At 43.2% G+C, this 62,929-nt stretch overlaps 1 protein-coding gene across 1 annotated transcript; it reads right to left on the bottom strand.

Moving 5' to 3' along the window:
• Positions 1 to 2,907: 2,907 nt before the first annotated feature.
• Positions 2,908 to 35,447, bottom strand: AMACR (alpha-methylacyl-CoA racemase). Its single transcript, XM_030566794.1, has 5 exons — positions 35,182 to 35,447; positions 25,184 to 25,327; positions 23,330 to 23,490; positions 15,543 to 15,729; positions 2,908 to 4,063 (listed from the first exon to the last, which is right to left on the bottom strand). The coding sequence occupies exons 1-5, from the start codon at positions 35,429 to 35,431 to the stop codon at positions 3,654 to 3,656; spliced, it is 1,152 nt and encodes a 383-aa protein (XP_030422654.1). The 5' UTR covers positions 35,432 to 35,447; the 3' UTR covers positions 2,908 to 3,653.
• Positions 35,448 to 62,929: the final 27,482 nt, after the last annotated feature.

Here is a 62,929-nt window from a genome sequence, read left to right as displayed (position 1 = left end):
AGTGAAAGAGCTACTTGAGCTACCAAATACAGAATAAATTAATCATAGAAATGTAGGACTGGAAGGGACCTCAAGAGATCATCAAGTTTAGCCCCCTGCACTGAGGCAGGACCAAATGAATCTGGACCAGAGGTTCTCAAACTTTTGTGCTGGTGACCCCTTTCACATAGCAAGCCTCTGAGTGCGACCCCCCCTTATAAATTAAAAACACTTTATAATATATTTAACACCATTATAAATGCTGAAGGCAAAGCAGGGTTTAGGGTGGAGGCTGACAGCTCACGACCCCCCATGTAATAACATCATGACCCTGAGGGGTCCCAACCCCAAGTTTGAGAACCCCTGATCTAGACCATGCGTGACAGGTGTTTGTCCAACTTGTTCTTAAAAACCTCCAGTGATGGGGATTTCACAATCTCCTTGGAAAGCCTATTCCAGTGCTTAACTATCCTAGTTGGAAACTTGTTGCTAGGAAAGTTTTTCCTAATCTCTAACCTAAATCTCCTTTGCTGCAAATTAAGCCCATTACTTCTTGCCCTACCATCAGGGGACATGGAGAACAACTGATCACCATCCTCTTTGTAAAAACCTTTAACATATTTGAAGATTTATCAGATCCGCCCTCAGTCTTCTTTTCTCAAGTCTAAACGTGCCCCTTTTAAAAATTTTTTCTCATAGGTCAGGTTTTCTAAACCTTTGATCATTTTTATTGCTCTCCTCTGGACTCTAATTTGTTCAAATATTTCCTGAAGTGTAGCACCCAGAATTGGACACCGTACGCCAGTTGAGGCCTCAAGAGTGCCCAGTGAAGTAGAACAATTACATCCCAGATCTTACATACAACACTCCTCTTAATACACCCCAGAATCATATTAACCATTTTTGCAACTGCATCACGTTGTTGATTCATGTTCAATGTGATGCACGATAACCCGCAGACCCTAGCCAGTTACTCCCAATTTTTGTAGATATGCATTTAATTGTACCTCCCTAAGTGCAGTACTTTGCATTTGTCTTTACTGAATTTCATCTTGTTTATTTCAGACCAATTCTCCAATTTGTCAAAGTTGTTTTGAATTCTAATCCTGTCCTCCGAAGTGCTTGCAAGCCCTCCCATCTTGGTGGCATCCAGAGATTGTATTAGCATTTTCTCCACTCCATTATCTAATCATAAAGAAACTATTCACTAGTATCAGACCCAAGCCTGACCACTCTGAGGCCCCTTAGATACCACCTCCTCATTTAACAGCAAACCACTGATAACTACTCTTCGAGTACAGTCTTGCAATAAGCTGTGCTCCCACTTTTAGAGTAATTAACTCTCCCATTTTCCCCCCCAGTTAAAACACAGAAACCCACACCACTCAACTATAAAACAGGCCAGCACAGGTAACAAATAAATTGAACTGTGGGTCAGGAAAGACCTGGAATATTTTGTCATTGCAGCTCTTTATAGATAGTTAAGGTCTCAATGTTTTGTTTCTAGCGTCTGTCTGTCTGTGATAGTAAGATCATAGAATCATAGAATATCAGGACTGGAAGAGAACTCAGGAGGTCATCCAGTCCAACCCCCTGCTCAAAGCAGGACCAACCCCAACTAAATCATCCCAGCCAGGGCTTTGTCAAGCTGGGCCTTAAAAACTGCTAAGGAAGGAGATTCCACCGCCTCCCTGGGTAACCCATTCCAGTGCTTCACCACCCTCCTAGTGAAATAGTTTTTTCTAATATCCAACCTAGACCTCCCCCACTGCAACTTGAGACTACACTGCTCCTTATTGCTACAATGGTGGGAAAGCATAAGCGATACAAGGCCTAGCAAATATCTGCCAAAAGATGTCTGGGGCTTATTTTTGCATCCATTTCGTGCAGAACTAAATCAAGGCAGACATTTTTGTTGGTGCTAAGAAATCAAAGGTGAAGTTGCTTCAGAATCTCTCAGTTTATTGAAAGAGTGTCTAAAGAAACACTTTTTACTTGAAAAAGTAATAGGTCTGAAGTGAAAACTGAAAGTTTCAGTAGAAATCTGTACTTGATATGTCAACACCACTGATCAGGTTACATACCTGAATTAGGGATCTGTTCCAAAATCCAGTGAAGCCAATGAGAGTCTTTTCACTGACTCCAGTGAGTTTGGATCAGGCCCTAAATATACACCATAGATTTTTTCCCCGACTTGATCACAATTATAGTTCCCTGGCTTGACCAAAAGGATCTGAACTAGAGTAAATTATTATTTGATCCTGGATATGGATTAGGACAATTTCAGACAAAAAATATCTTCCAAAATGCGTTTAAAATACAAGGATTCCTTAGGATTGTTATCATTCAGGGATCCAATACATCTTTTGTCATGTATTTGTCTAATTTTTTTATCATAACCCTGTGTTCATAAAAGTTTTCTCAAGCCCATGCAGCCATTAAGTACCATAAGAAGAAAAAATTTTCACAGCAGTAATGTTGACTACATTCTTATGACATCTCCTGTTCCAAGTATAAATAAAGAAAATGGTTACGGCAATAATTACTCACAGATGCCACAGCCTTTTTTAAAGTTAAAGCAACCAGACCACATGATGCGCTGTCTGGCTTTAAAACAAAGATTCAAAACTATTTGCATTCTAGGTACAGAGATATTAAAACAATATATCTGCTCCAAGAATGCAAATGGTTTTGAATTGTGGTTTTTGGTTAGCTTTTTAAAGTCAGACAATCAGTGCATCATGTGATCTAACTGCTTTTGGGAAAAATGCCTAGTTACCAATTTAAGAGAGGTTGTGGCGTTTATGCAATAACTATTGTTGTATCTATTTGCTTTATTTATACTATACTTAGAATAAGACATGCCAGAACATTTCAAGTGTCAGGAGGTTTCAAATGGCCACTTTAATTTTGAAAGAGACTATGGTCTATATGCAGCAACTTATTGTTTATTACTCATATGGTTACACCTATTTTCCATTTTTTCAGAATAGGGGGAAAGGGTTACTTATTGGCAGACACTTTAATATATTAAATTTCAACCCAGGGCAATTTTTCCAGACAAATTAAGACTCCAAATGTAATACAGTCATGGGACTATTAACAGTACGATAGAAAGGTAGCCAGTACGATAGATAGTTGCTCTGCAATATACCACTATAAGCAGATCACGCCAAAATAATGGTATTTTAATGTATATTCTGGGAGCATAATGCAAATGAATTTTATATCAATACTGTGAAAATATAGGCAAAAGAGCTCTCTCTCAAATTTATAAATGAACAACACAGCAACCTCTTTATGAAGTATAACAGTATTTTATAAAAATCATTGCCTTCAGCTAATTATAACATATATTAAAAACACAAGGAAACATTAGAAATTACATAAACCATTATAACAAGCAAATACTGCAGATCTTTTCAAAAAAAACACCCCCAGGACAAAATTTCAAAGGTAACATTCTGTAGGCATTCTAATCCAATTAGGAATACAGTTTGTACATTTAGTCCTCAATTAATGCATTAATTTAACAGTGACACCACACTCCACCACACTCCACCCCGGCCCTGAAAAAGTGGTGCTACATTAACATTGCCTCATGTAATTCCAACTTTAATGCATAAAATCTTATTGTGACAGTCTGAAACTTTTCTGATTTGCATAGCTAGATATTATAAATTTGCTTTTGGCTTATTAAATTCAATTACTTTTTCAGAGTGAAGTTTAGCAATCTCTTCCTTGGTAAAGCCAAATTCTAGAAGTATCTCTTCTGTGTGTTCTCCTATAAAAGGATCCCTTCTGGGAGATGGAGTAGCTGGCGTCCTTGAAAGAAGAGGAGATGGTCTAGGACTTATCTCTTCCTGATCATTCTTAATAAAAGAACCACGCTCTTTGTTATGCTGGTGCAAGGCAACTTCATCCAAAGATAAAACAGGTGTCACACAGGCATCTGTGCCATCAAATATCCTGCACCATTCCGCCTGTGTCTTCTTGGAAAATATAGCCGCAAACTTTTTCTTCATTTCAGGCCAGTCAGAGAAACTCAGCTGACTGGGAAGCTTATCTAAATCTAGCTCCAGTCCTAAAAGGATAAAAACAAAGTTGGAATTAGATTGTACTTTAGGCACGCTAATACAAATAGAGTAAATGCTTTTTCTGCATAGCTCGCCCTGCTTCTCAAGCAGATTTATTGCAGGCATCCTGAGACAGCATAAGGGTCATAGCACATTAGGTTTCACTTACAAGTGGTTTCAAAATTTATTACAGGGCACACAATTTGAAACAGGAAAGGAAAAACAATCATGCCTGGTTCCTGCCATTATATTAGAGTGCATCAGATATAGGCTCATAAAGACAGCACACACTGGGCACAGAGCTAAGAGCTATATACTTTTGACTTTATAGCTCTGAAACAGAGGAAAAAATAATATAGAAAAGATAGGGATAGAGACCTTATTGCCTAATAGACCGTCTCGATTTTTAGCTTCTATGATTTTATCATTTGTACTGTGACACCTTTAACAAAAGAGAAATAGAAACAACTTTTTTTTTAAAATGAAACCTTACTGGAAAATGCAGCAAAAATGTGGAGATCCCCTATCACTTTACTTTGATGCAGTATCACTTTCCCCCAGTTCTTTGCCTCCATTTTGCCTGCTAAGAGCTTGTCTATACCTGAAACAGTACAGTGGCATTACAGCCGCGGTCCAGTAGATGGAAGAATTCTTCCATCAACCTAGCATTGTCTACGAGGAGGGGGGTGGGGAGGAGTCAATTTGACTAAACTGCTCCTGGTGTGGATTCTTCACACCTGTGAGTGATTTAGCTGGGTCAATCTAACTTTTCAGTGTAGACATGGCCTTAGATTGCAAGCACTAGACACCAAGTCTTCTTGCATGTCTGAAAAGCACCAGATTGCACCATACAAATAAGAAAACCACACAAATCATAATTTTTTGCCCATAATGTTTTCCTGCATCTAATGTTATACCAATGAATAGTCCCAAAGGCTGCTTATGAGTAGCAACCCCCTTTCCTCCCCCGCTCCTGTTCAACTGAGCAGGGAGAACCTCACAACAAAGGACGAGCACCACCAAGCTTTGCTAAAAGCCTGTTAAGCATGCTCATAAGGGACTTTTCAATCACTCATAACTACAGCTAGCCAAAAAGAGGGAATCCTTTTCTGCAACAAATTTTGATTTTATTTCATCCCAAATTTGTCAAAAACTACAATTTTTTTTTCACAGAAAAGGATTCAAAGAAAAATTCTGTTTCAGAAGAAGCCACCCCTTAAGAAGGCTGATATGTCAATTTCACATGTGCCTGGGCTCTCTGACTCTCAAATCCCAGAACAAGAAGGCAGGAAGAGCACCCAGGCACTCTGCCTCTCAGTCCCTGGACCTAGCCCGCCAAAAAAAATTTATGTCAATTTCACAGGCAGAAAGTGAAATTGACAAGAGCCTTCCAGGCAGGCAGAGAGCAGTCATTTCAATTTTCCCCATGGAAACTGAAAATTTCAGCAACACTGCAAAAAAACTAATTTTACTTCGGGACATATTCTAGTTAAAAAATTTCAGCCAGACCTACTTATAACCATAATCCAACCACTCTACTCCCTCCACTCAAAACATGAAGATGTATGTACTTCCAGTATCAGAGGAGTAGCTGTGTTAGTCTGGATCTGTAAAAAGCAACAAAGAGTCCTGTGGCACCTTAAAGATTAACAGACGTATTGGAGTATGAGCTTTCATGGGTGAATATCCACTTCGCCAGATGCATGTAATGGAAATTTCCAGAGGCAGGACTCCTATACTCTCTATACTGAAGCTACTGCTACAATTACCACTGGAAAAGTGCTTTCTGGCAGGAACAAAGGCACAATTCAGTTAAATGAGTATTCTGTAGGATTTCCCTGCATAGGCAAATTGTAAAAAGTAGGAAGGCATGAGCTAGAGTAGGATTCCAATGCTCAGTTTAACCCTTTGATGTATACCTCAAGAGATTCCCTAGGAAGTTTACTTTAAAAGATATAAATAGCAAAATACCAATGAAGTATTTGAGACAAATTAACAAAAATAAGCAGGACTTGAAAAATTTGACACCTATGTGAAATTTGACACCTAGCTGACACCTATTAGCTAGGGATGAAATCTGTGAGACAGAAAAAAACAAGGGGTGAGGAAGCCTCCTCAACCAAGCTTCAGGTGCAATGCTCTGGTGAGAAGCCCAGTCCCCATTTACCATCACCTTAGGTTCCGAGTAAGGAGGGGACAATTAGGATTCTTACCAGGGTGCTGTTTCTGAAACATGGTTGGACCTCTATCTTTCACACCAGATCTAGGCTACTAAATGACTGATTAAATAAATATCCTTCCACTTTAGTTGCAGGAAGGGAGAAGGAGCTTTCTGTATCTTTGCCACAGCTTCCTGGCTGCTGCAAGGGTGAAAGAGCCTTTTTTACCCTACTCCTCTTGCGGCATCTCCTGGCTGCTGCAAGGCAGAGGGAATGGGAAAAGAAAAAGTCTCCACCATCCTGTCCCTCCACATTATTTTGGGATCTTCCTCCCTTGTGACTAATTCCAGTGCCTGCCTCCGTGGTGCCCCATTGCTTCCCCAGAAATATTAATGTTTTGCTGCTGCCCAAAAGGTTCTGAATAGCAGCTGTGAAAAGGAATAAAAATGAATAAAATCTTGTCAGTATCACTCTGCTACTGCTTGGAAAACACACTGAAGCTGTGTATCTACAGACTAAGAAATATAGAAAAAGCCCAAACAAAAGGTGTAAGTTCCATGTAACCACTGACCGAATTAATCATTGGGCTAATACCGCCTCTTCATAATACCCAAATCAATCCCAAAGAAAGATAAAACCAACTTATATTAGTTTAGCATCCTCAATCAAATTCAATTTTCTAGCTACCTGTCAGCGACACAATAGAATTAATTTTGTAAGGATTGTATTATTAATCCTGACTCAAAATAAATTGCTAAAATCAAAACATATTGTACCATGTGGATACTCAGTTCTATAACAGCTAACAGAGGAGTTCAATTCTATCTCAACATAAAAAATTAAGTCAAATGATAATGTGTGTATGTAATTCTATTTCAATACTTGAAATCTTATCAACTTGAAATATTATTTTATCATTAAGGCATTTAGCTGTGTGTGCTTAAATTCTATAATTTATTTTGGCTTAATGTAGTCAATCCATCCTGAACAGAACTATATCATTATCTGATTACACATCATCTTTAAGTATAACCATGTAAAGGAAAATTAGCAGAATTTACCCTAAGGAAATACAACAGCACACATTCTAGAATTTAGTATTACGCACTCATTTTCCAATAACCCTTGCAGACTTCAACTTTTAAATAAATATGAACTCATAGCCTTTAAGTACTATATCTTTTCATTTTCCAGTCTGGACTTACTATTTGTGGTATAGACAGACAGGATCATAAAAAGGGGAATGTAATCAACAGGGAAACAATTTATACAATACAGCACTCTTCAGGATACCACAGAGTGCCCAAGTCCATCAGAACATAATCAAAATTCAAAATGTTTTATATATAGCATATCTGGTATAGCAATTAGGAATTATCTTCAGTTTATTGGGTTATGATTTTAACTAGTTGTATTTGCTTAGAAAAGGTCAGTAATTTACAGTAGCACAGCTTTAAACACAGTGGTTTTCTTCTACTCCTAGGGAAAGAAAAATAGTTTCCCCTGTATACTTTTGCTGTGTGTTGTAATTAAATAAATTACTGCAATATATTATAAAAACTATATTTCTACAGATTCTTAGAAAAGCAACACTGAAAGTGGAGTCCCACTTAAATTCAGATGAAAATATAAAATATTGAGCAAAGATAAAATTAATGAAAACCCACTGGCCTGTCAGATCTCAATTACTGCTCTGTTACACTAGTATTTCAGTGAGGGTATTTAAAAGGATATTTAAGGAACTTTAACAGTTTTTTTTAAACTGCTAATTCTGTTTTCAAACCATTGTGCTGCTACATACAGCTGATGTGAAGCTAAGCTGCCATCACTCGACTGAATGAAACAATAGGCCAAAGCTTTCTTAATTTTGCCCATGATTGTAGCCACAGATAAAATGTGTGGCACTACAATTAATATAAAACTATATAACCAATTCTCACAAATAATTAAACCTGTCAAAAACTCAAAAGCAGCAGCACATTTTACAACGTTCACTCCAATAAGCATTCATTGTTTTTTCTCCTCCTCCACCCCAAAGTCTAAGATAATAAGTCTCTCAAATTACAGTATTTTATAACTGGAGAATAGACTTTGTGAGCAAGAATGTCAGAAAGTGAGTGCTGTAATGCCCACATTTGCATGCTTAGTTTGTATATGCAATTATCATGATTATACATAAATGTAAGCAGCTATACATCCAACTTCTTATCTGCATTAAACAATTGCAGTCTGCATACAATAACAATTACAGGTGCAGTGAAAGCAGGACTCCTTGGGGATCTAAGAAGGAGGTAGAGGACTGTTTTTACTACACAATGTTAAAAAAAATTCAAATTTACACATTCACAATAACCTTCCTTCCTTCAAAACAATTCCTCACAATTTCACAGCTTATTGTTGGACTTTCAGTGTAAACAAACTGCCACAGTGAAGCGCCACAGTGAAGATCGTTTAATTAGCAAAAAACAAATTAATTTGTCACCAAAATCTTACATTTGACTTCAAATAAAAGCTGAATCTCTACATAATTCAGGCTGTATAACGTGTAATCAGAAAACCATTTACTCAACTTGTAGATTTTTTAAAATAGCAAACCTGCAATTAATGCGGTATGATCAAAAATTTAAATAGCAGGTGTAAATCTACTGTAACTTTCATTATCCAAAATAGGGCATAATTATAGAAATCCTCTATACGTACAAAGACTATAACCCCAAGTTTTTAAGGTGCCTTCTAAGTTGGTTTTATAAAATTCATGCACAATGTGGGCTGACTACCTCAAACAGTGAGACTGAGAGGGGCATGCAGCACGCTATATATTTAAAACTTTAGAGCCTGTTTCTGCTCTCTCTAGTGACAATCTAGATTCATAGACTCCAATGCCAGAAGAGACCAATGTGATCATCTAGTCTGACCTCCTGTATAACACAGGCCACGGAACTTTTCCATCTAGAGTAATTCCAGTTTAGTCATTGGAGTCAGACCAGCATAAAACTGATGAGAAAGCAGAATCAGGCACTTAATTCCCTCCCCTCTCCCCCACTTTAAGTTTGAAATGTATAATGTTCTGCATGCCCAAGTTAGCTGTCCGGTAGACAGACTAAGTACATATTGCCAAAATCCGTCAAAACAAAAACAGTTTGCAGATCACCTGCAAGATGTTCTGCCTTCTTTTTAAGAGTGCAATCACCACTCACTTCTCCACTGTCAATGCAGCTCTCATTCTGGTGTCCCTGCGCTGGAGGGCTGGGATGAGCTTGGCACAGAGATCAGGCATGTGGCCTTTCGCATCTAAAAGTTCTTCAGCCAGTACTTGCCATCCAAAATCTGTATTACAATGCAATCCCAGCAGTCAGGGCTCATTTCTTGGGTCCAGAAGCTGCATTCCATTATCTGCAGCTGCTCCGTGAACACCACCAACAACCTTGAATTGTTTTCCACTATGTCTCTCAGCAAACTGTCCTTGAAGAAATCATCTTATCCCCTGTAGTTGTGGTACTTCCTAAAGGTCTGCAAATACAGGAGAATTGTATGTCCTGTATTTACAGTGTTCACAACAATAGTGCAGTATTCTGTGTGCTCCATGCAGCTGTCAGGGATGGCAGACACTGAAAAGTGCCACACAGGCTTGTGGGATTTTTTAAAAATGCACAAAAATTATGGGTTGAATGACATTATGGGATGCTGGGAGCTTGACCCCTAATCCCCAGAGATTCCTGCAAGAGTCATTTTTACTCCACCAACATTGCAAAAACTTGTCCAAAAGGCACTGTGCCAGACAGAGGAACATGGGATGTTCGGAATACCTACCCGTAGCGCACCGCACTTTGCACTGACACAAGCATTCCTGGTAAGTATGCATAGCACCAATACAAGCAGTCAAGTACACCAGTGCCTGAGCAATGTACAAACTTTGGCAAACAACATAACTTGTTTCAATCAAAAACTGTAGTGTAAACACAGCCAATGCAATTCTTGGAAACAACAGAAAAAACAGGAGGTTTGTTCTAACTTCAGAGTTAAATTTTCTTAAAAATAAAACTAAAAATGGTTAATTAGGAAGTTGGAATACTGGAATGAAATTTTAGTGCCGAAAATTAAGCATCCGAATCAATATTTAATGACCTAAGAGGTCTAATTTTCAAAGGTGCTCAGCAACCCCTGCCAACAATGCAAAATAAAAAAAAAATTACAGAAACTAGCGCCATTGTTTGGAAAGTCAGAGAAAGTTAGAATTTCAGAACCCCACCTTAAAGCATATTGCCAGTACCAATTACAAGGGAAACATTCTTTTAAAAGAAAGATAAAATAGAAACATCTGGAAATGTTTTGCTTTCATTGCTAAGGGGAGAAGTCATGGTCTAGCAATTAAAGCATCAGCTGTGAGTCAGAAATCTGAATTCTAATCCCAGATGTCTCTCTTCTATTTGTGCCACAGATTCCCTATCTGCAAAATGGATATAATATGTACCTCTTCGGGTAGAGGTGAGCATTAATTCACATGGCTGTAAAGTGCTTTGAGATCCTTAGAATAGAAGCAGTAATTCAAAGCAGTGGTACTATTCACAGGCCTTTAACTAACCAAAAAAGAGTTTCTTGGAGCTTGCAAGTCCTGAAAGGTCACATATGCCAGCTACCGAGTGAGCTAATCTATTCATGCTCATGCTCCTGTAGTAGGAAGTTGCACAGCTAGAGGGGACTGGAGGATTCTCTTATAAATAGGCCTTGGCAAGATCTGGTTTAAATTCACAGACATTGGTAAACAATTTCAGCTGCCACATTGAAATCAATGAAAAAATATTCATCAGTAACAGATGGAACGAGCATAGCCTCTCCTGCACTTTGTGCAGAGATCTGGTGCAGCAGCCCCACAGCTGCACAAGGAGCCCTCTAAAGCCCTGTAGCCAAGGATCCACTCACTCACTAACTAGGGGTGAGGGGGCAATCCCCAGGCTGGAGCCATTCAATAGTGGTGTAGCCTCCACTGTGGACAGGGGCTCCTCCTCCTTCTCACAGTCTTGGCTGGGAGTCTCTGCTCTGCCCCACTAGGATGGTAGCTTTTCCTGCACCTGGTGCCTGCAGGGATCAGATGTCATCAGACCTGCAGCAATTCAGTGAGACCGCTGCAGCCCCTGCTCACTCACTCTCTGCACAGGAGTGTGGAAAGGCAGCCCCCAGGCTGGAGCTGTTCAGCAGTGGGGTGATCTCCCTCACAGCACAGGGCTTGTCCTCCTCGTTGTGGTCCCAACAGGATCAGGACACCTGCCCAAAGAGGCTGCCCATGAGGCCAGGCAAGGATCATTCAGAGGAAATAAATAATCAAGTGGCAAAGGCCTACAGTAGCCGCCAAGGAGATCTTATTAATTAACACAACAGTGCAAATTTCAAGAAGAGCATGAATGCAATTACATTCGTTGCTGGGGCTCAAATGTGTGTGTACAATAAGGAGGAGCAAGTTTGTTGTTTTATGTCTGTAATGAGTCACAAAAGAAAAACCCTAGAAGAACACTGCAGTGAATATCCTAACACCAAACTCAAACTGGTGAAAATGTCTGGAAAGGGATATGAGGACATTTTACTCTGTTAAGTTTGTAAAACAGAAATCTCTGAAAAGTTCAAACATATTGCTGAACATATGAACTGTATGTCTCATTTGAAATTAAAAGAAAGTCAAGCAATGGTAGGCCAGGCTTCAACAGAAGTGTGTTTGGGAAGATTGACACAAAATATGGAAGAAGTTACAGATTTTCTACATGATCTCGTATGTGCGTTGTGCTTGGAGGCAATTCTAAGGAATGCTGTCCATGGTTCCAGCTTTATATTACTCAGAGTATGCACAAGTGCACTCACCCAGTACATCATCAGTTGGAAGAAAACCAAAGTTTTCACTCACCAACAAGCTGTAAAAAAGGATCTTTTGAGTGGTGAGAAACTGTCTTTAGACACTGATGAAACCACACATCTTTTGGGATGGCCAGCAATGAACGTCCTTGCAGTATATTTCAGTGACAAAAACATGCAATGTGGATGTAATTTTAATTAGGATTCAAGATGTGTTGCAAGACTACGGCCAAATGTGGGAAATCTGTATGTCACTCAACAGTGACTCCCCAATGTACATCCAGCTCTCAGTAAACGACTTAAAAGAAATGTATCCTTATCTGCTGCACATTCTGTGTATTGCTCATCTTTTACATACAGCCATTAAGCATGCAATCTAAACTGATTTGTTCCAAAATATCAACAAATCTGTAGTACGTTTTCCAGCGATAAAGTCTGTACAAGCAACAGCATGAGCCCATCAGGTTTGCCTGTTTCCCCTCATGTTGTATCATCATGCTGGTTTGTCTGGCTTGAGGGAGCAAAATTTATTTATGTACATTGGGACTGTGTGACAAACTCATTAAAGAAGAAGATGCAATCATCGCAAAGAAGGCAATGAAACTATGCTGGATGGTTGAGGATGATGGAAACCAGCAAGAACTGTATTGCAAATTCTTTTTTCTTGATGCATTTTTGGGGAAAATCCACAGGGTTCATTTGCAGATGGAAACAAATGTACCTTGGTTACATCACATTGATATGCTGCTTTACTGCAATTTACAAGTTGCTACTGTTGTATGTAATGCCTTAAAAGAAGTGAACTTTGAGTCAATGAGACCCAAAAGGAGATTCTTTTCATCTGCAATGCAGGGTTTTGCATCAGAATTTCAAAATAAACTGAAGGCAACCATATTCTGCCACCTGCCAGATGGACTCTCTGGATTAAGAGCTCTTCTTGCCATCTGTAAAGTGTTTGTATGACATCTCAGCCTTGACAAATGGATCAATTTTAGCAACTACAAAAATATTACGTATATTTTCCATTACAAGGCAGGAAAGTTCAACCACAATTTTGACTTGTACATGGCACGTGAAGTGCTCTTGGATGACAGCATAACAGCAATTGAATACAGAAGAAGTGAAACCCAGTCCCTGCCTGTCATGCTCAGTGTGGCATTACATGCACTAGCAGCGTCAGTAACTTAAGTGTCCATGGAAAGATCCTCCAGTCTGTTCAGAAAAGTTGAAAATAACACTTCCATGAACCTCTCTGAAGACCATCTTGGACATCTCTGTTTTTTTTTACTACAATGACATGAGTTGAAACATGTAAAGCTTTCAAATCTGGTATCATCTGCTGACTCTAGCAAAAGACAAAATAGGCAGTCTAGTGCCTTTAACAAATGGCCTATACTTATTTATTTTTTGTTCAAACCACCTAACTGTGGGAACAGAAGACTATGGGCAAAGTTCTGTGATTTAGACTTTTGAATCAATCAGTCTCGTTACAAAAATAAAGCTTTAACTCTTTGAATCTCAACATCTACTGTCACTAAATAATATCTGACTCTCCCTTAATTTCCCACAGCTGTGAAAATTCAAAAGATAATAGAAAAAATGTTTTAAAATGGGTATTATCTATCAAAATTCAGAAAACAATACAAACATTTCATTCTGTCAAGCCTACTCATGAATGAGTTTACAGTCTCTGTCCTGCATCCCTGTCCTAGGTCCAGTTTCTTTTCTCTACTGAAACTACAGAGCCTGTGGAAGTTACTGGAGTACTACAAGTGAAGTATCTTTTGTACACACCCCCATTTATTTCTGGTTGCTGGACAGGGGAACTATGTCCCTGTGATCCATCATCACTGTTTGTTTATGGGGAGAGTGCATGTGCACAAAAGGAGAAGGAAAATCTTAATCCCAACAGGAACAACCTCTTAGTTCTGTCTGAATGCGGAGATGTTACTATCTGGCTGTATGACCCCTTGTAACGTTTCTTCAGGTCAGCCAGCTAGGGAATAACCCTCTGCTTGAGTTAGGACCTAAAGAGTATGCCTGAGTATGCCTCGGCCATCCCCCATCACCATTCCCTGGCTATCAGGCTAAGCGGAGTCTGAGTGCCTCGTTCTCCTCTTACTTACACCAGTGTAACTCCTTTCCTTTTGACGGGGTCATTCCTTATTTACACTGACATGAAAGGAATCAGGCCCTGCGGCTCCACTGAGAAGAGGGCAAGTTGTGAGAGGGAATTTCATAAGGCTGCACTCAGCATTACATAGCTATTTCGCAAGAGAAGTGCCTCTTCGGAACATGGAAGAGATGCTGCAATTACAAAGGCTGGAAAACTTATGACAGGCTAGCAGCATTGGAGGCAAATGTTGGGGTTGTTATACCAAAAGAATAAAATGTTACACACTCCAACTGGGATCCCAGTGGCACTCAAATTAATTATACTTAACACTATTCAAAAACAGGCTTACAGCAGTCAAAACAATGAATAAAAACTATTATTACAAAATAAAAGGGTGCAGTGTTGTTTATCACTGTGCATAACCTAGCAGAGCTTTATTATACTCAGATATTTAGACATTTGCCTTATGCACCTCCTATCTTGGTGTTTCTTCTACTTGCAAAACAAAACTGAAATTAGATAAAACTGAAAGCAGATTCTTGCACAGTTCATAACCTGAATATTGGAAACGGAACATAAACCCCAACTCTTCCTGTGTAAAGTGTACATACATTCAATTCTAAAGGAGTCCCAGTCTTCTGACTGGAGAGAATGGAAAGGTCTATCACTGGCGATGGGGACAAGATGTGAGAAGTAAGGAGCACATCAGGTTTTAAGTACAAGAGGAAAGTCTAGTGAAGTCTAATATTAAACATCTTTTATTAGTTGGTTACTTTACCTATCATGGATTTTTAGAAAAACTTGCATATAGTATTTGCAAGACAGATTAATAATGTGACAATCTGATGTCAGACACTACAAAGCTTTATGAAATTTGGCAGTAAAAGTTACTTTACAATAGCCAACTTGTTTTAAAAAATCCAATTTAACTTAAAAAGTCAAATGCTATTACAAACTATCTACACTGCAAGTGCATTTTAAAATAGTTTAATTAATTTCTTTGAAAAATTGAAAGATATTTTTTAATTTGCAGTCTAGCCTAAAACCTTGCATTCTACCATGAGTTTTTAAAGCAGATTTATAATCCTTTGAAAAGAGTGGTTTACAAAGAAATTGTTCAGTAGTTCAGTCACAAAACAACACAGTAGCATATCTCCAGAAGAAAATCTGTAATTAATAATATATATTTAAAAAAGACCTACCCATTCAAATGTTACAAAAAATAGTTTATTCAAACTGGTTTCAAAAGGTGTCTTGCCAAATATAATGGATTTCATGGAACAAATATCAAATGATAATGACTTCATTTCATTCAACCACACTTGGCTGAGGAAAGGCACGTGTATGAACCAATTGCTGAAAGTTACTTACCCTTTACTAGCTGCTCATAGAATTGGGGCTCAATGGCACCAACTGCCATGAATTTCCCATCTAGGGTCTTGTAGGTCTCATAAAAAGGTGCTCCACTGTCCAGCAAGTTCTCCCCCCGAAATCTATTCCAAAGGCCTAAATTTTGTGATTTCCACAGGAAAGAACTTAGATATGCTGCTCCTTCTACCTTAAAGATTTAATTAAAAACAAAAACAACAACAAAACTTTAGAGTTTTTTTTTTTGGTTTAGCTTGTTTTAATTTCATAATCATAAACTTAACTCTGCAGTGCAGCTAGACTTGTGAAGATAAGGGAAACGAAACCCAATAGAAATGCAGCAGTAAGTCAGGAACACAAGGATTACAAGGGACTAAACACCATGGTATGTTAGCCCCAGCTACAGAAGGAATGGTTGGCTAAGACAGAAAGGAATTTTATGAAAGCTGCCTACAGTTAGTAATGGTGATCTTCTTCTTTGTTTTGCCGTCTCTTGTTCCATGACTAGACATTGTCTCCACCACCTTCATCCCATCTTTGACACAGCCAAAGACAACATGCTTCCCATCCAACCACTCAGTCTTAGCCGTGCAGATGAAGAAAGTGCTGACAATTCCACACAAACAAGTATTCATAAACTTACAATTAAGGTTAGGATTTTGAATTGTAATATACCCATAAGAGCAATCTTGCCTTTAAAATAATGTGTGATTTTGTTTAAGTTTAAATGGAGTAATAAGGAGCCCTCAAAGATAATATCAGATTGGCAGAAGACATATTAATATACTGAACTGATGAAGTTCCTTATTTTATCAAGCTCCTAGTGGTTCAAATAGCAAAGAAATGAGTTGTAAGGTAACAGGCCAAGCTCAGTGGCTCTACGGGACAGTAAGGGCCTCAGCACTTAACTAGCTGAAATAGGACTGCTTGCAGAAAATGTGAAGGAGGTCAAAAGATAAAAACTGCTCTCTAGTTCTCAGTACCCAGAAAACTGAGATGCACATAGAGATCACTGTGTTAACCTGACTATTCTCCCACAGCTCCCTCTAATCTGTGGAGCTCCTTGTTCTCACTGGTGAGCACACTCTAGGAACCCTACAGGGTAGCAGAGATGGTGAGGGTGTTGACATATGGGTGTAGAGCTCTAAGCACTGATTACAGGAAACCAAAAGGTAGGTTTGGCTTTGAGTATATTAAACTTATGTAAGAGGTACCCTAAAAGGAATGGTAAGGTATCCAGGGAATTGTTAGGAGTATGCACTGTACCTTTAAGAGCAGAACACATGATAGAGAAAACCCAAGCAGTCTGAAGCCAGGTTCACCAGGTATGTAACTAGGAGCACAAGGCTCTCCTTTGTCTTATGTAATTCTAAGAGTCTACACTATACCTTCTTCTTATGAATCCACAAACAACACATAGTATCAGAGTGAGGTAGAAGAAAGGACAAAGAAGAGAGGACTGTGATGAAGGAGTCACCTTGGAGATAAACAAACTAAAAGTCCCCAAAGAATCGAAACTCTCAGATAATACAGCAGACTCCAGGTTGAGATTCAAACAGATTATATATATGCATGCAAGCAAGCAGCTAGCTTTGGTGGGAAAGAAAACCAGCAGAAAATAGCAATCTTCTTAAACACTGCAGGACCTGAGCCACAGGAGCTGAAGGCGTGCATTAGATCAGGCCAAGAGAGTGAGTTATGGCACAACTGTGCAGAAATTTGAAGAATACTGCATACTTAAAAAGAGTAACATTTGAAGGGTACATGTTTTACATTAGAAGGAGAATTTGAAGAATTTCTAACAGAGCAGAAGCTAATGAGCCAAACCTGCAACTGCAGATTAACAGATTCAGTTGTAAGTAAGGCTGTGAGTTTGTCACAGAGGTCACAGATTCCGTGACCTCTGTGACTTCTGCGCAGCCGGTGCGCCAGTCGCACCAGCCACTGCTGGGATAGTCTCGGGCCACTGCTCCTCTACCCAGGAGCGGCACCAGGGTTTCTGACGCCCTAGGCGGATGGCCATTTCGCCACCCCCTGGCAGGTCCACTGGAGCCTTTAGACCAGCACACTGTCCGCCGAAATGACTGCGGCAGCTCCACTAGAGCCTTTCCAGCAGCGGACCGTCCGCTGGCATTACTGTGGTAAGTCCACCGGACCCGCGTGCTGCCCCCCCCCCGGCAAAATAGCTCCCCCCAGGCCATTGCCTAGATCGCCTAAATGGTAGCGCCGGCCCTGCCTCTACCGCCATCACCAGAGTTTGGGTGATGGAGGGGGCAGGCGCAGGGCACAGGACGGGATGAAGCGAGCTCTGGGCGGCGCTTACCTGTAGGGCTCCCTGGAAGCGGCGACATCCTCCTTGCTCAGCTCCTAGACAGAGGCATGACCAGGCAGCACTGCATGCTGCCTCCGCCTGCAGGCACCACCCCCCGCAGCTCCCATTAGCTGCGGTTCCTGGCCAATGGGAGCTGCAAAGCTGGCACTCAGGGTGGAGGCAGCATGCAGAGTGGCCTGGCCACACCTCCACCTAGTTGCTGAGCGAGGGGGATGTCACCACTTCCGGGGAGGTGCGGAGCCAGGTAGGGTGCCTGCCAGCCCCACCAGCCCCCCACCACTCCGAGCACCAGTGGGGGTCCCAGTCTACCCCCCACCCCCACCCCAGCACCCGTGGTGCCCTCAGGCTGCCCTCCCAACCTACCACCAGATTTAGTTAGGAGTGTATAGTAGAAGTCATGGACAGGTCATGGGACATGCATTTTTGTTTACTGCCTGTGACCTCTCCATGACTTTTACTAAAAATACCCGTGACTAAAACAAAGCCTTAGTTATAAGGGATCAAACTGTAATTAGAATCATAGATCCAAAGCTGCAAAAAAGGCTATAGGAAGATCTGACTCTCACTTTGGATAAAGCAGTAAGACTGTGTCAGGCAGCTGATATCACTCTGAACAGAATAAAAAATAATAGAAGGAAAACAGGCCACTGCCACTCTGAATATAGTAAAAAAGAGAGAAAAAAATGGCAAGCAGTCACTCCGTACAGAGCAAAAAAAACAGAAGCATGAAAAAAGGAAAGCATAAGAATTTGCAAGGGGCAGCTTCAAGGACTGCACAAGATGTGGACACAAACACAGGCCTCAACGATGCCCAGTTTTTGGTGAGCGCTGTAATATTTGTAAGAAATATAAGCATTTTACCTACATCTGCAGTCAGAATCAACAACTGCAGAAGAGGAAGCAAAGCATGCATGCTGATGCCATAATCCAGGATGAGAGCAAAAACAGTAGCACAGAAGAGTTCTCTCTAGAAACTGTATCTGAAGGGGAAGGAACACATGAATGGACAATTTCTTTAGAGACTAATGGAACTACAAATTGGATACTGGCACTTAGGTAATTGTTTTTTCAGATATTAGCGTTAAAAGGTTAAAGAAAAAACAGAGAACATGGCAACAAACAGGTTAAACTGAAAGCTTATAATGGGGAACTCTTTCCTACTAGATGTACATGAGTACTAGAAGTGAAGGTAAAAGATCAAAAAGAACTGATATCCTTTGTAACTGTTAAAAGAAATAAAGCATCTTTAGTGGGTTTAAAGACATGCCAACCCCTTGGGCTGATCCGGAGTGCACATGGTGGAGGAGATAAAGGACAGAGGAACAGTATCAGGATGTTTTTGAGAGTATAGGAAAATTTGCAACTGAATATAGAATTGCACTGCCAGAACCAAATTGTCCTATCATACAAACCCCTAGAAATATTCCTCCAAGTCTGAGGGAAAAAAATCTCAAGACCGTGATCATTTAGTAACTAACAATGTAATTGGAAGAGCCTACAGAATAGGTGCACTCGCCAGCAAATAGTAGGGGCAGGAGGGAAGAATGGAACTCTGAGATTATGCTTGAATCCTAAGGAAGCATAACAACTATATCAAAAGAGAACGCTTTCAGTTATATATCAGGGAAGACATTAGGGGGGATATGGCTGGTACAAAATATTTTATTATATCAGCCCTCGTCCAGACTAACCCGCGGCATCGGCGGTTAAAATCGATTGCTCGGGGATCGATATATCGCGTCTAGTCTGGACGCGATGTATCGATCCTCGAGCGCGCTTACATCGATTCCGGAACTCCATCAACCCGAACGGAGTTCCAGAATCGACACGGAGACCCGCGGACATCGATGCAGCGCCGTCCAGACGGGTGAGTACCTCGATTTTAGAAATTCGACTTCAGCTACGTTATTCCCGTAGCTGAAGTTGCGTATCTAAAATCGATTTTAATATCTAGTCTGGACGTGGCCTTAGATGCATAATCCTGGCAGATCCCTTAGATGAGAAGAGCTCCATATTATGTACTTTTATTACACCACATGGAAGATACTGCTTTTGCAGATTCCTGTTTTGTCTAAAATCTGCTCCAGACATCTTTCATAGAACTGTGCAGCAAATATTTGAGGAAATTGAAGGCACAAAAGTCAAATAGATGACATTTTCCTCTGGGGCAACACAACAGAGGAACATAATTACAGGTTAGAGAAAACAATGGATGGGGTAGAGCAATAGGTCTGAAGCTAAGCAAATAAAAATGTAAATCCAGGCTCAGAGAAATAACCTATTTAGGAGAAAAGTTAACTTTATTGATCCTAGCAGAATTATAGCAGATCCTATAACAAATATGCCATACCCAGAAAAGAAAAAGAAAGTACAGGGATTCATAGGAATTGTTAATTTTGTTGGTAAATTTACACCTAATTTGGCTACACAAACCAGCAACTTCCATGTACTCACGCAAAAGAATAGTCAATGGACAAGGGACGCTAAACTAGACAAAATGTTTGGCAACCTGAAACAATTGATTCAGAAATCCTCTGTGCTAAGGTACAGGGGAGTCGCATCTTATGCGGGGGGGGAGGTTAGGTTCTGAAGTCAGTGCATAAGGCAAAAATTGCATATAGTCAAATGCTGACTGAGTGGAATGGCAAGCAGAATCATCTGAACTACAGGTATAGTATTTAAATTGTTATTTTTCTCTTTTTTTGTTTTCTTTTGCCGAGCGTGTATAGTTAAAATTGCGTAAGTTAAATGCACCTATGATGTGACTCCACTGTATTGTGACCACAGCAGACTGACCAGCTTATCCACTGATGCCTCCAAAGAAGGCATAGGGGCAATATGACTACAAAAATATGACTAGCATTGAAGACTAGTGGTAAATGCATCCAGGGCTCTTACAGAAGAAGAAAGCCACTATGCCCAAACAGAAAAGAAACTTTAGCCCTAATGCACGGTTGTAAAATATTCCATGTGTTCATTTATGGAAGACCAGTTGCTACAGAAACAGACAATAAGCCTCTGATATCAATTGCAAAGAAGGGGTTAGTTGACATTTCTCCCACAGTTTTTCCAGCTCCAATTGTATGATTTAACAATTGTATATACACCAGAAAAAGAAGTTGGTGGTAGTGGACACATTGTCCAGAACATTTGACAAAACTGTAGCAGAAAGAGAGGTGGAGTCAGGCATAGTGCATGTCAACCTGATTAAAAAAAAAGAATTTTCTTGTCTCAGAAAGTGGAATGAATTTGCTGAGGCTAGAGCTAATGATGAGTCTTTACAGAGGTAATTAAAGCGATTTCCACAGGGTGGCCAGGACATTACATACCAAGTCCATACTTTCAGTTCAAAGCAGAGCTGTCTGTTACTGATAGCATATTGTTTACAGGAAACAGAATAGTAGTGCCCAAGCTATAAAAAGCTAACAAGCTCACAAGAATACATGAAGGACAGATGGGAATGGATAAACGTAAATGCAGAGCCAGAGAGAAACTTTATTGGCTATAATGAGATATTCATTTGTAAATGAATAAAAACAATAAAAATTGTATTAAACATGTCAAAAATACCAACCTAAACAGAGAAAAGAACCTATGTTGATAAACAATGAACAGTTATGGGCATGGTCTAAAATTAGTTTGGATTTATTTACATATGTAGCTAAAGACTATGTTTTGATTTTAGATTATTATTCTCATTAACTAGAGATTGTTATATTAGAAACTAGTACATCAGAATATATTTTAATGTGCATAAAATCCATATTGTGCAGGCATGGAATCCCTGATAGTGGTCAGCACTTTCATGGACATGAATTTAAAACATTTGCTTGAGGGTATGGGTTTAAGTACATAACTTCAAACCCCAGGTATTCTCAATCCAATGGTTTTGTAGAGAACAGTGTGAAAATTGTTAAATGACTTTTGAAAAAGGCCGCTTGGCAGGAATTTGAAAACAAGACTCCCTTTTGGCATAGACACGACAAAGGCAAATTAATCTATGAAAGACTGAAACGCTATGAAAAGTCATTGTGGGGACATGGGAGGAGGTTAAAAAACTAATTCCTCTTTTCCTCCTTAAGAAAATCCCACCACTTGAAAGAGTTCTGAATGTGATGCAAATGTCTGTATAAGAACATAAGTAATGTGCCCATTAAACAGAAGTAGATTAAAATGAAGTGACAGTTCAAATATTGATAGGTTGTAGTATTAGATAGGTTTAAAAAAGAAAAATCTCTTTCCATGAGTCAGAGTTGGAAGTGGAACCAGACTCATCTGTCTCAGCTTATTATTTAAGTATCAGAGGGGTAGCCGTGTTAGTCTGGATCTGTAAAAGCAACAAAGAATCCTGTGGCGCCTTATAGACAGACGTTTTGGAGCATGAGCTTTCGTGAGTGAATACCCACTTCGTCGGAGGCATGATGCATCCGATGAAATGGGTATTCACCCATGCATCTGTTGAAGTGGGTATTCACCCCACGAAAGCTCATGCTCCAAAACGTCTGTTAGTCTATAAGGTGCCACAGGATTCTTTGCAGCTTATTATTTAACTGTCTTTGCTGCTGCTGCTGATGATGTATGTGTTCCATCAGCACTTTCCTATGTAATGTCTGTTCAAGTGAATGGAACATAATGAAATGTCCAAATGTCAAGTATTAAACATAAATTGTACTGTGTTCCTTTTTAAAAAAGGAAAAAAATAATTTGAAAACACTATTATGGAGGGACCAATTGTAGCTCCATGGCTAAGGTTATATTCTGTAAAGGGTTTAAAGTGGGATATATATTTTTGTTTTTTCTCTCATTTCAGTAAGCAATTTCAGTGTTCATTTTTAAGTCCTCTGAATTTTCTATGTAGATTCTGTTTGATTTCTTTTCATAAATTTTTTTAAAATACTGTTTGAAACTGATCTGTTGTTGAAATTCATCCATGGCAGTCTGACCCATTTTTTGATTTTGTTAACTGATATATTTTCAAAAGAAATTGTCTATCTAAACAAAAAATGGCAGATAGATAAAACTGCGATAGATTTGGTGCAACAAGCAGACTTTTTAAAAAGTAATTTTAAAGATTAAGGGTCATTTTTTGCCATTATGCATCATTTTGAGTGCATGTGAGGCATAAAATCTTCTCATCGTATATCACCTTCCAACACATCAAACATCTTCAAATAATCGCATTGAGAGGAGGTAGTTTGTTAAAGGGTGTGTCAGACACTGGCATTCATAGGGGGCAGAGGTAAGGTTGTGGTTCATTTTTGGTGGTGTAAAGGAGTTAGGGCAGTGGCTAGGTGTGATAAGATATTTGCCTGTGGGTGAAGGAGTAAAGCTATCCCATTAGGTGGCTTATCTTTTCATTTCCCTAACTCCTAGTGCTATGCCTTACCAACAACTTCATCCTTTTTCCCTTTTGTAGAGTTAAAAAAACAAAAAACTAAAAATGATTTAAAAAACTTACCATACTTGCATCAACAACCTGCCCTTTGCCAGATTTTGTACGTTCATAGAGGGCCATAATTATACCCATTGCACACATGACACCTCCACCAGCAAAATCAGCCAGAAGATTTACTGGTGCATAAGGATTTTCATCTTTTCTACCAAGTTTTGACAGCACACCTGAAAAACAGTGCAAAAAACACTGAAATTTAATCATAAAGTGTATGAACATTAATGTTAGAAAAATGAAAACTTAAGTTTCTTCAATTTATGTACCTTAACCAAGGTAACTACGGAATCCCCTACACGCCAAGAGAATCCTCAGCTAGCGGTTTAAGACAACATTATGGTCCCTTTACACTGCAGGAGTGACAAAAAAGGGCTGAAGCAGAGCCAAGGATCTGGCCATTGTTTTTATTTGGGTGGGGGCTTCTAGATTGCTAGCCCTCTTTGCTCCGCTAAACAGCCCACTTACCTTCATATCACTCTCTAGTTTCCCCCATAAGCACTCTCTTTCCCCTCCTCCTGCCAATGGGGAAACGTAGAGTTTATCAGCCCTGCAGCAGAGTCACATTCCTCCTATGCAGCATACAAATTCAATGCATCCTAAAACACTACCTGGCACTGATGTACCGTTCAGTTAACTCACACGCCAATGTGTGTTTTCTAAAGTGCACACTAGCTGACACATGGTGTTAAGAACTCCACCGAGCTTAGGATGCACACAGAAAGCTTTCCAATAACTAAAATCTGCCATTCAACAGTCCAATTGGCGTCATAAGCACCAGTAGGTGAACATATTAAATCTAATCTGGACTTTCCAGGACAAGTCATTTTGGGGCTACAGCAAACCAAAAACCATAAGGAAAATTTCCAAAACATGAGATCACCTCATTTTCTGAGCAGTCACATCTCCCAAATGCCTTGTCTAATTTGCCTTAAACTTGGCAGAACTAATCTATCTGGCATGCCTGTGAGATTTCAGGTAGATTGATTTTATTTTAGAAAATAGACAGTTTGCCAAAAACTAGGATTATCATTTACTTTGGGATGTTCTGGCAAAAGCAGTTTGAGAAATACTAACTCAGGGTTACATAAGAAGCGTATTGCTAGATCTGTAAACATTCCATATACTTGTCTGATATTTTTGCCAATAAACTCTGATAAAACTTGATTTGTTGAAAAAAGAGTTAATTGGTGCAAAAGCATAGTTTACATTTTCTAATTCAAAGGACTTCCCCACTCCCCCCCCAAAAAAAAGTGTGTAAAAATACAAGTGTTCTTAGCTGAGGTATTCTTCTTGCAATAGGCTGTCCAAGTTACAGTAATAGCTGCCAAGAACCACACAAAATGGTACTGATTAAACTGGATTTAGGAAGAAGAAAATTATTTTAGCAGGCAGTGTGGACTTTGTTCCACGGTCCAGCAATACTGAAGTCAATAACATCACTTTGTTAGCTACTTTCCTCTGGGCTGGCATTCAACATAAGGATATGTACAGCACTCAGACAAGAGAGAGCTCACAAAGGGTCTGGATCCTGCAACTTTCACTTACTTCAATAATCCAGTCTCACACAAGTAAACCTATTGATTTGTAGTTTCATGGGCCTAACCATGCAAGGATTGCCCAGGTCAGTAAAAGCTGGAGGATCAGGCCCAAAATGAAAAGATAAAACTAAAGACTATAATGGAAATTATATTTATTTTTTTAAAAAAAGAAAAAACTTTTATCTAGTTTTTTCTTCTTTTATACTCTTTTACCTGAAGAAGACAACACTTGGGTAATTTAAGCCATGTACACAAAGTACCAGCTAATACAATTCTTAATTAAAGCAAAAATTAAGTTAACCTAATAGGTATTTTTACAGCTTACCTGACAAAGCCAAATAATTGATGTCATGACCTGCAGACTTTGCATATCTTCCTGACTGGCCAAATCCAGTAAGTCTAGCATAGATAAGTTTTGGGTTTTCCTGGAGAAGGACCTTTGGACCAAGACCAAGTTTTTCCATGACACCTTTAACAGTAAAATAAAATGTTTAATCCCGGTCCAAACTTTTGCTTTTAATCTAGATTCAAAACAAACTTGATTTGAAATAAAAAACTGTAAAATGTATTTAGTCATTATGAACTTGAATTACAGTTAACATGCTGATTAAGTTAAAAAAGCCTCAAGTACAATAGCCTTATTAAAACATGAACTGCCAATATTTTACAAATTGTACTAAATTTATTTTATATGTTGAATGCACCAAATATAAATGTAGTGTGAAAGCAGTTTAAATGCACTTTGTTTCTCCCCAATTTCAGACCCCTCAGGACCATTCTGACCAATTTCCTTATCTGTGGACCACTGAACATACTGTGGCATTTAATTTCAGAAAGAGGAACCATGCAAAAATGAGGGGGTTAGTTAAACAGAAATTAAAAAGAATAGTGACTAGAGTGAAATCCCTGCAAGTTGCATGGACACTTTTCAAAAACACCATAATAGAGGCTCAACTTAAATCACACTCACTCACTCATGCCCGTCACCCCAACTGGGGTATGGGCCGCCAATAACAGATCTCCAGAGTCCTCTATCCTGGGCCATTCGTTCTAACTGGTTCCAGGTATAGCCCATTTTTTTGCTATCAGCCTGAAGGTCACATCACCAGGTGTTTCTTGGACGGCCTCTTTTCCGCTTGCCTTGGGGGTTCCACCGCAGTGCCTGTTTGGTGATGTTAGCTGGCTGCTTGCGTAGTGTATGTCCTATCCAACCCCACCTTCTCCTTCTGATTTCTTCCTCTGCTGGGAGTTGACAGGTCCTCTCCACGAGATGGATGTTACTGATGGTGTCTGGCCAGTGGATCTGGAGAATCCTTCTGAGGCAGCTATTTATGAAGGTCTGGATCTTCCTGATGGTTGTTTTGGTTGTCCTCCAGGTTTCAGCTCCATACAGTAGGACTGATTTCACATTGGAATTGAAGAGTCAAATTTTTATTGCCAATGTTCTTGAGCTGTAAGAAGGCTGCTCTTGCCTTACCAATCCTTACTTTGATGTCTGTGTCTGCGCCACCCTGCTGGTCGATGATACTACCTAGGTAGGTGAAGGACTGCACTTCTTCCAGGGGGCTTCCATTCAGTGTGACTGGGTCATTGCTAGTGGAGTTAATCCTAAGGATCTTGGTCTTGTCCTTGTGAATGTTGAGGCCAACCTGTGATGACGTGGCTGCCACTAAGTTGATCTTCTCTTGCATCTGCTGTTTACTGTGTGAAAGGAGTGCAAGGTTGTCAGCAAAGTCCAGGTCATCAAGCTGGGTCCACAACGTCTACTGGATTCCGTTCCTACGCTCGTAGGTGGATGTCTTCATAATCCAGTCGATGACAAGAAGAAAGAAGTGGTGACAACAAGCATCCTTGCCTGACTCCAGTTTGCACCTGGAAGCTGCTCTCCATGGATCACTCTACAGTGTATACCGTCATATGAGTTCTTGATCAGGTTGACCACCTTCGCTGGGATGCTGTAGTGCCGAAGGAGCTTCCAAAGGGTCTCTCGATCCACGCTATCGAACGCTTTCTCATAGTCAACCAAATTGATGTACAACGAGGAGTTCCACTCTATAGACTGCTCGACCATGATGCAAAGTGTTGCTATCTGGTCCGTGCATGATCTGTTCTGCCAGAAACCTGCCTGTTCATCTCGTAGCTGTGGATCGACGGCATCCTTCATTCTCTCTAAGAGGATTCGGTTGAAGACCTTCCCTGGCACCGACAGGATTGTGATTCCTCTATAATTGGCACAGTTGTTAAGGTCTCCTTTCTTGGGGATTTTGATGAGAAATCCCTCTTTCCAGTGTACCGGAATCACTTCTTCTTCCCATATCTTCTCAAAGAGGGGGTACAGCATTTCCACTGAAACATCCAGGTCTGCTTTCAGGGCCTCTGCTGGGATGTCATCAGGTCCAGCCGCCTTCCTATTCTTCATCATGGTGATGGCTTTTCTGATCTCGTCTCTGGTTGGTTTATCGCAATTAATTGGGAGGTCCTCGTTAGCTGAGTTGATATCTGGTGGATTTGGTGGTGCTGGTCTGTTCAGGAGTTCCTCAAAGTACTCCGCCCATCTGTTCATCGGTTGTTCTATTCCTGTTATAGACTTTCCCTGCTTGTCTTTAACGGGACGTTCTGGCTTGCTGAACTTTCCAGACAGTCGCTTGGTAGTATCATACAGCTGTTTCATACTACCGCTGTATGCTGCCTGCTCTGCTTCTGCTGCCAGTTCATCCACATACTCTCTCTTGTCCTTTCTGATATTCCTCTTCACTGCTCTGTGGGCTTCAGCATACTCTTTTTGAGCTTTGGCCTTTGCTGCTCTAGTCCTGCTGTTGTTGACTGCTGCCTTCTTCTTCTTTGTGTTTTCTATCTTGATCAAGGTCTCTGCTGTGATCCACTCTTTCTGCTGGTGTTTCTTAATTCCAAGCACTTCCTGGCATACTGACCTAAGTGTCTCTCTCACTTTCTGCTATCTGTTTAGTACACTGTCTTCCTCTTCCTCAGACCGATCCTGTAATACTGAAAACTTATTCTTCAGCCTCAGTCCAAAATCTTCCTTGATCTTATGGTCCTTCAGAAGGCTGACGTTGTACTTCACTCTTCTGTCTGACGCGTCTATCCAGTTCTTTTTCAGCTTCAGCTTCAATCTGGCCACCACTAAGTGATGGTCGGACGCCGCGTCTGCTCCTCTTCTAACTCTAACGTCCTGCAAGGATCTTCTAAACTTCTTGCTAATGCAGACATGATCGATCTGATTTTCTGTCATGCCTGCTGGTGATACCCAGGTACTCTTGTGGATCCGCTTGTGAGGAAAGATGCTACCTCCTATGACCAGGTTAAGTGCACACAAATCCACACATCTCTCTCCATTCTCACTCATCTCTCCCGGAGCGTAGGTCCCCCATGACTTGTTCGTATCCTGTACTGTCAGGTCCAATTTTGGCATTAAAGTCTCCCATAAGGATGATGATGTCTTTGTCTGGAAGAATCTCTAATATTTTCTGGAGTCTGTTGTAAAAATAATCTTTGTCCTCCTCTTCGCTGTCATTAATTGGAGCATAGCACTGAACAACATTCATCTTAATCCTCTTCATTTTAGTTCTGAAGGATGCTGTGATGATCCTGGGACCATGTGCCTCCCAACCAATCAGTGCTCTCTGTGCCTGCTTGGACAACATGAAGCCTACTCCCTGTGTGTGGGGTGCGTTGCTCTCTTCAGGTCCTGAATACAGCAACAACTCTCCTGTCAACAGTCGTCTCTGCCCCGCTGGCATCCATCTTGTCTCGCTAATGCCTAATAGGGTCAGGTTGTTGCTCTTCATCTCTGCTGCAACCTGCGCTGTCTTTCCTGACTTGTACATGGTCCTCATGTTCCATGTGCCTATGGTAATCCTCCTGGTTGCAAGAAAGGTAATCGGCTTAGTGGCTTCCTCTCAACTTAAATGTATACCCCAAATTAAGAAACACAGTAAAAGAACTAAAAAAGAGCCACTGTGGCTTAACAACCATGTAAAAGAAGCAATGAGAGATAAAAAGGCATCTTTTAAAAAGTGGAAGTCAAATCCTTTTGAGGTAAATAGAAAGGCGCGTAAACACTGCCAAATTAAGTGTAAAAATGTAATAAGAAATTTCCAAAAGGAGTTTGAAGAACAGGTAGTCAAAAATTCAAAAGGTAATAACAAAATGTTTTTTTAAGTACATCAGAAGCAGGAAGCCTGCTAAACAACCTGTAGGGCCCCTGGACTATTGAGATACAAAAGGAGCACTTGAAGACGATAAAGTCATTGCGGAGAAACTAAATGGATTCTTTGCTTCAGTCTTCATGGCTGAGGATGTTAGGGAGATTCCCAAACCTGAGTCATCCTTTGTAGATGACAAATCTGAGGAATTGTCACAGATTGAAGTATCACTAGAGGAGGTTTTGGAATTAAATGATAAACTTAACAGTAACAAGTCACCGGAACCAGATGGTATTCACCCAAGAGGTCTGAAAGAACTCAAATATGAAATTGCGGCACTATTAACTATGGTTTGTAACCTGTCCTTTAAATCAGCTTCTGTACCCAATGACTGGAAGATAGCTAATGTAACGCCAATATTTAAAAAGGGCTCTAGAGGTGATCCTGGCAATTACAGACCAGTAAGTCTAACATCAGTACCGGGCAAATTAGTTGAAACAATAGTAAAGAATAAAATTGTCAGACATATAGAAGAACATAACTTGTTGGGCAAAAGTCAACATGGTTTCTGTAAAGGGAAATCATGTCTTACTAATCTATTAGAGTTCTTTGAAGGGGTCAACAAACATGTGGACAAGGGGGATCCAGTGGACATAGTGTACTTACCGTATATACTTGTTCATAAGCTGAATTTTTTTAGTAAAAAAGGGAAGCACCAGAGAAGGGGGTCGGCTTATGAACAGGTATAGGGAGGGAGAGGTGGGACACAGTCCCTCCCTGCAACAGAGAGAGCAAGAAGAGGCAGCACAGCCAGCAGAGCCAGAAGGGAAGAGGTGGGGCCAGAGTCTCTCCACTTCTGGCCACACTGCTCTCCCCTCAGCCTCCGAAGCAGCTGCAGCTGTGCCGCTAGGCCCCACCCCCCAGAGTAGGCTGTGGCCGTACCACCCAGCCTGCTGGAGCACGCTGCAGCCGTGCCACCCAGGCCAGCCCACTGGAACATGCTGTGGCCGAGCCACCCAGTTTAGCCCACCGGAGCAGGCTGCAGCCACGCTGCCCAGCCTGCCGGAGCAGCTCCAGCCATGCCAGAAACATCCTGCTCTGGCCCTCCCCCAATAAGGTGGAAAGGGATGGGATGGGGAGTGTGTGGGGGGCCCTGGGCAAGGGCTGGGGTCACGTGGGGGGTGGTCACAGGGGTTACTCCCCTGATGCCCAGCTTCTCCCCCCAAAAAACTTTCCCCACCAGTTGCTGTCCTGGCCCATCAGGGTAAGCAGCTTGCGCACCGGGACACTTTGTTTACTTAGGTTTACCTCCGTTCCTGTGGAAGTGAGGTAAACAAACCATCTCGACTTGCCAGCGGCTTATCCTGGTGGCCTGGGAGCCAAAGTTTGCTGACCCCTGAATTATGAGTTGGCTTATCCATCTTGTGGGGGTTGGCTTATAAACGAACCAGCTTATGATCGAGTATATACAGTAGATTTCCAGACAGCCTTTGACAAAGTCTCTCACCAAAGGCTCGTATGTAAAATAAATTGTCATGGGATAAGAGGAAAGATCCTTTCATGGATTGAGAACTGCTTAAAGGACAGGCAACAAAGGGTAGAAATAAAAGGTAAATTTTCAGAATGGAGAGGGGTAACTAGTGTGTTCCCCAAGGGTCAGTCCTAGGACCAATCCTCTTCAACTTATTCATAAATGATCTGGAGAAAGGGGTAAACAGTGAGGCGACAAAGTTTGCAGATGATACTAAACTACTCAAGATAGTTAAGACCAAAGCAGACTATGAAGAACTTCAAAAAGATCTCACAAAACTAAGTGATTGGGCAGCAAAATGGCAAATGAAATTTAATATGGATAAATGTAAAGTAATGCACATTGTAAAAAATAACTCCAACTATACAAACAATGTGATGGGGGCTAATTTAGCTACAACTAATCAGGAAAGAGATCTTGGAGTCGTGGATAGTTCTCTGAAGACATCCACACTGTGTGCAGCGGCAGTCAAAAAGCAAACAGGATGTTAAGAATCATTAAAAAAGGGATAGAGAATATCTTATTGCCTTTATATAAATCCATGGTACGCCCACATCTTGAATACTGTGTACAGATGCGGTCTCCTCATCTCAAAAAAGATATATTGGCATTAGAAAAAGTTCAGAAAAGGGCAACTAAAGATAGAGGTATATAAAATCATGAGTGGTGTGGAGAAAGTGAATAAGGAAAAGTTATTTACTTGTTCTCATAATATAAGAACTAGAGGCCACCAAATGAAATTAATGGGCAGCAGGTTTAAAATAAATAAAAGAAAGTTCTTCTTCACACAGCACACTGTCAACCTGTGGAACTCTTTGCCTGAGAAGGTTGTGAAGGCTAGGACTATAACAGGGTTTAAAAGAGACCTAGATAAATGCACGGAGGTTAAGTCCATTAATGGCTATTAGCCAGGATGGGTAAGGAATGGTGTCCCTAGCCTCTGTTTGTCAGAGGATAGAGATGGATGGCAGGAGAGAGATCACTTGATCATTACTTGTTAGGTTCACTCCCTCTGGGGCACCTGGCATTGGCCACTGTCGGTAGACAGGATACTGGGCTGGATGGACCTTTGGTCTGACCCAGTATGGCCGTTCTTATGTTCTTAACATAGCTGAATCACAGAAACAGCTTCCAGGAGGTCACACACCATAGTAAAAAGAAAGAAGCTAACTTTTTGCTAATATATTCCTCAGTCTTTACAAGGCTGAACCTCTGGACAACTTTCTCAGGACTGCTTCAGTCTCTTACCAGAATATAGCTCAATGACATTTTCCTTGCTTACCTGCCCAATATAGTTCCCCTCTTTCCTTCAGTTTTGGCATAAGACACTCCATTTTATCCTTACACTAGCCTAGCCATCTACTACTATTACTTTTTATCTATCATAAATCAAGAGCAAACTGGGGCAATTATACACTTAGCAAATGATATGCAGAAACTGTGCAAAAAAAATTTTCTTCTGTAGGTTCAAGCTCAAAAAACTTTTGCAAAATTAAATAAATGTTGGTTTGGTCAGTTTTAATACACAGGGATGAAAAACTGTGTACATTCACATTTTGAAAATTTTTCCTCCTTTTAGCACCCCCCTCCAGAAGTGTCTTGTTTTTGTGTGTTTGTTTTTTCCAGATGAAAAGTTCAAGCTGTGTATAATTTGTAAAACGGACTTTTATCTGTGTTTAGCAAATTACAGCTAAACTTTGGTCAGAACTATATCTGATAAAGAGTGCTGACACTGCAGAGCAACATGATCTGATATGGAGGGAAAAGGAGAAATACTCGGTTCTTAATTCTTAAAATTGCTTTCATACCTTCTTCCCCATCACATTTTATGAATGGAAATTTCCCAAATTATTTGTAATCTATAAAATCACAACCCTATCATCCTTCACCTCCTTGAAGACCCGATTCTAGCATAACAGTAACTGGAAAGTGTCAATTGATAATGGCTAGGCAGAGAAGCAGAGAGATTTGCTGGTATGTATATATGTATTTAATAATACATCTCTACCTCGATATAACGCTGTCCTCGGGAGCCAAAAAATCTTACCACGTTATAGGTGAAACCGCGTTATATCAAACTTGCTTTGATCCATCAGAGTGTGCAAATTTCCACCTGAGCTGAAAGGTGAACTCCATTGAACAAGCGCAAATTCCTAAACAGACAAAAAGAAATCCACCCCCTTCCTGCAAAAATGAAATGTTAAGGTTCCATGACTGTATATTATAACTAGAAATTGGATCCACCCACACGAAATCATATTGATGAAGCTTTGCATCTGCACAAATGCTGTCGAAGGATCAAAGTTTCCGAATCTTAATCTGGAAATTACAATCCTGAGTTAACACTGACAGAGCTAAAATTGGTTAAGTACTTTCAACATGGAGACCTACTATGAAGTCAAAACATATCCTATTTATAGACCCCTTTACTACCACCGAAGTTATAATACAGCCTCACAAAAATGTTGTGAAAATTTACTAGACAAGGCACAACATTTATTTGCTTGCCCTTACCATGTCAGAGATTTTCAAAAGCCCAACTCCAGCAGATTTCACAAAGAAACTAACTGAAAGCCAATGGGATTTGGATGCCTAACTGCTCTTTGTGCTATTTAAAATCTCCCGGTATCACTTGGGCCCAAATCCTATGACTGGCTTCTACGCCTGAAAATCCAAGCCAGCGCTGAGCCTATTTCAGTATCAGCTCCATGGGATACATTATCTAGCTACAGAATTACAAGGAAGATGGAATTTTACCCTTAATGAGACACTAGTTTCAACTCATACTTTACCCATATTCAAATTTTATAACAAAGTTTTTACAAAACCAAAGAGCAATAGCAATTTCCATTATATTAACTGTAAGATTTCAATTGAATTTGTCACTTTTAACCAAACAATCCCACAGAAACCCAAATATTTCAACACAGAAAATGTGAAATTGCAAATTAAAATGAAATTGGATTTATTGATTTCTATTGTACAGTCTATGAGGGGGAAAAACACACACAACACATCAAAACCCAGGAATACATAGAGAAAAAGCACACTAGTATTATGAAGTTCCCAGTTTTAATGCTCACAAGTGTTACTAGTAACACAGATAAATGTGCTTATTTACAATAATTGATATTTAAAATGATATAGTGATCCTTTAGTCCTAAATCTGGTATGGCCAGAACACAACACATGAATACTTCAGTGAATCCTTAATCTTTAATACTAAATTGCAGCCCTAAGGGAACAATAGGCGTCAGCATGTGATATGCATCTTGAAGCTAAAACTTGCCATATCTGTGGATCAAGGGCTTAGGAAAGAACAGAGCTTGCTGGACCAGTTGTCTCCACAGGAATAGCACCTCCCTATTAAAAACGAATGCCCCAGACATACAAAGCCTTACACGCTTGATAAACTGTATACACTGGGAGTACAAGTGTTTAAGCCATTGAAAAGTGTAAGCATGTCTTTGCAGGGTCAAGGCCGAAGCATGCCACAATACATCCACTGGGGTCATCCACAGGCTCCTGGACAATTGTTATTTGAGGCTTAATGGGCCATTGTTTGGATAGGAAACTTTAACCTTAAACTCTCTTCTGTGGGTTGCTGTGTCCCATAAATCTGGGTTTGTCCCATGGCATTTGCACCATCCACACTATTTTGCATCCAGCCAGGTGAGAGCTGTCATTCCCTGACAGCAGATCTGATCTCCCAAGTGGGGCAACCCTATCCGACTACTACCCTCTATTCACCTGTCTTTCCTCTTCTATAGCAGCACATTCCCCAACTTTACCCCAGCACCAAGCCCCCATTCTGCCTCTTCTCACCTACAGAGCACCCCCCAGAATCTCTTCCCTGGCACAGCACCCCCATCTCTGATCCACCAGACACAGCCAAGCTTTGCATCCTAGTACTCTCCAGTTAGCAGTACCCCTCTCACCAGCGGCACCCATACCCCTCCCCCCAAACCCTGCACCCACGGATCCTCCCATCAGTGGCACCCATACCCCTCCCCCCAAGCCCTGCACCCAGGTGCCCTCCCCCAGCGGCACCCAAGCCCTGCACCCAGGTGCCCTCCCCCAGCAGCACCCATACCCCTCCCGCTAAGCCCTGCACCCAGGTGCCCTCCCCCAGCGGCACCCAAGCCCTGCACCCAGGTGCCTCCCTCAGCAGCACCCATACCCCTCCCGCCAAGCTCTGCACCCAGGTACCCTCCCCCAGCGGCACCCATACACCTCCCGCCAAGCCCTGCACCCAGGTGCCCTCCCCCAGCAGCACCCATACCCCTCCCCCCAAGCCCTGCACCCAGGTGCCCTCCCCCAGCGGCACCCAAGCCCTGCACCCAGGTGCCCTCCCCCAGCAGCACCCATGCCCCTCCCGCCAAGCCCTGCACCCAGGTGCCCTCCCCCAGCAGCACCCATACCCCTCCCGCCAAGCCCTGCACCCAGGTGCCCTCCCCCAGCGGCACCCAAGCCCTGCACCCAGGTGCCCTCCCCCAGCAGCACCCATACCCCTCCCGCCAAGCTCTGCACCCAGGTGCCCTCCCCCAGCAGCACCCATACCCCTCCCGCCAAGCCCTGCCCCCAGGTGCCCTCCCCTCAGACCCTGCGGCGCCCGGGCCCAGGTCTCACCGTGGCGGAAGGGCTCCACGAGCACGTCCGCCCGCAGGCAGAGCCTCCTCAGCGCCGCCGCCCCGGGGCCCCGCTTCAGGTCGATCGCCAGGGAGCGCTTGCCCCGGCCCTGCACGTCGGTGTTCATGGCCGAGCGGGGGGAGCGATCCACCCGCACCACCTGCGCCCCGAAGTCGGCCAGGATCATGCCGCAGAGCGGGGAGGGCGCCAGGCCCGCCAGCTCCAGCACCCGCACCCCGCTCAGGGCCATGGCGGCCCCTGGCTCCGCGGCCTCCTGCCGACCGCCGAAACATCGAGCAGCCGCCGCGGCGCGGCACAGCCCGGCCCCCTCCGGCCAGCAACCCGGCGGGCAACGGCCTCGTCTGGCGCCCGCGTGGGCCCCTCCCCCAGCCAGGGACGGGGGAGGGGAGCCCTCAGCAGGGGGTGGGAATGGGGACACTCGGCACAGGGATGGGGGGAATGGGGACACTCGGCACAGGGATGAGGGGAATGGGGACACTCAGCACAGGGATGGGAGAGGGGTGGGAATGGGGACACTCAGCACAGGGATGGGAGAGGGGTGGGAATGGGGACACTCAGCACAGGGATGGGGGGAGGGGAGGGAATGGGGACACTCAGCACAGGGATTGGAGACACTCAGCACAGGGCTGGGGGGAGGGGTGGGAATGGGGACACTCAGCACAGGGATGGGAGAGGGGTGGGAATGGGGACACTCAGCACAGGGATTGGAGAGGGGTGGGAATGGGGACACTCAGCACAGGGATGGGAGAGGGGTGGGAATGGGGACACTCAGCACAGGGATTGGAGACACTCAGCACAGGGCTGGGGGGAGGGGTGGGAATGGGGACACTCAGCACAGGGATGGGAGAGGGGTGGGAATGGGGACACTCAGCACGGATTGGAGACACTCAGCACAGGGATGGGGGAGGGGCAATGGGGACACTCAGCACAGGGGGGGTGGGAATAGGGGCACTCAGCACAGGGATGGGGGAGGGGTGGGAATGGGGACATGGCCCAGGGAGGGGGGACACTCAACACAGGAATGGAGGAGGGGTGGGAATGGGGACACTCAGCACAGGGATGGGGGGAGAGGGGAATGGGGACACTCAGCACAGGGATTGGGGACACTCAGCACAGGGATGGGGGGAGGGGGCAATGGGGACACAGCACAGGGGGGGTGGGAATAGGGGCACTCAGCATAGGGATGGGGGGAGGGGTGGGAATGGGGACACTCAGCACAGGGATGGGGGGAATGGGGACACTCGGCACAGGAATGGGGGAGGGGGGAATGGGAACACTCAGCACAGGGATGGGGGAAGGGTGGGAATGGGGACACTCAGCACAGGGAAGGGGGGAATGGGAACACTCAGCACAGGGATGGGGGAAGGGTGGGAATGGAGACACTTGGCACAGGGATGGGGGGAGGGGAGGGAATGGGGACACTCAGAACAGGGAGGGGGAGGGGTGGGAATAGGGACACTCAGCACAGGGATGGGGGGAATGGGGACACTCAGCACAGGGATTGGGGACACAGCACAGGGATTGGGGACACAGCACAGGGATGTGGGAGGGGTGGAAATGGGGACGCTCAGAACAGGGAGGGGGAGGAGTGGGAACAGGGACACTCAGCACAGGGATGGGGGAATGGGGACACTCAGCACAGGGTTTGGGAAGGGGTGGACAATGGAGACACTCGGCACAGGGATTAGGGGAGGGAATGGGACACTCAGGACAGGGAGCGGGGAGGGGTGGGAATGGGGACACTCGGCACAGGAATAGGTTAGGGGGCAATGGGGACACTCAGCACAGGGATGGGGGGGAATAGGGACACAGCACAGGGATGGAGGAGGGGTGGGAATGGGGACACTCAGCACAGGGATTGGGGGAATGGGGCCTCAGCTCGGGGATGGGGGGAATGGGGACACTCAGCAGAAGGAGGAGTGACAGCACACGGAATGGGAGGTACGGGGCTCTGGGGGATCAAGGCTCCTTTCTATTGAAGCTGCTTCCGTGGTCCCCCCCCCCCATGTAGTATTTTATGACCTTTAAAACAGATTTTGTACTTTTGGATAATCTAAGCACTACACCCAGATGTACAGACACTCTTTTCTTAACCCATATATTATATAATTTTAACATTAGCTTTAATAACATTTTTAAATCTGAGCCACTCTCATTCTTTGGTGTCTGTAGCGACAATGCGGTTGGTCCTATGACCCAGGGCAGGCCCATTACAGGATTGAGACCATGGAGCTCTCACACCCATGGGAGTTTTTAGAAAGATAAGTATTGAGTTCTTTATGTTTGCCCCTTAGGTTCTGAGCTTTTGGGGTAAGTGGTGAGCCAGGATTTTTTTTTCTTTAGTAATGAGGACTAAAACTTTTTTTTAAAAGGCCCAGATTCTCATAGATTGGATTACATGATCTAGATCAGTGGTTTTCAAACTGTGGGTCGCAGAATCTAAGGCACTGGGTCATGGTGCCTGTGGTTAACACCGCTGATCGGGCCGTTTAAAGTCCCATTGGCGGTGCTATCCAGCTAAGGCAGGCTAGTCCCTACCTGTTCTGACACCACGCTGAGCCCGGGGAGCGGCCAGCAACAGGTCCAGCTCCTAGGCGGGGCAGCCACAAGGCTCTGTGTGCTACCCCCACTCCAAGCATGAGCTCCACACTCCCATTGGCTGGAAACCAGCCAATGGAAGCTGAGGGGGGTGGTGCCTGCGGGTGAGAGTCACGCAGAGCTGCTTGCACACCTCCGCCTAGGAGCCGGACCTGCTGCTGGCCACTTCTGAGGCATAGCACAGTCATCAGTGCCAGGACAGGCAGGAAGCCTGCCTTAGCACCACCGCTGACTGGGAGCCGCCCGAGGTAAACCCGTGCCCTAATCCCCTACCCCAGCCCTGAGCCCCCCTCCGAAACCCAGAGCCCCTTATTGCACCCCAAACCCTTCATCCCTGTCCCGCAGCCCTCACCCCTGCACCCCAATCCCCAGCCCTGAGCCCCTCCAACACCCCAAACCCGAGCTCCGTTTGGATCATGGGCATCAACAATTTTCTTCAACTGGATCGCCAGAAAAAAAGTTTGAAAGCCACTGACCTAGCTAATCACAAGCTTTGGCAATACTGTATCATCCACATTGTATAGATGTCCCAGAGACAGAGGGCTTGCTACATGGCGAGTTAGTGCAGAGCATCCAGGGTTTGACTTACTCTTCACAGGATGCTGGCATGCACACTGACTTCCTGCATGGCCCATACTACAATGCACTAAAAGTTACAGAGAGCAGGAGTATGTCAAAGTGCACGACAGAACTCTTCATGCATTCTAGCCGTGGCAGGGCCAGCCTTTGGGGTGGGCTGTAGGGGCCCTGCCCAGGGCAGTCTGCCTAAGGGGGCACCGTGCGCAGGGTTTGGATTCCGACCTGACCTGCTGCCAAGAGCCAGCTGGGCTGATGGAGGTGGCATGGCAGGCAGGGGAGCAGCAGCATGGGGAGCAGGAGAGATCCGAGCTTTAGGGGGCAGTTGGACGACCAGCCATCGAGCCTCTGCCCTGCTCCACATGTGCAGCCGCTGCTGTTCCTGTCGACCCACACCCCCGTTCATCCCTGGAGTCAATCCTGGCCCAGGAAAGTCCTCCTGTCTGCTCTGCGGGGGAGTGGGGCAGGGGGCTGATGGTGGGGTGTCCCCCTCCCGCCCCCCACCTGTGTATCCGATTTCCTCTAAGCTGGGAGATGGCACAGGGGGAATCTGTGTGTGCTGCTGCCTCTCTGAGTCTGGAGCTGCTGGCAGCTGCTTGTGTCTGAACAAGCCTAGTTCAGGCTCCTGACTATGAGTGCTTTCTTAAAGAGACCGCGCATTCACTCAGGCCATGTCTACATCTAAAATTTTGCAGCGCTGGTTGTTACAGCTGTATTAGTACAGCTGTATAGGGCCAGCGCTGCAGAGTGGCCACACTTACAGCAACCAGCGCTGCAAGTGGTGTTAGATGTGGCCACACTGCAGCGCTGTTGGGTGGCTTCAAGGGGGGTTCGGGGAACGCGAGAGCAAACCGGGAAAGGAGACCAGCTTCGCCGCGGTTTGCTCTCGCGTTCCCTGAACCACCCTGCAAACCGCAGGGAAGGAGACCTGCTTGCTCGGGGGTTCGGGGAACGAGAGAGCACACCGGGAAAGGAGACCAGCTTCGCCGCGGTTTGCTCTCGCGTTCCCCGAACCACCCTGCAAACCGCAGGGAAGGAGACCTGCTTGCTCGGGGGTTCGGGGAACGAGAGAGCAAACCGGGAAAGGAGACCAGCTTCGCCGCGGTTTGCTCTCGCATTCTCCGAACCACCCTGCAAACCGCAGGGAAAGAGACCTGCTTGCTCGGGGGTTCGGGGAACGAGAGAGCAAACCGGGAAAGGAGACCAGCTTCGCCGCGGTTTGCTCTCGCGTTCTCCGAACCACCCTGCAAACCGCAGGGAAGGAGACCTGCTTGCTCGGGGTTCGGGGAACGCGAGAGCAAGCCGGGGAAGGAGACCAGCTTGATTACCAGAGGCTTCCTCAGGTATGCTGGGATGCCTGCTTATTCCACGGAGGTCAAGAAAAGCGCTGGTAAGTGTCTATATTTGATTACCAGCGCTGGATCACCAGCGCTGGATCCTCTACACCCGAGACAAAACGGGAGTACGGCCAGCGCTGCAAACAGGGAGTTGCAGCGCTGGTGGTGCCCTGCAGATGTGTACACCTCCTAAGTTGCAGCGCTGTAACTCCCTCACCAGCGCTGCAACTTTCTGATGTAGACAAGCCCTCACTCAGGCACATAAACACTCCCCTCAACTAGGGTGACCAGATATTCTGATTTTATAGGGACAATCCTGATATCTGGGTCTTTTTTTTACATGGGTGCCTATTACCCCCCACCCTCTGTCCCGATTTTTCACACTTGCTATCTCGTCACCCTACCCTCAATACAACACACACACTCCTTTGCACAGTCCCCCCAACGCACACACCAGGGCTCCCTGCATCCAGGTCACTTCCCTACCTGGGCTGTGCTGAGGAATCAGGAGCTGCTGCTGTCCTGTCCTCCCATTACACAGCCCACAGAGAAACTGACCTGGATGCAGGAATCCCTGACATCACTACTTGCTCCCCTCCTCACCCTCCTCTCAGGGCTGCGCCAGGCGGAGGAGCAGCAGTCCAGTGGGGGAGCGAGCAGCAATGCCAGCTGTTTTGTGCATCCAGATCAGTTTCCCCACATGGGGGGATGCAAAGGTTAGGAGCAAAGGGGGCACAGCGCAGGGGTTAGGGGCTCAAGAGGGAGGTGCAAGGGCTAGGAGTGCAGGGGAAACAGTGCACAGGGTAGGGGCACAGGAGGGGAGTGCAGGGGGTTGAGGTGAAGGGGGCACAGTGCAGGGGTTAGGAGCTCAGGAGGGAGGTGCAGGGGGTAGAAGTGAAGGAGTACAGAAGGGGAGTGCAGCGGTTGCGGTGAAGGAGGCACAGTGCAGGGGTTAGGGGCAGAGGGGGGTGTAGGGATTGGGGCACAGGATGAGGAGCAGGCATCAGGGTGAAGGGGGCACAGTGCAGTGGTTAGGGGGGAAGGGAGGGTGGGGAACCCACTGGGACAATGGGGGATGCCACGCCCATGGGGGCTAGGGGCACCAAAATGCAAGTTCACCCATGGTGCTATTTTCCCTAAAGCCGGCCCTGCACCTTGGATTGCAACGCATTAACTTGACGTGTAGACGAGCCTTGAGCAAGGTTCCCAACATCACACAGGAACTATGTAGCAGAGCAGAGAATTAAATCCAGGTCTCCCTGCTTCCACACCAATCTGACTCTATTTCTTTTGCTTCTGCAGATGTGCCCCTGAAGGCCAGCTCCTACTCACCGGCAGAGCATCTCCGTCAAATGAGGCAAGTTCCTACACACTGGCAGAGCCCCTCTGTCAAATGAGGCAAACGAGGAGTTAGGGAGGACGTTTCGTGAATTGCTGCAATCATCAGATCAGGCAAATAATGAGCACGGACATGGAGAGAGACAACAAACGAGCAACTAGAAATGGATAGCCAGGAGAGGAGATGGGGCAGGAGTGGACAATAAAGCTCATGGAAGAACAGAGATGCTGAGGTCTCTGATTATGCTGCAGCTGGAGCATTTGTGCTCGACTGTAGAACTGCCTTCCTTGCCCTCCTCAAACTTCCCACACACATTCCTGGCCCCCCACAGTATCCCTTGCACTCCACCCATAGGGACATTTTCCATAATGACGGCAGGACTTACAGGCAGCTATTAGATCCTTCAGAGAATGCTACTCATTGTCATGTCCCTTGTCAGAAAAGTTAATCATGTATTGCTGTTTAACAATAATTTAGTCTTACACAGACAGTGATTCTTTATTTGTGCCCTACACAGGGTGGTTGCAACAGAAATTCATTCATATGCAGACCACAGTTAGCGCTCAGGCAGGAATCATTACCAGGGTTATTCAAGGTGGCAAGAAAACAATTCCTGACTCAATTCATTCCTGGAGCTTATTGTCAAAATGCTGCTTCAAAATGAATGGGCCCCTGTCAAGCCCCTATAATAGCCCTGGAGTCTGGCTGCTCAAAATCAGATGGCAGGTTATCTACCTCTATGCTCCACCCCTGGAGAAACTTCCCCCTGGGCTTCACAAATGTTATACAGAGCACAGCAGGCTGCTATGACCATGGGAATATTTTCCTTATTGAGGTCTAAACTGTCAAAAAGGCAGTGCCAGCAACCCTGTCATCTGCCAGATGAATATTTTATGGTCATCCTGCACCTGCTAAGCCTGTTGTTGAAGTGCTCCTTCCTGCTGACAAGGTTTCTGGTGTAAGGCTTCATGAGCCACAGGAGTAAGGGGTAGACTGGGTATCCCAGGATCACTATGGGTATTTCCACATCTCCTGTTTGAATCTTCTGGTCTTAAAAGAAAGTCCCTGCACTCAGCTTTCTATACAGGCCAGTGTTCCTGAAGATGCGTGAATCATGAACTGACCACTGATGTCAGTGAAATGACCCCGGTGAACCACCAGCACCTCAATACTATAGAGAAGTAGTCCCGTCTATTGATGTTCTCTCAAGATGGTCTGGGGCCAAAATTGGGATGTGTGCACCCTCTATCGCCCTGATGTGGTTAGGGAATCCCATTGCTGCAAAGCCATCAGCTATTTCCTGCATAGTACCCAGTGTCACAGTCCTTTGTGGCAGGAGGAGATTAATGGCCCTGCACACTTGCATCACTGCAACCCCCATGGTGGACTTCCCAACTCTAAATCAATTTTCGACTGACCAGAAGTAGTCTAGAGTTGCCAGCTTCCACAGAATGATCACCACATGCTTTTCTACCATTAGAGCCGCTCTCATTTTGGTGTCCTTGCACCACAGGGTGAGTGTGAGCTCTGCACACAGTTCAAGGAAGGTGGCTTTGCACGTACAAAAGTACTGCAGCCACTGCTTGTCATCCCATACCTGCATCACAATCTGATCCCACCACTCGATGCTTGTTTCCTGAGCCCAATATCGACAGTCCACCTTGTGCAGCTGTTCTGTGAATGCCAACATCAATCTTGAATTGTTTCTTTCTATGGCACACAGCAGGGCAGCACAGATTCCTGTTCCATTGATCAGGATCAATTGGCTTGTATTCATAACACTCATCACAAGACTGGTGAGAAGTGCAAGATCCATGCTTTTAAGCAGAGATGGTGGGTTCAAAGGTTACAGGGGCAGTTGAAAAATGGTGCGAAACACAGTCAGAAGCCCTTGGAATTATGGGATGGAGAAAACTACATAATAGGGGCAATGATCACACCCCCTTGATGCACTGTGATCCATTACCAGAACTCCTAGCAGGAGAGGGTGGCAATTTGCATAGTGGGATAGCTACCCAGGGTGTGCTGCTCTCTCTACTGGTGCTAGAGCGGGGGTCAGCAACCTTTCAGAAGTGGTGTGCCGAGTGTTCATTTATTCACTCTAATGTAAGGTTTCGCGTGCTAGTAATACATTTTAATGTTTTTAGAAGGTCTCTTTCTGTAAGTGTATGATATATAACTAAACAATTGTATGTAAAGTAAATAAGTTTTTAAATGTTTAAGAAACTTCATTTAAAATTAAAATAAAATGCAGAGCCCCCTGGACTGGTGGCCAGGACCCGGGCAGTGTGAGTGCCACTGAAAATCAGCTCGCGTGCCACAGGTTGCCTACCACTGTGTTAGAGCATGAATTGTGGATGCGCTCCACCCGCACAAGGAGCGTTGCGTGAACATGCACAAGTGATGTAATTACAGCAGCTTATGCTTGTCAATGTAACTTAAGTTGACTTAACTCTGTAGTTTAGACATGGTCTAGGAGATCACATCAATAGTGGTGTATGTATTTTCCCTTAAGGAAAAGGTGTAACAAATCATACCACAAACACACACTGCGTATTTATGAGTATTGTATTAATTAGTACCTGAGGAGCAAAATGTGGAGCAGAGCACAAATCCCAGAACAGATGTTTTTTAAAAGGTGAAATAACTTTTGAAAAAAACTTCATAAAGGGGTGATTTTGGAAATCTGGTTCTCTCTGTATCAACTTAATTTCCATCAAACTATCATGAAAAATTCAAATAGTGCTCACCCTTTACATTATCTGATTTTTTTTTTCTCATTTCAATGAAATTCTTACAAAATAAAGATTTAAGCCTCCTGTTTAACTGGGAATATGTGCCTCAAACTTAGCTATATGGTGTCATGACCTGTGCCTCCATAGCAACCTGTTGAGTAGTTATATGTAAACAGAAGTGTATGTCAGTTGACATACACGATAAGAATGTATTTTGACAGGAATCTTCAGTATTAGACTTTGTTCGGTTGATTAGATTTTAATGCAAGGTAGACTAATCCTGAATTCGGGCCATCATCATAACAAGACAAAAAAACCCACAATCTCTGTAAAGTTTGTCTAGATCAGGTGCAGCGATTAAGTAACTCATGTCGTGCAGTATAAAACTCTTCCCTTTATGGTTAGTAAGCCTTTGTTTCTTTTCACTTTTAAACAGTCTTTTGAAGCTCATTTAGAAATCTTTCTGAAGTCATTGTTTGATATTTGTAGGTAAACTGGTTAATTCAGAGTTAGTTTCAGAAAGGCGATTTAGGGCACTAGTATAATTAAATGATCTTTGTTCATCCAACTCCTGTACACTGGGGAGAAGTTTTGTTTTAATTGAAACATCAACAAAAGATTCAAGCAAAGACAATCAGTCATCTATTTGTACAGTAACAAAGAACAAAGGAATATATACACATGACAGAAATCTCAAAGAAAGTCCATCAATTTTAAATATTTTAAAACCTTTGTATCCGTGTGATTTTTTTATATTCTGTTTTCATGGTACTGTATTTATTTTTTGTTGTCCATGTATCCCATATTAATCCTGATTTCAGTTTATATATTATTGAAAACGTATGGGAAGAACTATGCATGCTACATAAGACAATTATATTTTTAAAGTAGATTCCTTATTTATTATGGTGTCAAAGAAATTTTCCTGTATCAACTCCTAACTCTCTGTAAATATATGCAGAAAACTTCGTTCTGCTCCATATTATTTTGATCTGCAGAATATTTTCCATAAATGAATTCGTCCCACTTTCTATTTTTCAAGTTGGTTTTAAATGAGTTTTGCTTGAGATCATATGTTCTCTGTAGCCGCATTATTAGAAGGTGAGAATAGAAGGGAGATAGAAAAAGAGTCAATGCTCTAAGAAATCCTTATTTTGCCCATTGCATCTATGTATTTTGCAACGGCTAACCAGACCTGTTTCATTTGACTGTTCAGGTCCTCCTTGGACCTTTACTCTGAAGTATTTTACGTAGATGCAGCTTGCCAGGATCTCTGCTGTACAGAGAGGAAAGTTGCTAGCTGATGGAGATTAATCAAGGACAGAGACCACGAAGGGCTTGTCTACACTGGCACTTTACAGTGCTGCAACTTTCTCACTCGGGTGTGAAAAAACACTCCCCCAAGTGCATCAAGTTTCAGTGCTGTAAAGTGCCAGTGTAGACAGTGCACCAGCTTTGGGAGCCACGCTCCCAGCACTTGTTGCTACGCCCCTCATGGAGGTTGGTTTTTTAGAGTGCTGGGAGAAGTTCCGGGAGAGCGCTTTCTCCCAGTGCTCTGCTGCAATTACACAAGCCACGTCAAAGCGCTGCAGCAGCAGTGCTTTAACGTTGCCGTGTAGACTAGCTCTAAGATTCAAAAACTCTTGCATACTCAGAGGTAATTGTGCTTCATTTATTTTGTTAGTTCAGTACATAATCCCTGCATTTTACAGGTATTTTGGCATATGTGGAAGAAAACTAGCAGTTGATTTAAAGAATAATTCACTTGTCTTCATAGTCAAAGGTTCTCCCTTCCCCAGCTATAAGCCACAAAGGAAGATCATGTTTGAAATACAACTGATTTCATCATCTTTTTAAAACAAGCTCTTACAAAGCATTGGTTTAACACGAAACTTAGCTGAACTGGCAGTTTCCATCTGAAACAACTTGTTAAACTGTTGACTTCCTGGAGACCAGGCTGCAGAGAACCATGACATGATCAGTTTAATAGACTTGGATACAGAAGAATTTTTCACTCGTCTTTGAAAAATAGAATTGTATCTATGACGACTGTTTTAATAGTTGGGCCTACAAATTTACCCTACTTGTGAACTAACCATGGGAAAATGTAACAGTTAATCAACTTTTATGCAATAACCCTCAACAATAAATACTGATGAGAAAAGCTGCAGAAGGGAGACAAACTGAATTAGTCCAGACAAAAGGCGGCCAACTTGGAACTCCAGGACTGTGATAAGAGATGTGTGGGAGCAGAAATCAATGAACCAAAACTGTTGTGTCAGAAGTTAAGTCTATTGGTGGACAAAGTAATGACTGCCTTTGGGGTCCTTAAAAGAAATTTATTTTTGGAAAAACGATAGTAGGGGGAGGTAAATGCTAGCTGACTGTGAGATGAGAGAAGGGGAAGAGGCAAGCTTCATCATCATGGCTGCCAGCTCGGACCAGCTTCTGTAATCTAATGTGAGGCCATTGTACTTCTTCATCCTAAGCCTGAGAAGTATCCTGAAAAGATGAGGGCAGAGAGAGGGAGTCAGATGATACCACCACCACCACCGGCTAAATCCCAAATACCACCTGGGATAAAATCATAGGATTAGAAGGGACCACAAGGGTCATCTAGACTAACCTCCTGCCCAGAGGCAGGATTTGTTGTGTCTAAACCATTCAAGACAGGTGATTATCCAGCCTCCTTTTGGAAATCTCCAGTGATGGAGCTTCCGCAACCTCCCTAGGCAGTCTGTTCCTACTGTTCGTACAGTTATGAAAATTTTCCTGAAATTTAATCTAAATCTGCTATGCCGTAGTTTGAACCCATTACCTCTTGCCTACCCTTTTTGGCAAGAGAACAACGTTTATCCATCTTTTTTTATGTCCACCTTTCAAGTATTTGAAGGCCACTATCATGTTCCTGCTTAATCTCCTCTTTTCCAAACTAAACACACATTTCCTTCAGCCTTTTCTCATATGGCTTATATTTCATCCCTTTGATCATCTTTGTCACTCACTTCTGGATTCTTTCCAGATTCTCTACATCCTTTCTATACACTGGTGAACAAAATTGGACATAGTACTCTAGCTGAGGCCTAACCAGTGCCAAATAGAACAGTACTATCACCTCCCGTGATTTGCATGCTATGCCTCTGTTATGCAACCTAAAATTGCATTTGGGTCTTTTTACAACAGCATCGCATTGTTGACTCATGGCAAGATTGTGATCCACCACAACTCCCAGATTATTCTCAGCAGTGCTGCTGCCAAGCCAGTTATCCCCCTTATTTGTACTTGTGCATTTGGTTTTTCTTCCCTAAGCATAGCACCTTACATTCGTCTTTGTTGAATTTCATTTTGTTATCTAAAGCCCAATTCATCAAGATCCTTCTGAACTTTAGCTGTATCCTCCAAAGTGTTGGCAATTCCCCTAGCTTTGTGTCATGCTAATTTGATCAGTATGCTCTCTATTCCTACAGCCAAGTCTTTAATAAAGATGTTAAACACTGGATCCAGAACAAATCCTTGTGGAACCCCCCCTTGAGACCTCCCTCCAATGTGACATCATTCCGTTAATAGTTACTCTTTGTTTAACCAATTATGTATTCACTAAATGGTAGTTCTGTCTAGCCCACATTTCTCCAGCTTACTTACCACCGTGTCACATGGGACTGTGCCAAAAACCTTGCTGAAGTTGAGGTATATTATTTCCACCGCATTCCTCCAATCCAGTTACACGGTCATAGAAAGAAAATCAAGCTGGTTTGGCATGATTTGTTCTTAGTAAATTCATGCTGGCTGCTCGTGATTAACCCTTCCTCCTCCATGTATTCACAAATTGCATGTTTATACATTGTTCTAGTAGCTTCCCAGATACTGAAGTCAGGCTGACAAGTCTATAGTTTCCTGGCTCCTCCTTTTTAGAGATGGACACTATGTTAGCCCTTCTCCAGTCTTCTGGGGCCTCTGTCATCCATGAGTTTGCAAAGATTATTGCCAGTGACTCTGAGATTTCTTTGGCTAATTTCTTTAGTACCCTGGAGTGAAAAGCATCAGGCCCTGCTGATTTGAATTCAAGTTGTTCAGAAGATATGATATACTATTTATTTATCCTGATCTGCATCTATTCTCTTTCATTGTCTATTGTAACTTTGCTAGTCGTCCAGTCACATGTTATTGTTAGTGAGAAGACTGAAGCAAAGTAGGCATTGGGCAGCTCTGCCTTCCTATCACCTTTTGTCATAAACAGATAGCTAAGGGTTAACGTCTCTTTCACCTGGAAGGAAGTAATCTGAACCACCTGACCAGAGGACCAATCAGGAAACAGGATTTTTTTCAACTCTGGGTGGAGGGAATTTTGTCTTCTGCCTGTATGCTCTCTCGGATGAGAAGTTTTTTTATTTCCTGCTTTCTAATCTTCTGTTTCCCAGTTGTGAGTACCAAAGATCAGATAGGGATTTATATGTTCTTTTGTATTTACATGTCTATAATTGCTGAAGTGCTTTAAATTGTATTCTTTTTGAATAAGGCTGTTTATTCATATTTCTTTTAAGCAATTGACCCTGTATTTGTCACCTTAATACAGAGAGACCATTTGTATGTATTTTTCTTTCTTTTTCTATAAAGCTTTCTTTTAAGACCTGTTGGAGTTTTTCTTTAGTGGAGAACTTCAGGGAATTAGGTCTGCAGCTCACCAGGGAATTGGTGGGAGGAAGAAGTCAGGGGGAGGTCTGTGTGTGTTAGATTTACTAGCCTGATTTTGCATTCCCTCTGGGTGAAGAGGAAAGTGCTTTTGTTTCCACGACTGGAATTACAGAGGGTGGACTCCCTCTGCTTAGATTCACGGAGGTTGCTTCTGTGTATCTCTCCAGGAGCACCTGGAGGGGGGAAGGGAAAAGATTTATTTCCCTTTGTTGTGAGACTCAAGGGATTTGGGTCTTGGGGTCCCCAGGGAAGGTTTTTCAGGGGGACCAGAGTGCCCCAAAACACTCTAATTGTTTGGGTGGTGGCAGCAAGTACCAGGTCCAAGCTGGTAACTAAGCTTGGAGGTTTTCATGCTAACCCCCATATTTTGGACGCTAAGGTCCAAATCTGGGACTAGGTTATGACACCTTCTGTTATCAGCTCACCTTCTCCATTGAGCAGCAGACCCATATCATCTTTGATCTTTCTTTTGTCTGACATTTGCAGAACCCCTTCTTGTTGTCTCTAGCATCTCTTGCCAGCTGTGACTCCTTTGCCTTGGCTTTCCTGACGTTGCCCCTACACGCTCGTGCTAGTCCCATGTATACTTCCTTGGTGACATGCCCCTCCTTCCATTTCCTGGATGTATTCCTTTTGGTTTACAGAGAGCTAAAAAGATGTGAGGCTGTCACTCACTCAATACATCATTTTCCTTCCCCACTTGATTTATTCTTTTCCCTGTTTAATAAGTTTGGCTTAGCCAGCCAAGACTATACATTTTGCAACACTGAGCCCATGACCAGAAATTGCAACTGGAAGCAATGCCCCCAAAAGCCCCATACTGGTACAAGTGTGCTAGGCTGTGGAGTGGCTGATAAAACTGTGTACCAGGCCTGTGTTTTTTCCAGCAGTGAGGTTGCAAGCAAAAGTCAACACCAGAGGTAGAAGCTGCATTTTCTATCTTTGCTGCTCTCTTCTTTTCCCTTTTTTATGCATTTGTCTTTTATTCTCTAGGGAATGGGATTGACTAAACAGCAAAGCCTACAACAACAGCTTCAGCTTCTCTTTCTCAACTAACATCTTCCTCTTTCCCCCCCAAAAAAGAACAGTTATCATAAAGACTGTTAAACAAAAGGAAGGGTTTCACTTGTAAAAGTATTTCTCCAGCTAGACAGAAAGGGAACAAGGATGTTAAAATGAAAGCTGTAGTTAATACTTTACATTTCAAATGCTTTAAGTGTTTTTCCTCTTTTCTGTATCTTTAATCAAAGGTTAAAAAGGATTTTTGATGATGTGTTTGCCATAATACTAAGCCGGTTACGGTCTCTGTATAGCAAACTCCAAACCTTGTTGAACACCGTTTAATGTTGGACAGTGACAGGGTCACATTAACACCATTAGCTCTTTGGGTGCATGTATTGTATCTAAATTAATACAGAAGCTAAGAGAAACCCAGAGAGATAGGAAAATGGGGAATTGCATGCTCAGGGGCGGCTCTAGGTATTTTGCCGCCCCAAGCATGGCAGGCAGGCTGCCTTCGGTGGCTTGCCTGCGGGAGGTCCCCAGTCCCGGGGATTCGGTGGCAGCCTGTGGGAGATCCGCCGAAGCCGCAGGACCTGCGGACCCTCTGTAGGCATGCTGCCAAAGGCAACCTGCCTGCTGCCCTTGCGGTGACCGGCAGAGCGCTCCCTGCAGCTTGCCACCCCAGGCACTCGCTTGGCATGCTGGTGCCTGGAGCCGCCCCTGTGCGTGCTTGTCATCTTTGCCTTGGGTACAACACTGTAGACAATGTAGCAAGAGTAACAGGTTTTATTAGTGAGTCTGCTAAAGGAATTACCTTTGAAGACAGTGCCAAATGTTGATAGTATCCATATTGCAATTGAACTTCAAGGTGCCAATTTTGACAATCTGAGGATGAAATCCAGGCCCTACTGAAAACAACAAAACTCATACTAATTTTGATGGGGCAAGGATTTCACCCAGTCTCACGGGTGATTGACCTGGACAGCCTTCTTGATACTGCTGAGACCAAAAGAGCAGAAGTAGAAAGTGCCAATAAAGCACATCACCATACAGCTTTTCTTAAGGAAAACACTGTAAACAATAAAGTGGGGATTCTAGAGAATCAGATAAGAAGTACAAGTGTTAGAATAATTGGCTTCCCTGAAGCTATCAGAACAAATGACCTTTGGGGGTTTATAGATTAGATTATAGATTAAATATATAGTAATATGTGAGTATGAAAATGTAAGAGGAAAAGTGCACTACTCCTTTAAAGGACAGACTGTAGATTCCAGCCTACCGCTGAGCTATTCACGCACAGGAACAGGAAGCTAAGGAGAGAGATAGGTGTAGAAGGCTGTAGTGTGTGTGATGGCTTTTCTTTCAGGTAGCAGGAAATAAGCCTTATCTAACTCAGACTCAGGTTTGGGAATATTATTTGGGAGCTCTGAAGCAGCATCCTGATGAAGTCATTGTTGTAAGGACTGCTGTCCTGAAACCTTACTAAAAGGTGACATGGCATTTGGTTAATGTGTTTTGGCTTCTCCTTTCTGTGGGCTATTAAAATGAATCTATTGCTGCTCCATTTGGGGAAATTAAAGAGGAATACACCTGCTGTGCCACACAGGGCCACAAGGGAGCATGCAGGGTCTGCCCACACCTTTACAAAGAGAATAAAAGAGACTGAATCTAAGATCTCTTGAAGTTGCATGTAAAAATTACACACACACACACACAAAAACAAAGAATTCTGGGCAAATCTAAGACTAAAGGATATTTGATGATTGATGATTCTGGAAGTGAACTGTTGGCTAGATAAGTGGTGTAAGGAGGAGAGTTTTGGTTTTGTGGAACATTTGGTCCAGTTTCTATGGGGAAGGTATAGCTTGGATGGCCTCCAGCTCAGTAGAAGAGGGACCAAATTCCTTACGGCAGGCTGGTTAGAGTAGTCAGGATGGGGGTAATCTAATAGCAAGAAGGGAGAGTAAAAAGAGGGAAGATATGAGCATTCAGAACAAGAAAATTTGAGACAAAATTAATCAAGGAACCAAAAGGACAAGAAAAGAAATTACTGAATTGCCTATACCCCAATGCTAGGAGCCTGGGTAGCAGACAAGAGGAAATGGAATTGCTCATTTATGAGTATAAATTTCAGTCTAGCTGGTGTTACTGAAACCTGGTGGGATGATTTGCACAATAGGAATGACCAAAATCAATGGTTAAAAACCTATTTAGGAAGGATCAAGTGGGCAAAAGGGGAAGGGAGAGGCACTTTGTCAAAAATGACAAATGAAATGAATGACTATGGATCAGTGTCCTAACACTGAAAGCACAAGATGGAGATATTAGTTGGTGTCTGCTATAGACCACCAAATCACAATAGGGAAAAGGATAACCCCCTCCTCATGCTCCTATCTAGAATGTGTACGGGGAAAAGCTGCATGATCATGGGGACTTCAATTTGAATGACATATGCTGGGGTCTCATGCTGCCAGTACTAAAACATCACTGGAATGTCTAAACATTAGAAGTGTTAATTCCCTTGTGTTGGCTGTTTTTAATAGACTGATAAACAACTGATCACTGAATTAAAAATTAATGATAGCTTAGGTAAAAGTGATCATGACTTGATTACATTTATAATGCGCAAACAGAATGACGTCCAGAACAGTAATATGTACTTAGTGCTATAAAAGGGCCAGTTTTGCAAAGCTGAAAACAATTATGAGCTAGGACGAAGATTTTAATCAGAAAATGGTGAATGATAACTGGAATAATTTAAGAACATCTTATTAGATGCCCAAAAAGCCACAATCAAGAAAGAGGCCATATTAATTAAAAAACCAGCCTGGTTTAGAGGGGAAATGAAGGCAGAATACAAATTAATATACAACAAATGGAAGAAAGAAGAAGCTGATAGTGACAAATAGGCAGAAGTTAGGGATTGTAGAAAATTGATAAGGACACAAGGAGGAGTCTATAACCAGCAGACTTAAGGACAATATGGAGAGTTTTTTAAAAAATATATTTCAAATGAAAAGACTTCCAACAATAGTATTAGATGGAAGTGGTAGAAAGAATGATCAATAAGAATGCAGAAAAGGCAGAAATGTTATATAGCTGTTCTGTATTTGTGTGTGTGGCAGGGGGCAGACAATACTCTCCATTCCACCAATCTCCAGACGGTGTTAAACGGAAGCTACTTAAAGTAAACATTTTTAAATCAGCAAGTCCAGATCACTTGCATCCAAGAGTTTTAAAAGAGCTGGCTGAGGAGCTTGCTGGACCATTCATGTTGATTTTTCACTACGTCTTGGACCCCTGGGAAACTTCCAGAAGACTGGAAGAAAGCTAAAGTGATGCTAATTTTTTTGAAGGGTGAATAGGATGACCCAGGTAACTCGAAGCCTGTCATACTGACATCAATCCTAGGCAAGATAACTGAGTGGCTGATATGGGACTTGATTAAGAATGAACTAAAAGAGGGTAACGTAATTAATGCAAGTTAACATGGGTTTATGGAAAATAGATCCTGTCAAACTAACTTTTGTTTCTTGATGAGATTACAAGTTTGGTTGATAAAGATAATATATTGTGGACATAACATACTCAGATTTCTGTAAGGGATTTGACCACATGACATTTTGATTAAAAAGCTAGAATGATATAAAATGAACATGGTATAAATTAAATGTATTAAAGACTTGCTAATTGATAGGTCTCAAAATGTAACTGTAAACATGGAATTGTCAAACTGGTTTCCAGTGGGGTTCCATGGGGATTGGTTCTTGGCCCTACACTATTTAAGATTTTTATAAGTGACCTGGAAGAAAACATAATTACTGATAAAGTTTGCAGATGATACAAAAATTGGGGAGTGGTCAGTAATGAAGAGGACAGGTCACTGATTCAGAGCAATCTGAATTGTTGGTAAACTGGCCGCAAGCAAACAATATATGTTTTAGTATGGCTACATGTGAATGTATACATCCAGAAACAAAGACAGTAGGCCATATTTACAGAATGGAGGACTCTATCCTGGGAAGCAGGGACCCTGAAAGAGATTTGAGGTTTGTGGTAGATAATCAGCTGCCTTGAGTTCCCAATTTGACTCCATGGACAGAAGAGCTAATGCAATCCTGGGATGCATGAACAAGAGAATCTCAAGTAGGAGTAGAGAGGTTATTTTATCTCTGTATTTGGCACTGGTATGACCTCTGCTGGAATGTTGTGTCCAGTTCTGGTGCCAACAATTCAAGAAGGATGTCGATAAACTGGAGAGAAGCCAAGTGAAAATGATTAAAGGATTAGAAAAAAGCAGTTGAGGTCTTTGAGTCTATTTAATTTAGCAAACAAGACTAAGAGGTGGCTTGATTGCAATCCAAGTATTTAAAATGGGCTCTTAAATTTAGCAGAGAAAGGTATAACACAGTCCACTGTTTGGAAGCTGGAGTTAGACAAATGGCAACGGAACCAAGGTTGGAATATGACAGTGAGGGTAATTAACAATTTTACTAAGGGCTGTAGTGGATTCTCCATCTCTGACAACTTTAAATCAAGATTGGATGGCTTTCTAAAAGATCTGCTGGTGGACTTATTTTGGGGAAGTTCTGTGGCCTGTGCTATACAGGTGGTGATCATCTAGCCTGACAATGGTCCCTTTTGGCCTTGGAATTCTATAAACATACTAGGTGTTGTTCTTCCCATGTTTAAGCCAAAGAACACATGCAAAATGGAGAGAATTTGGAGAAGCACAAACTCCTTCCAAGCCAAACACTAGATGTGGGAACGCATGGGGGGTGTGGTGGTGCTGGCAGAGCAACAAACCAACCAACCAATCAACCCAAGAGATGGTGGCAAACAAAAAAACAAGAAGAGCCGCTGGAGCATAGGAAAAATTGGTGGGGGCTGAGCACCCACCGGCAGCTCCATGCCCTGCCCCATCTCACCTTTGCTCTGCCTCCACCTCCCCTGAGCTGGATGCCGCGTCCTGCTTCTCCCCCCTCCCTCCAGCCCTTGTGCCGCCATACAGCTGATTAGCGAAAGTCTGGGAGGGAGGGGGGAGGAGGAGGAATGTGGCATGCTTAGGGAAGAGGAGAGGGATCCAATAGGGGACTGAGGGGGTGGGGCAGGGGGCAGAGCCAGGACGAGGATTTGGGGAAGGATCCAATGGGGAAGGGAGGGGCTGAGTTGGGGCAGCGGGGCGCGAGCCCCCTCCACCTGTGCGCCGGAGGGGAAAATATCGGGACAATTTGCACCCCGACCGATGTTCGGTTGGAATGAGGGACAAACAAGTAAACATCGGGACGTCTGGTCACCCTAGCAGGGAGCTGGAATGGAGGGGGTAGAGAAAACATTTTTTCAGACAGGGCTTCAGCACAAAAGACTTAGGCAAGCAACATAGAGGAATTCATGAATAATGGACAATCAGAGATTTGGGGCAGATCTTGTTGTCATTGAAGCCCCTGAAGAATTATTCTTCTCACTGTATCTGTATGACTGTGATTCTTGTTTGTCTTCTTTCTGTACCAACCTTGGCAACATTTTTAAAAATAGCTTCTTTGTTGTCACTAGCCAGGCTGTGGACTAATGCTATGTTCATACATTTTGTTCAGTTTCTTGCTGACACTATGCCAGAAGTCAATATGATGCAGAGGAACTTTGTACTGGTTTGAAGGAACAACCGTTTTGGGGGACTTGGGCACAGGGGTCATGTTACACAGAATATGAACTCTCTCCTCCTCCCCCTCCCCCATTATTGAAGAATGTCTTTCAGAGTCTGTAACTTTCCTACAGAAGCTATTGCCTTCCCTTGAAGAGATCACATCTATGTGTAAGCTATGGCTGCTTTACTCCTCAAAACCATGGTGGCATGAAGCCCCTAAAGCAGAGAGAACTACACTGAGGGTCTTGTAAACTTCAGTAAAAGTGATTTAAAAAAAAGTTTAAGAATGGTGGTTTCTATTCTAATGCTGTGTTAAGCCTCTCATAACGTCAAGCATGAACTGGATGCTTGCAGAAGTCTGAGCAGGGTCAGACTGAGCTGAGTGCTTATGAAATTAGTAAAAGTGCTGTGCATTCTCTCCTAACAAACCCAATACCTGAGTGCTTATTAAACAGCACATGATTTTCTCCAGAAAAATTTCTGGAGATCAGAAATGATTTTGCAGTGAAGTTCAATTCTGTGTCTGTGGAGCTATAAATTATCACTTTTTTCAGGGAAAAGAATTCAATTTTAAACAAAAAACAAAAACACTCAATGAAAAGAATTTGAAATATAAAAGTTAATTAAATATGATACTGAAATTTCATCAGTGGGCAGTAACAGCCTTGACACTTAAGTGAAACACTTCGTCCTGTTATTAGTAACAGTTATTATTATCTATGAGCTTTAGGCATAAATCAGGCCCCCTTTGTGCTAGGCACTGTAAAACAGAACAAAAATATGGTCCCATTCCAAAGGAGCTTATAATCTAAATATAAAACATGAGTCAGACTGATTCAGGCAGACAAGAGACTACAAGATATCAGTGAGACAAGACCACGATAGTTAGCGGTCTCTGCATGCCAACAACCTAACCATTTTCACATTTTTGTAGGCATCACAGAAAAGGGGAGTTCTGAGGAGGAATCTGCAGATAGATAATGAGATAGCTTTGTGCATGTTTACAGGGAATTCCGCCCAAGCATGAGGGGCAGTATGGGAGAAAGCACAAAAGAGCTTGTTTGAAAATGTAGCAAGTGAGGAGTGGATGCTGGTGTCGTGGATCAATCAGAGGTGAGCATTATCTGTGAGTGAAATTTGATAGGGAGGGTGAGGATTGACTGTGGAGAGCCTTGAAAGTAAATACAGGCGCTTATGTTTGACACCATAGAGAAGTGGAAGCCAATGGAGGGATTCAAAGAGTGGTGTAGTCAAAGCGGCAGCGGAAGGATGTGATCTTTGCTGCAGCATTCTGAATTCATACGAGTGGGGCAGGATTGCATTTGTCAAGGCCAGAGAGAAGGATGTTGCAGTAATCTAGCTGAGATGACGACAGCTTGAGCAACAGTGATAGCTGTGTGGATGGATAGGAAAGGCCATAACTTAGAGATCCAGAAAGAATCAGTAAGTTTTAGATATCGTCTGGATCTGAGGACCTAGTGAGGTGTTACCAATTCCCTTGTTCCTATACGAAGGGCAGCTGTGAAACCAAGTTTGGCAACCTCTGCATCTTTTTGGTCAGTTTCAAAGGACATTCCAACTGAGCCATGAGGTGACAAAGAGGTTAGTGACTGCAGCAGTGTCACATTAAAGAAAAAAAGTCAATCTTTCTGGAGCACATGGAAGTAGTAATAGCCAGTGAGATTCAGAGCAGAGAGAGAGAGAGATCCAGAATGGTGCCTGACATTTAATCACCCAAGTGTTGAGTACATGCAGCACTGAAACAGCAAGAGGAAATTTAGGAGGGCAGAACATAATTATATGACTTGCTATTTGGCCAGGACACCACGACACTACTCTTAGGAAATGTACCATTGGGGTGTTGAAGACAAGTGGTCGGGACCTTCAATTTACAGCTCATCCAAAGACAGCATCATGCTGGGGGCACTAGTTCAGTGACGACTGAAGATGACCCCATTCCCTGCCCACATCATTATTGGTGTTTGTCATGGGGTGCTTTCACTCCACTGGCACCCACCCATCCACAACTGAGCAGGTGTTATGGAGAATCTACCTCAGTTTCCCCTTTTTGTTCAGCCAATCACCGTTTAACTGCATCTGGTAGTTCCTTGTTATGACTCCAGCCAAAACCAATAGTGTCTCCCTTCTCGGGGGGAAGGGGAAGGAAAAGTCTAGTGAATCAGCAGGCCGGTAACCCTAGCAAAGGTCCACAGACTCAGATCTCTTGGAATTGAGGCCCCTTTGTTCTGCAGGGGATAATAACCCCTTTGCTAGGGTTGACAGGGGAACCCAGCCCCCACCATTCCAGCAGCTTCCAACCCAGCCCCCACCACTCCTCCAGGTTTCAGTCCCAGAATCCTGTCCAAAGCAGCTGAAAACAGTTTCTCCCAGTTCCTCACTATCTCCCTAATAGGATGTTTCCCAGACTCACACTCTACGATCCTCTTCCTCTGGAGATCCGGCTACCTTGGTGGCGTCTCTCACCACTCCATTGCTGAAGGCCCCTGCTCTAAGTGACTTTTCAGCCTTGCTGCAGCTACCCTTTCCTTCCCACCTGCAGCCTTTTCATCTCCCACCAGCTGCAGTGCCACTAATCAGCTCCAGCTGAGGAGGCAGCTAGTTTCCCTGTTAACCCTTAAGGATATGTCTACACTGCAGTTAAACTCCCAGGGCTAGCCTATGTCACCTGCTTCAGGCACGTGGGGCCTGAGCTATGGGGCTATAAAACGGCAGTGCTGAGGTTCAGGCTCAGGTTGGAGCCTGTGAGAGGAGAAGGTCCCACACCCTGGGCTGCAGCCCAAGCTTGAATGTCTGTCTACACTGCAATTTTATAGCCCTGCAGTCCAAGCCCCACAAGCCCAAGGCAGCTGACGTGGGCCAGTTGAGGGGGTTTTATTGCAGTCTAAACATACCCAGTGTTAGATTGTTGGCAGACAAGGAATTGATTTTTCACATGAACTAAAGCACAAGACTTGGCAGATCTGGTCAACTTTTTTATTAAAATTCAGGCCACAGCCCATTTCTCCTACGTATCCTGTTTGGCCACGTTTATCCCTCCCCAGAACGCCCTATACTATAGCATTGTCTTGGCAGTGTATGGAATATCTTTGCAGCTTGTTACACTGTGCGCACTATAGTCACTGGCCATAACTAATAACCTTCACTATACAAAGGGACTCAGATGAATCACATCTTAACAACGACTAACATTCTTCAAAAAATTAATAAAAGAGGTCTGTCAAGAATTCACATCCAGTACAGTATAATTTTATGTTCTATATACATGTAAAGCCAATCCATTTTGCCTCTACCCTTTATGTCTTATTTATTTAGAGTTCCTAGTGGCAGAGACTGTCTCTTACTAAGTGTTTATACAGTACGCAGCACAATGTGGCCTCATTCTTGACATAAAAAATGCTGTGTAATACAAACAATAATAATACTTTTGTAATACCAAGACTGCCCTGGTTAATGGCCTGCTTTGTGCCTCTGACCATAGCTCCATTTCTTTTATTCAGTACGGCTTTCAGTGCTATCAGTCACTGGACTCCTCTCCAGTGTCTTATGCAAGAAGTGGGTCTCCCTAGCACACTGTTCTGAATTGAATTCTAGTTCAGGATTTCTCAATCCATGGGTCGCATGACCCAAAACTGGGTTGCCAGAATGTTTGAAAGGGTCATGTGGCAACTCCTGTGGCTCATCTTCCTGCTCCAGGCACTGCAAACTCTGGGGTCCCAGCGCCACTCAGGCTTGGCCCAGCTCCATGATGATGAAAGTCCGGGTATGCCAAATTTGAGTGAGTGGCACTGCAACCTCATGAGCCAGGTGACACAAATTTGGTCTAGTCAGGGGCACAGGGCCAAACCTGAGTGGCTCTGCAACCCCAGGGGATGCAATGCCTGGAGCAGAGAGCCAAGCCCAGCCAGCCCCACAGCACAGGAGCCACCAATGTAGGGTGAATGCTGGGCAGGACCCAACCCCCTTTAAGGAGCAGGACCCGACCACAATCACCCAAGAGTCTCTACCTCAAGGCTATTCACTGGATCACAAAAGGCCATAAACATTTACAAATGAGTCCTGAGCTCAAAAAGGGTTGAGAACCACTGTCCTAGTTTATATCTTTCCAGTTGGTCATTTTTTGATTTAATTAAGTTAATCAAACTACAGACTTGAGACAGGTCTGCAGATGTGAACCCTGACTTTATGCTAACGATGAAGTACCTAAAATAAAAGCTTGATGTCAATAAACTCTTTATTTTTCAAGTAGATGCCTGATTAGCTCAATCGCATGTGCACTAACCGTGTCTATAGCGCTATGTAGCCAATGACAAGGTGTGTGATAGGGAGAACAAGATGTGTTTTGTTTTTAAATTCAAGCAGAGCTGGCTTGTTTTCTTTATTGTCTCTCTCTCTTAGAGGCTTATTCTGTTTGAATGTTTGTTTCCATAGTTACCCATCACATTTGAAACATTTGTACTTTTACTCTGTTTCAATGTTTGATTTCCAATTTCATCTACCTCTTCTCACACTAAGACTCTTGAAGTTTGTACCTGATAGAAGCAGGAAAATGATACTGGAGCAATTTTTATTCTACTGCCTCCTAAAATTTCATCCAAGCAGGCTTAGTTTGTTAAATTTCAGGTACCGCCATAATAATCGACTGTTTCTAGATCTTGCTGTAGTCTAATCACAGCAGCCCCCAGCTAATGGTTTCCATTTAGCTCCTAGTGGGAGGGTGACCTCATTAGAAAGCCCATCCAGCATCCCAAGTGGCACTCTTTCTGGTCCAGTGCGTAACTAGAGGATTTCAGTTTCCAGAGATGTCAGACTGACACCTTTTATGAACACTGACTGAATCCACTTTGAAAAAAGTGCCATTTGAAAGACAAACACCATGTCTTAAGAAAAGACATTTGGGGCAAAGGAGGAGGAAAGATGGAGGAAAGTCTAAGGTTATGTCTACACAGCAATTAAACACCCACAGCTGGCCCATGTCAACTGACTTGGGCTCACAGGATTCAGGCTGTGGGACCGTAAAACTGTGGTGTAGATATTGGGACTTGAGCTGGAGCCTTGGTTCTGGGACCCTCCCCCCTTGCCTGGTGTCAGAGACTGGGCTGCAACATGAACCTGAACGTCTACATTTCAGTTTTATAGCATTGCAGGCCCATGAGCCCAGGTCGCTGACACAGGCCAGACTGAGGATCGTGGTGTGAATCCAGCACACTCTCTGGCAGAAGCAAAAATGTCCAGTAGAAGACAGATGATGAAAACAAGGAAACTGTGACTCGTCTAGTGGCATATGCTTGGAATAAGAACAATGCAATGCTCATAAGTAGATAGAGACTGTCATTTAATGTGCTTTCAACCAATCCCTTCATTAAATTTTCTCTTCATTAAATTTATGGCCTCAAAGGGCTTGCTGGTTTAAAGTTCAGTCAGTGCAATTCAATGGCATATGTTAACTTGTAGAACATATACACCTTATGAACTCCAATTAGTATCACTCACTGCATTCAAAGAACAGTAAGGCTGCAAAGGGAAGCTCTCAAAAATCAGGAAATTAAGTTAAGATTATAGGTGCAACTGAATTCTGCCCTCTTTTGCATTCACATTATTCATGGTTAGTCTTATTACATAGTCACATGCTATTCCTTAGTAATGCAATATTATATAGTACATTTCTTTTAATAAAGCCTTAGATGTAGATTTATAGTATCTTGTAACAATGGACACTAGTGTGTGGTGTATGAGATAGATTGGCACACACTATTTCTCAAATTATCCAAGGTATTATTACACATTTTATTCCAATTAGATACGTTCACATATAATATGGTACTCTTTCTTTATGCAAGATGATTAAGATAATTGTACTAGTTCAGTTTATCTTTGTTTTGTTACATTCAAGTACAAGTGAAAAAGTGAGAGGAATAGTAAAACTGCTACTTTCTGTTGGAATATCTTAACACTTGTACCTGGAATAGTGTTACAAGTCTATGAAAATCTGAGTGATGGTCCAGTCACAGGAGATAGCATTCGTTAATTCAGATAGAGTTGCATCAACCACCAACAGCAATCAAGAATCTCATGAGGTTTTCAATGGTTCTTTTGCATTCTGTTTCCTGTTTATTGCGGATTTCACACTTGGATGCTTTACCTTTGATGACAGCTTTTATGTCATGTCAGGTGGGGTTCTGTGGCCTGCCTAGTGCAGGAGGTCAGACTAGATGATCAGATTGGTCCCTTCTGACCTATGAGTCTATGAGAATAGGGGGTGTTGGGTTCTGTCCTTACCCTTCTTAACACCTAGATTAGCACTGTAGATTTTAGTTAGCATTTCCAGCCTCATGCTATGCCCTTTGTACAGAGTCCCACTGGCTGAAGCAGTTTGATCTCTGTAATCCCAAAATGATTTTAAGATTAGAGGAGGGGCTTAATTTGTGCCAGAGTTGGCCAGAGCTGAGCCCTGGCACCTCTAGGCTTAGCAGTTCATAGCCCTGGCACCTCTGGGCTTTCCGCCTCAGGTATGAAAATAAAAAAAATTGCTTGAGCCCCAGTACCTCTTTCACTACAAATAAAGCACTGCTTGAAGATGTATTCTCGGTGTTTCCCTCTTTCTCTCTCACACACAGGCTCTCACACATGCATTCACTGTGAGTGTATTTCTTTCCCTCTCCTCCACACCACACACACACACACACACACACACACAGTAAGTGATTTTAGCCCTTGTTGTTTATCAAAATGTATGGAGTTACAGCCCTGGGGACTGAAGTCCACTATTTATCCAGAGGTAGTAGCTGTATAAGCTTCCCCACACTGACCTCTTATGCCTCAAACATGATCAGAAGGCAATACAAGTAGGGGTGGGTGAGTTGTCCAGTCCATTCAATCCTTGGGGTGAAGTCCTGGAGCAGGAAAGTCAATAAGAGTTTTGCTGTTTACTTCAATAGTGTCAGGTGTGTTGCTGGCTGAGCAGATTCCAGCTCAGGCCAATGTCCCCACGCCCCAGCTGAATGCTGACAAGTACATCGCTGGAATCAATCTGACTCACCTGTGTTAGTATTGTTAAAACAGGTATTAGAATATGAGAATGTTAAGTGTTAAGACATTATTGAATGCTTGTGAGCTGTAGCTCACCTATAATATTTGTATTCCATAGTGTAAGGCAATATTTGAGCATTTGCACTGTAGACCTTTGTAACTGAACCCCATCTGCCAGGAGAGAGACATTAACTAGTGGGACACGCTGGTCTCCAATAGAAGATGTTATGTGGTGACTGATAAGGAAGGCCCATCGACACCAGATGGACTAGAATGGAATATTAAAGAGGACAAAAGACTTTGTTGTTTATTCTCCTCCATCCCCCAGGAAGAGGAGTCTCACAAATGAATTCCTCCCACTGGCTGAGTTTACACTTCAAATCAGAATGGAGAGGAAGGGAATAAAAACCCTTAACAAGAAGGAACTGTGCCTTTCTGCTGCTTGGACTCTGGGGGCTAGGATTACTAGGCATAAGCAAAAGATCCCCAGTGCTTGGCCTGTGTTAGCCCCAAATGACATATAGAGGTTGCTTATTATAGAAGTTTCTATTACCTTTTGAAGTTTCACTAATTTGTGTGTATATGTATTTGCCTGCTCTAACTTTGTAAATAACTCTCTTTTCCTTTTTCCTACAGAAGAAATCTTTAATTAGTTTATAATAGGATTGGCTACAAGTGTTGTCTTTGGTGTGAGATCTAAAGTGCAATTGACTTGTGGAAAGTGACTGGTCTGTTGGGAACGGGAGTAACTAGAATA

This window comes from Gopherus evgoodei, chromosome 6 (genome assembly GCF_007399415.2).
Source record: "Gopherus evgoodei ecotype Sinaloan lineage chromosome 6, rGopEvg1_v1.p, whole genome shotgun sequence".
Taxonomy (NCBI): domain Eukaryota; kingdom Metazoa; phylum Chordata; order Testudines; family Testudinidae; genus Gopherus; species Gopherus evgoodei.
Note: the sequence above shows the minus strand (reverse complement) of the source record. Positions and strands in the feature narration are given on the sequence as shown.

What these genes read in the sequence shown, in the direction of transcription:
- AMACR (XM_030566794.1), bottom strand. Translation starts at nt 35,431, where the DNA reads ATGGCCCTGAGCGGGGTGCGGGTGCTGGAGCTGGCGGGCCTGGCGCCC. An exon ending in AGGTTGTTGATGCAAGTATG is followed by an intron (nt 15,730 to 23,329) that starts GTAAGTTTTTTA and finishes TAAATCTTTAAG; the next exon opens with GTAGAAGGAGCAGCATATCT. An exon ending in CTATGAGCAGCTAGTAAAGG is followed by an intron (nt 4,064 to 15,542) that starts GTAAGTAACTTT and finishes TTATCCTTTTAG; the next exon opens with GACTGGAGCTAGATTTAGAT.